General features: G+C 40.4%; 4 protein-coding genes and 1 long non-coding RNA gene across 6 annotated transcripts in view; 2 read left to right on the top strand and 3 right to left on the bottom strand.

Annotated features, from left to right (window-relative positions):
• The first annotated feature begins 5,515 nt into the window (after positions 1 to 5,515).
• On the top strand, positions 5,516 to 6,598 carry LOC139719911 (protein trapped in endoderm-1-like). Its single transcript, XM_071631295.1, has one exon. It carries the CDS (start codon positions 5,516 to 5,518, stop codon positions 6,596 to 6,598), a length of 1,083 nt encoding a protein of 360 aa, XP_071487396.1.
• Positions 6,599 to 14,018: 7,420 nt separating this feature from the next.
• On the bottom strand, positions 14,019 to 31,057 carry LOC139719910 (histone deacetylase 6-like). The gene is made up of 16 exons (XM_071631294.1): positions 30,867 to 31,057; positions 29,424 to 29,491; positions 28,597 to 28,771; positions 27,129 to 27,173; positions 23,690 to 23,777; positions 23,152 to 23,192; positions 22,221 to 22,335; positions 21,195 to 21,266; positions 20,010 to 20,035; positions 18,926 to 19,030; positions 18,109 to 18,304; positions 17,115 to 17,189; positions 16,443 to 16,502; positions 15,824 to 15,913; positions 15,390 to 15,561; positions 14,019 to 14,104 (listed from the first exon to the last, which is right to left on the bottom strand). The coding sequence occupies exons 1-16, from the start codon at positions 31,055 to 31,057 to the stop codon at positions 14,019 to 14,021; spliced, it is 1,605 nt and encodes a 534-aa protein (XP_071487395.1).
• A 2,252-nt stretch (positions 31,058 to 33,309) lies between these two features.
• LOC139719930 (uncharacterized) lies at positions 33,310 to 34,551 on the bottom strand. Its single transcript, XR_011710131.1, has 3 exons — positions 34,484 to 34,551; positions 33,751 to 33,877; positions 33,310 to 33,375 (listed from the first exon to the last, which is right to left on the bottom strand). It is a non-coding gene; the product is annotated as an uncharacterized lncRNA (long non-coding RNA).
• Positions 34,552 to 36,358: 1,807 nt separating this feature from the next.
• On the bottom strand, positions 36,359 to 59,297 carry LOC139719909 (polyamine deacetylase HDAC10-like). The gene is made up of 11 exons (XM_071631292.1): positions 59,127 to 59,297; positions 53,763 to 53,909; positions 52,321 to 52,470; positions 44,823 to 44,857; positions 43,781 to 43,834; positions 42,266 to 42,359; positions 41,709 to 41,749; positions 40,982 to 41,078; positions 39,519 to 39,590; positions 37,192 to 37,217; positions 36,359 to 36,467 (listed from the first exon to the last, which is right to left on the bottom strand). The coding sequence occupies exons 2-11, from the start codon at positions 53,892 to 53,894 to the stop codon at positions 36,359 to 36,361; spliced, it is 810 nt and encodes a 269-aa protein (XP_071487393.1). The 5' UTR covers positions 53,895 to 53,909; positions 59,127 to 59,297.
• A 5,903-nt stretch (positions 59,298 to 65,200) lies between these two features.
• The window catches only part of LOC139719927 (putative protein-lysine deacylase ABHD14B), a 22,609-nt gene continuing 15,720 nt past the window's right edge, over positions 65,201 to 72,089 (top strand). The window contains exon 1 of one of the 2 annotated variants that reach the window (XM_071631311.1): positions 65,201 to 65,306. In XM_071631311.1, coding sequence (XP_071487412.1) covers positions 65,301 to 65,306 — 6 coding nt within the window. In that variant the 5' untranslated portion in view covers positions 65,201 to 65,300. Of the gene's footprint in view, positions 65,423 to 72,089 lie in introns of both variants that reach the window. The other variant, XM_071631312.1, reaches the window with a different exon arrangement.

The following is a 72,089-nucleotide window of genomic DNA, read 5'->3' as shown; positions in this document are numbered from 1 at the left end:
TTTTCTTTTCAGTATTGTTAATGTGAAGAAGAAAAAAATTACTGGTATACAATGTACAGTAGTTTGGCTCAGTACTTCTTGGCTTAAGCACAATACTGAGCTTAACAATACCTTGTTTTATTTGACTGCTCTTTTCACAACTTTTGGAATGAGAGATAGATAGATAGATAGATAGATAGATAGATAGAGAGAGGGGGGGGGGGGAGAGAGAGAGAGAGAGAGAGAGAGAGAGAGAGAGAGGGCTGCATTATGAAACACATGCTGGCTTTTCCAGCACTTGTGCAAATCTACCTGCATCCATCTGTTAAGTTATTTCCATCAATATTCCGAGGCAATTTGACAAAACATGTGTGGTCATTTTTTGAAAAATCCTGTTAGTCTGAGGTCAGGACAAAAGGAGTTCTTATAATGCAACCACGGGCGGAGTAATATCAAAACAAAACCAGTTTGGATAGCAATATGAATTTCTAGTTGATCTTGTGGTTAGTGCTTTATCCTACTGTAGGTTTGGCACTTCCTAACAATAATATCTTTCACATCTGAAAGTCAATATATTTCAATTTTCTTAGTCCCTCTGCCGCAATTATGAACGGTGCAGCATATGATTTATCAGGAAATGGAGGGGAAGAGAGAAAAAAAACCACACAACACAATTAGTTGCCAGGTGTCACTAACAGTGAATGAAAGAACCACATGACTCTGTATGCCTTAATATACAAACTCACAACGGACAAATTTGACCATGAAAACAGACAAATTTGTACCAATGCATTTTATAAAGACATACATAGTATACAATTAGTCAATTGAGATTGTTTAGGGGTCAACTTGATAACAGAAAACTAATTTCATTTCACACAAGCCCATGATGCTTTGATCAGTGGGAATGTTTCTTGGAGCCTAAAAAATTGTGTTTTGTTTTGTTTCACATTGAGTAGCAATCTTGCCCTTGATGTCTTACATGTAAGTACAATGTAACTAGTTATGCTTAGTTTAAAAACACATTGTAAAAAAGACTTAAATGATATGACCAGCAATACTGGTCAACCATTGTGTTATTTCAAGATACTGGTGATATTTTGGTGTTTCAATTTTTTTTCCCTTGTTTTCATCATTATGATTGACCCAGCAGGAGCACGGCAAGTTTTAGTTTTCCTTTGGAACAGCCCTCAGATAGAATTTGTTGTAAAGAAGACTCTCCTGGAACGATATCATTAAATCTAGCTCAAAATACTCTGCTCAACACATTTCCATGAAAAAAACATCCTTACCGGTACTGAAATATAAAATGATGTATCCTACGAATGCCCTAGATTCTCCGCTGTTCAACAGATAGCATTCATACACTGTACAGCGCCTCTGTGCCCTTTGCAGCACAAAGGCATTACTCAGTGTGATGCAATGCTACAAGCTGAGTCCTGTTTTCCTCCCTGAATGTCCCTGAATTAGGAGACTTTAACCAAATCTCACATCTAAGAACGACATCAGCCTCAAAGCCTACTCAAATTGCTGAGGGTGTTAGATTTCATTTGGTACCTGAGCATTCCAGTTTCTATACATAGAAAAATGCCCAATTGCGGGTGGGAAGACCTGTTAGTAATTACTACTGATCATAGAGGGTGCATGGCTTTTGTGATAACTTTTAACTTTCTAAAACCACAGTTTGTTTTGATATGGTTTTTATAGAGGGTAATGTCCTGTATGTAATTGACAACACACGCAACAGCTAGAGATTTAATAACCATAAATACAGTAGTCTTGTCATTACGTAGCTCCCCCCCCCCCCCATGTTTGTCATGTTTGTAACATGATAGACCTGTAGCTTGATCACTATGGATATTTCTGTCACAATATACAAATGTAAATTTATTCAAGATATTATACAAACTACGACGCAATGATTCAGCTCACATAGCCAACTATTAAGTACAGTTCGACTTCGATTATCCGGCCATGTCGGGACCGGTGCTCATCCGGATAAGCGAATTGGCCGGATATGGGAGACACAACGGTGGTGTAATCTATGCTAGCCTGCACAAACTAATTGTAGTCCCTTCTTCACAAAGATAAAGTATATCTTTATGTTAGTTCTGTCGGGAATATTGCTGGTAAATCGTGTGAGTTTTGTAGAAATTTTAATTGAGTTTAAAGTCACTGTTTTTTCTCAATTTTTGGATGAAAAAAAAAAGTCCTTCACCGCGTTAACGCGTCCTGATAATAGAGATTTCCGGATAAAAGGAGGCCAGATAATCGAGGTCGAACTGTACTGTTCAACCTTGATTATCCGGCCATGTCCAGACCAGCGCTCATCCGGATTTAAGCGAATTGGCCAAATATGGGAGACACAATGTTAATGTATGTAGCTGCCGTCCAAGCTGCCGTCCCAGTGCACTGGCAGCTAGGCAGGTAGCGTACCCCACAACGGTGGTGTACTCAGTAATCTATGCTAGCCTGCGCAAAATTGTAGTCCCTTACTTTTATGATGATAATGTGGTGTGAATTTATGTTAGTTCTGTCGGGAATATTGTAGGTAAATCATGTGAGTTTTGTAGAAATTTTAATTGAGTTAAAAGTCACTGTTTTTTCTCACTTTTTGGATGAAAAAAGAAGTCCTTCCCTACGTGAAGGCGTCCGGATAATAGAGATTTCCGGATAAAAGGAGGCCAGATAATCGAGGTCAATCTGTATATAATCATAAGGCGGCCAACGTGTACCATAAAACAACAGCTTACATTGCCATCCGGCAAAACTTTGAAGTGCATGCATATTGGTCGGGTCTTCATTGTAACTCGGTCTAAAAACATACACTATACACGTACGCTAAAAAAAAAAAATGAAAACGAAACTTTGAAGTAAAACCCACGTTTCCACAGGGAATGCATTAATTTTTCAAAAAGGGATGGGGACTCAGAGAGGGAAGGCTTTTGATGTTTTAATATATTATTAAATATGTGATTAAGTTAATGGCTACTGGTGCATTACTACTTGAAAGGCCATTATTTAGAACATTATTTACTGTCCGTAGAGAGTGTCAGTAAATATGGATGACTCTTCCTCCATCTATGATGATGGTGAGCAATTAATTAATTAATTGCCAGCTTTCCAAAATCAGCGCAAAAGAGGACAGCGGACTTTTAAATCCTTCAACTGCTCAATTACAAGAAAGGGAGATTGCTTTTTAAAAAATAAAGCAAAAAGAAAGACAAAATGTAGACCTTTGCTTTTACACCTATGGCAGTGATAGTCAGGTCACTTGTCTAATGTTGTGGGGGGGGGGGGGGGCTGTGGACCATTAAGGGCGGGGGTGTTAAAGGGTCAGTGATCTCCCCTCTCTCCCTTAACATTAGAAAATGTTCCCAAACTCCTTTGATGTATACAAACCTAAACTGGGAATAGTAAATACACGTGTACACACTGTGACACCTCAACAGCATTTTCTCTTCATAAATTGTTATTAGGTAATTCAACCAGCTCAATGATTCAAATGCTTTGTTGATCATGGAATTTAAGATTGGGTTCATGTTTTCCAGTTTGATGAAAAATTGATTTAAAAAAAATTACAGCAAATCTAAACATCTTTTTTTGTTACTATACCCGCTCGGATACATACACTTAAATACAGTGTTATTTTCATGACATGAAACTTTCACGAATTGGAGCCGATGGTCTTTTTCGCTGCATGAAACTCCTGTAAATTGCCACTGGCATTCAATGCATTGTTTAGAATCATGCACATTTTGACTTTGCAAATCTTGGCTCCTAGCAAAATTTTCTGCAAAATGAAATTCAGCATTTATACCATGAAAATACAAATCTTCCAGAAGGCTCCAATTATGATATCAATCAGTAGATCCTGAGGGATCCTCTTTTCCAAATTTGGTGCGTTTATCCACCGTGTAACAGTAATTTCACTAAAGCGACCTGACTATGACTGATTGAAACAGCTACAAAAGAAAAATCAAACATCAAGAGGCATTTATGCCAGACTTTCTGCTACTCCTCCTCAAAGTACAGTACAATACCAGAACAAATACCAAGCACTGTCTGTACAATGTGTATTGAGTTCATCGCAAACACAGAATGTCATTGGTCCTTCTGAATTTTTCTAGAAATGTTGCTTTCCTACAATAAGTACACTGCAATTTTGAATTGTATCAACAAATTGGGACAGATTTACTCCTGCTGTCAAAGTGCACATATATTGACTGTGTCGGGTAAGGTAACACTAAATTACTTACGAGCAAGCTATCGTAAGGCTGACAGGTTTATGCCCCCTCCAAAGGACTACACAATAAGGAGTAATTAACTGCCTTACCCGAGACCACAGTGGTCAATGCCAGCAGGTGGATCTACACTCATAAGAGTCAAGACACACTTGAGCAGGGAGACTTAGAATATGAAGAGAAGTAACGCTGTACAAATTTGGTAATTCATCATTCTTTCTTTGGGAGGGGGGGGGGGAGCACAAGGCAAAAGGCAACACCTCAGATCATTATAATTCTCTATACACACAGGCTTGATGGAAAGCCACATAAAGGAATAACTCTGCGCATGGCTGCACTGAATCAAATTATCCCCCCCCCCCCCCACTCTAACCAGAAAATATTTATTCTGGTGCTCAAAATGCAAAGTTCATGGCAAACTCATTATATGAGTCTAAATTTTCTCCAACAATTAATCAAGTATAGTACCAACCTTGGCTATAACCACACACCCAAAATGCATCAAATAATTCATAGGGTTGACTATCTCTTTTTTGGACATTTTTTTTTTTTCAAATTAATTCCAGATACATACTTTCACAGGTCAAATTTTTCTTTGACTTTAGTGCCCATCAACATAATCAATGCATTCTCTCATGTATTGTAAGACATATATCATATTGCGCATGATTCTACTGAAAGCACATTCACTTTGCTTATGTACCTTGGCTCTGCAAGCAATCTCAACAATAGCAATTACAGTGTTGGTTCTGCTCACAATATCAAAATGTTGTCCTATCCCAAATTTAAGGCAAACAAACAGATAGTACTATTCCCTGTGATCACATGAAAATCTGCATTGGCTTCATTTACTTGTGATACAGGGATGAATAAATCAAATTGTACTATTAAAATCAAACTTCACACTTTTTATTCAAGCACACATAATCTGTTTGCTAACCATAATATTAAGGGTTTGGGGGTTTATCTTTTTCAGTTCAACTTACAGCAATTGATTTAATCTAAAAAAATTGCATTGTCCACTCTGTTTTAGGGACATTCTTAGTCAAGTATTTGCTGCAATCCAGTGCATGTGCTCTACGAATGGAAGATTTCAGTTATGTACATGAATTTGTTGTTGTCTTTTCCAATCATTTCCTCCCTCTTTTACAGCTGAGCTCTCAGACACTGCATCAACATCACTGACATGACGCCATTTTGCAGGGTTAGTCTTTGAAGTCATTTGACACCTGATTAAGTTAAAGAATGACTACTTCCACCTACTCCTTCTTCAGTCAATAGTCCCATGCATGATGTCTGCGATTAGCCAATCAACTATAACCGAGCTGGCCTACAACACCTTCACCTGGCCTAGCAATGACTCCCTAATTACAGACCAATCAACTCCGGTCAGTGGACATAGTATGACGGTGGTCAGTTACCCCAGGTATGTCCAAATTGTAGCGCTCATTGTTGGTATTCCCATCATTTTCCTGGGAGCGTTGGGAAATCTTGCCACAATCTTTGCCGTAGCAAAGAGCAAACTCCTCAGATCCAACAGCATGAATCTCTTTGTGGTCAGCCTCAGCATTTCAGACATCTTATATTGCTCTACAATCCTGCCTGTTCTGATGACTGTCTACGCAGAGAACGCCTGGATTCTGGGACCGGGGTACTGCAAGGTGTACGCAACATTCCTGTTCACATTTGTCGGAGCGACGCTCATGTGCCTCGCTGCCATCTCGCTGAGCAGATACATGAAGATGCGCCATGCCGCCGTCTACAATCGCTACTTCACAAAGTATGGTTTCATCAGTGGGCTCATCATTATCGCATGGCTGCTTCCAGTCATGTTCCTCTTTCCCGCCATCACAGGACTCTGGGGAGGTATCGGGTACGAGCCACGAACTTTGACCTGCACCTTCCTGCGGGACAACACCGGCTACAACCGCTTCTTCATGGTTTCTGCTCTCATCCTACCGACCGCCTTCATTGTCACCTTCTACCTGCTCATCTTCTGCATGGTCCAGGCCAATCACCGACGCATCCACCGCCACAACATGCAGCTGCCGGCGACCACCGCGGCCTCCGGTGAGGCCGGCAGCCAGCGGCAGGTGCAGAAACCAAACGCGCGGGAGGACCTCTCCTTCACACGCATGATGATTGCCATCTTCGTCGCCTTCATCCTGTGCTACTTCCCCTACATACTGACCAACCTGGTGGACCCGGATGTGACCATGTTGGAGCTGCATTTCTTCGCCGGGATGTGCTGCTGGTTCAGCAGCTGCCTCAACCCCATGCTCTATGTGCACATGAACCGGCAATTCCGCCGGGCCTTCAGCAATCTGGCCCTCTGGCGCACTGAGAGCACTCAGTCCCACAACCCTGCTGTGTGACTATGACAACTGCATAGGCCTACACACATACACACAACTCAGCACAGCCTTCCTCAGCACAGCTCTATGGCGGGGTCTCTGAGGTTTGGAGTTTAACTTGTGTTACCAGTACAAAAGCTGGATTGAACTTAGTGGTCTTGTTGGAGAAGTAAAAACTTTTATATTTTTTTTTTCTTCAGTACAGGGTGTCATCAGAGAAATCATAAATTCATTTCATGTCACATTACATTAATGCACTCATGATCAGAGATTATCTCTTTTTTTTTTTCACTGTGTAAGTGTGTTTTGGCTATGAAACCATGATCTTCATACTTTTAAGCACATAATGTATGACTTCCATCCTACGCACACCCACACGAACTCTTATTCTTAAGTAAAAAGTTTTATAATGAGCTGTGGCAAATAATGGTGAGCTCATGGTGACATTCAGATGCACCTAATTGAGGGAGTCAAAGGACCAGGTAATAGCAGGAGTTAGGCCACCGATCCGCACAGGGAGGAAGTGGAGGGCGGAGGAGGCTGCGGACGAGGCAGTGGCAATGGCAAAGTGGAAGGAGATGCAGGGTGCGGTTCAGGTGGGTCGGAAAGGGGTCGGGTTTCATCAGGGTGTCAGATGGTACAGCAAGCAAGGCAGGAAGGGTAGGAGGGAGTTGGTGGTGGAGGCGGTTAAGGAGAAGGAGGAGGAGTACCGCTTTGCCAAGGCTGTACAGCAGGGAGTGCAGGGAGCATGGACCCGATGGGAAGGGGTGGAGCAGAGGAAGGTGTCATGGAATGACCTTTGGTCAATGTCCTCTGGAGCTGTGCGCTTCATGATCAGTTCCACCTTTGATGTTTTGCCGTCTCCAGTAAATCTCCAGAGATGGGGCATTGTGGAGGATGGTGGATGCAGGGTCTGCAACAAGGCGAAGGGCTCACTAGAGCACACTCTGTCAGCATGTAGAGGTCTATTACAGGCCTATACATGGAGGCATAACCAGGTGTTGAAGGAGATGGCGGAGGTGGCGAGGGTGGCAGTGGAGGCAAGGAAGAAGAATGGGCCTCCTAGGGTGAGGGGAATCCGGTTTGTGAAGGAGGGTGTGAGATGCAGTGTGAGAAGGAAGGGTCAGAGGGATGATGGTGGGGGAATCTTAGCAGCGGGGGATGATTGGGAGGTGCGGGTGGATGAGGGAAACCGTACAGTGCCAGAGGAGGTGGTAGTAACTGCCCTTCGGCCGGACATGGTGCTGGTGGCTAGGTCTGTGCACAGGTTAGCAATGGTGGAGCTGACTGTGCCATGGGAGACAAGGATGGATGAGGCAAGGGAAAGGAAGCTGGATAGGTATGCTGAGTTGAGGGAGGAGTGTGAGAAAAGGGGGTGGAGAGCGGAGGTGCATACTGTGGAGGTGGGGTGCAGGGGATATGCTGGTCGATCGGTAAGGAGGTGGGTCAGAGGGATGGGAATAGGTGGTAGGGACGGGGAAAGGTGGATCAGGAGAATTTGTGGGGCAGCGGAGACAGGATCTGCATGGATAGTAGGGAAGGCTTGGGGGGGTGGTGGGAATAGGGGGGTGTAGAGAGAGTGTTTCGGGAGTGAGGAGAGGTGATTGATGCCAAGCTTTTTCTTTTCTGTCTTGTTTTGTGATGTTTTGTTTTGTTTTGTTTTGTTTTTTGTTTTTCTCTTTGAAATGCCATGGGGGTGCTGTCAAGGGGATCCCAACGCAGCACCGGCCAGCCAGGGGGAGGTGTACAGCACTTAAATGGCCGAAACACTGGTGATCCCTGGTGTGCTGCTGACGACCCATGGCATTTGCGGAGTTAACATCTTTCCGTTTATTTTCTTGCTTTTGAGACGCTTGGGAGAGGCCAGGTGACGACTGCGAATAGAGCAGTGACACCCCGGATAGGTGGGGCATCAGGGAAGGCTACCCTGATGGCTATGGCAAGCAAATAACCGGCCCCTCAGAGTTACCGGTTTTAAGTGTGGCCCATTTGCGGCGTAGGGCTGTGCGCCAGGGCTGAGGGGTGGCAGTGGGAGGGGTTTTCACCCCTATTGGTGAGTGTGTGCCCACTTGACTGAAAGGCTACTCATCCGCTTTTTCGCATTGAGTCGTGCTGAATAAGAATCCATACTGGATTCTGAAAGGGCGGGTACTTTGACTCACGACAATGAACAAAGATCAAGAGGGTGTGTGTGCGGGATGCGGGAGGAGGTTCAAGGGGAAGAGAGGTGTGGCAGTTCACAGAGCAAGAACGAGCTGTGGAAGAGTGGCAGTAGGGCATGACTGCACCAGCAATGAGCTGGGTGAGACAGTGGGAGGTCCCAGTCAGGTTTCAGACCACAGAGCCGGAGACCCTCAGCATGCTCTACATGCTGTGTTTGAGTGGAAGGAGCCGATTGCATGGCCACCGGCGAGAAGTGAGAAGTGGGAGCTTTTTGACATCAAGCTTGCGGGAGTTTTGAAAGTGGAATTGGCTGGGAGTGTTGAAAAGAAGATGCGTATGTTTGAGGGGTTGTGTTATGGGGCTTGTGCAGAAGAGTTTGGGATAAAGCCTGTGGGTAGTGGAGGTGGGGGGAATGTGGAGGGGGATTTTGGAAAGTCAGGGTCGAGGAGACAGCGGTTGATGGCCCAATTGAGGGCGGAGAAGAAGAGCTTGCGGCGTAGGTGGAGGCAGGCAGACGGAGAAAGGGCTAGTCTGAAGGGTTTGTATGAGGACCTGAAGAAGAGGTATGCGGATGTTAGGAGGGCCGAATATCAGTGTAGGAAGAGGAGGAGGAGGAGGAGTGAGAGGAGGGAGTTCTATAAGAATCCGCACAGGTTCACAAAGAGGTTGTTTGAGGAAGGGGTTTCAGGAAGTTTGGAGGTGTCGAAGGAAGAGCTCGAGAGGCATCTGAAGGCCACATACTGTGATGAGAGGAGAGAGGAGCCTTTTACTGGGGTGGCAGGGCTATTGAGGCCACAGGAGCCAGAGGTCAGTTTTGACTTGAGTGAGTTGAAGTTGTGGGAGGTTGAAGCCGTGGTTAAAAAGGCCCGAGCTGGCAGTGCAGCTGGGCAGAATGGCTTGTCCTACAAGCTGTTCAAGTACTGTCCTCGTGTCCGAAGGGTGCTGTGGCGGATCCTAAGGGTGCTATGGCGGGAGCGGATTGTTCCAGTCAGCTGGTGTGTGGCAGAAGGGGTATATATCCCAAAGGAGAGGGATGCCAAAGGCATTAGCCAGTTTAGACCGATTTCGCTTCTCAACGTGGATGGTAAGATCCTCTTTAGTGTCTTAGCAAGGCGGTTGTCAGGATTTGTCATGAAGAACAAGTTTGTGGACACCTCTATACAGAAGGCAGGGATACCAGGTTTCCCTGGGTGTACGGAGCATGTCCAGATGATTTGGGAGTCAATCCAGAGGTGCAAACGTGAGAAGGAGGATGTGGATGTCATCTGGTTGGATCTTGCAAATGCATATGGATCAGTTCCTCACAGGTATCTCAGCTTTGCTCTTGAGTTTTTCTGGGTCCCTAGGTGATCCGGGAGATGGTGCAGAGCTACTACAGCCAGTTCAGGATGAGATTCACGACCCAGACTTACACAACAGAATGGCAAGCGCTAGAAATTGGCATCCCCATGGGGTGTCCAGTCTCGCCGCTGCTGTTTGTCCTTGGGATGGAAGTGTTAACCCGGTGTGTGGCCCCGAGAATTGAAGGGTTGATGCTGGCTGCAGATGTGGTTGTGCCGTCGATTAGGGCTTTCATGGATGATCTCACAATCGTGTCTGGCAACGAGACCCAGGTCAAAGATGGCCTCCATAGGTTGGAGGAGTTGGTGGCCTGGACACGGATGAAGTTCAAGGCCAAGAAGAGCTGCTCAGTGTCAGTGCGGAAGGGGAAGGTGGTCGCAAGGAGATTTCAGATTGGGGGAGAAGATATCCCTCAGGTCACTGAGCAGGGAGTAAAGAGCCTTGGGCGGTGGTATGAGTGCAAGTTGAATGACAGGCACCGAGGAGTTCAGATCTATGAGAAAGTGGTGGAGTGGTTGAAGAGGGTGGACAGGACACTCATCCCTGGGAATGCGAAGGTGTGGTGCTGCCAGTTTGGCTTGCTACCACGGATCATGTGGCAACTGCAGGTGTACGAGGTGGCAGTGTCCAGGGTTGAGAGGATGCAGCAGAAGATGAACTCATACTACCGGAAGTGGTTAGGCGTTCCAAGAATGCTTACAGATCTGGCATTCTTTTGCAGATCAGGCAGGTTGCAATTGCCTATGACGTCAGTGGTGGAAGAGTTCAAAGCTGGCAAGGTTAGGCTAGTGATGATGATGAGGGAGTCAAAGGACCAGGTAATAGCAGGAGTTAGGCCACCGATCCGCACAGGGAGGAAGTGGAGGGCGGAGGAGGCTGCGGACGAGGCAGTGGCAATGGCAAAGTGGAAGGAGATGCAGGGTGCGGTTCAGGTGGGTCGGAAAGGGGTCGGGTTTCATCAGGGTGTCAGATGGTACAGCAAGCAAGGCAGGAAGGGTAGGAGGGAGTTGGTGGTGGAGGCGGTTAAGGAGAAGGAGGAGGAGTACCGCTTTGCCAAGGCTGTACAGCAGGGAGTGCAGGGAGCATGGACCCGATGGGAAGGGGTGGAGCAGAGGAAGGTGTCATGGAATGACCTTTGGTCAATGTCCTCTGGAGCTGTGCGCTTCATGATCAGTTCCACCTTTGATGTTTTGCCGTCTCCAGTAAATCTCCAGAGATGGGGCATTGTGGAGGATGGTGGATGCAGGGTCTGCAACAAGGCGAAGGGCTCACTAGAGCACACTCTGTCAGCATGTAGAGGTCTATTACAGGCCTATACATGGAGGCATAACCAGGTGTTGAAGGAGATGGCGGAGGTGGCGAGGGTGGCAGTGGAGGCAAGGAAGAAGAATGGGCCTCCTAGGGTGAGGGGAATCCGGTTTGTGAAGGAGGGTGTGAGATGCAGTGTGAGAAGGAAGGGTCAGAGGGATGATGGTGGGGGAATCTTAGCAGCGGGGGATGATTGGGAGGTGCGGGTGGATGAGGGAAACCGTACAGTGCCAGAGGAGGTGGTAGTAACTGCCCTTCGGCCGGACATGGTGCTGGTGGCTAGGTCTGTGCACAGGTTAGCAATGGTGGAGCTGACTGTGCCATGGGAGACAAGGATGGATGAGGCAAGGGAAAGGAAGCTGGATAGGTATGCTGAGTTGAGGGAGGAGTGTGAGAAAAGGGGGTGGAGAGCGGAGGTGCATACTGTGGAGGTGGGGTGCAGGGGATATGCTGGTCGATCGGTAAGGAGGTGGGTCAGAGGGATGGGAATAGGTGGTAGGGACGGGGAAAGGTGGATCAGGAGAATTTGTGGGGCAGCGGAGACAGGATCTGCATGGATAGTAGGGAAGGCTTGGGGGGTGGTGGGAATAGGGGGGTGTAGAGAGAGTGTTTCGGGAGTGAGGAGAGGTGATTGATGCCAAGCTTTTTCTTTTCTGTCTTGTTTTGTGATGTTTTGTTTTGTTTTGTTTTGTTTTTTGTTTTTCTCTTTGAAATGCCATGGGGGTGCTGTCAAGGGGATCCCAACGCAGCACCGGCCAGCCAGGGGGAGGTGTACAGCACTTAAATGGCCGAAACACTGGTGATCCCTGGTGTGCTGCTGACGACCCATGGCATTTGCGGAGTTAACATCTTTCCGTTTATTTTCTTCTTACATACAATGTAATGCATGTGTGAACATGTCACTTCAATGCAAGTACAGAAATAAATTGAAAAAAAAAAAATCCTGCATTCAGCACTGCAGTGTAAACCAAAATATCTGCAAGAACCATGCTGTGTTATACAGCTCTCTTTTTATGCTGTCACCATATGCTACTTTAATAACTACATGTATTATCCTTAAATTGTCCTGCAATACAACATTAAAAGTGCATAGTCCCGGTAGTGCAGAGGGCGCTGTTGAATGAAAGTGCCGATCACCGTTAGCATTGATACGAAGATTTCCGAAGTTGAGCTGTCATCAAGAGTAAAGTGCGTAGGTGTTGCTAAGTAACGTTGCCTTCGCTGTCTTCTCTGCGCATCGCGCAGTCTGTAGTAATGCCGGGGTGCGTGCATATGTGCTTCTTATTATGACATCACAAAAGAAGTTTCCTAAAGCTGTCATCCCCCTCAGCCGAATCATGAGCCAAACTGTGATCGGACTTCTTCGGACTTGGGGAAGAGGGCCACAGCGTAAGCGCTAAAGAGGAGTCAATAGCGTAGGTCTCTATAGGAAACTTACGGCGTGCGCCCACGTACGCATTTGACTAAAACACCGGGACCATGCACCTTTAAGATACAGACTTTGGTATCATTGCAGAGTGAATATTTGCACTATTTGAGTTCACTGCATGAATACAGAAATCTTGAATTCTAACATTGCCTGAGACATAATGAATTGATTATGGTGTCTTAGCTTAAATGTGCATAAAGTCTGGTAAATTCACATCCACTCAGCTTCTTTTAGTTTTGTGTATGCAATAGATCGTTAGAATTTGACCTCTAATTCCAGACCACTTGATTGTTCCTGGATAAGTTGAGAAGATTATTCAATATTTCCTAAGTTATGGCATAAGAAGTATACATGTAATATGAAATTTGACCTGCACATTATTATATAGCAGGGCCTGCTTTCCATCGTACCAACAAACTCTCCTTCCATGTTATTCCAAAAACATATAGCCTACAAAGCCTAAGAGTATATAGTGTATCTTAAATATTTAATTTTTCTTTTTTTTTTTGCTTAAAACTTGGGATTGTACATTTAACCCTAACCTTTGAACCATGAAATCTCATTAGATTTTTCTGCTCATGTCATTGATTACTACCGTATTTTCCCTCTCACACTACCTTGCCAGCTTGTGTGCAAATGAAGAGTTTAGATACATTGTATACAAACAGTCTGAAGCCAGCATGTCTTACACCTATTGAAGAGGGATTGATTTTGCTACAGCAAGCGTTTCTCATTGACCCCAGCCCACACTCAGGACTAGTCTTGAACGGGTTAAGAAACATCCTTGGTACTCGGGTATACATTTGCCGAGAGCTATATTTCCTCATCCTCACCTGGGCTCTCACATTTCATTTCCCACAAGACTTCCCCAGCAAAATGAATCACTCCACCAAAGTGCACTAATCCTGAAGATGGATTATCACAAACACGTTGAGGATAGGAATGAAACGAAAACCTTTCAGTGCAGAGAAAGAAATAGCCAGCCATTCTTCATTCAATGTTTCCTTAGATTGTAATCAGTTATTGTCAATCCACGCCAATCCAACAAGCAAGCAATTTATGTGAACTCCACTAACCATGCATCAACCTGCCTATATATGTACAAATTATGAGTGTGTCTATCTGAGGGAAAATGGCAGAGAGAGAGAGAGAGAGAGAGAAAGAGAATGTTGTGCACACCGCGAGGATAAAAGGCGACACTTACTTGGTCTCTGCACCAGTTTCTTTCTCCGAGCCAGATTCTTCCTTGACCTCCTCAGTGTATATCATAGTTTCAAGAATGTCCACTGGAGCATGTCAGATACAAAGAAAAATAACACAGGCATAAGACTCTCATCCATTTCCATCTTTCCACTCAATCACAAAGCAGCAACAAAAGTACTAAAGACAAATTTAGTTTCTTCTTCAAAATTACAGTAAAAAGTTGAATGAATAAATTATGCAAGTTACATCATACTGTAAAAGTGGAAATTTTCATGCATTTGGGGTAAGAATTTCATGAATTTGAATGATTAGGCAGTACCCATCTACAAACTACAAGGATTAGAACCAACACTGACTGCCGGTTGGAAGCTTGGTGGTCTAGTAGATAAGACCCTTGTCCAGAGATCAGGATGTCATACAACACTGTAGGTTCAAATCCTGCCCAAGTTTGTATGCCCATGATTTCTTTTGTCATGGCTACTACTACAACACTGATCGAGTCAGTGTTTATTTACATTGATGTAGGGCAATTTGTTAATCAATTGCAATAAAAAAACAACTCGACAAAAGAATTTCAGTAATTTGAACAACAGATGTTTCTATATCATTGGGCAAACACAGAAATTGTAGAATTTTACAGAGACCGTTAGCACTGACCTTGACACGACTGTACCAAAAATATTGGCAAGTCGTTCTCTAAGATTACTTCTACCAACTCTGTTGATGAAAAGCCCCTTTGAATTGAACTACAATCATGTTAATAAACACAATTCATGGCAACCACACAAACAGTTTCATTACCTGAAGCGAACCTAAGCCATGTTACTCCAAACGATGTTTATCAAATCCTGTTTGGCCCATTTCTGTTCAGGGGTATGTTTTTATCAAGTTTTATTTGATTGTGGGTGTACAGTACCCGCGTAAATGGTTTAAATCATGACACATCCAAGAAGGTGGAGCATAGCTTAACCTAAAACTCATCTCATTCTGGTTCTAACATAAAGGTACTTCTCTTGCATGTAAAGCACATTGTGACTTGCACATTTACAATTGTATTGACGGGCAGTGCAGTTGGCAATCAAACTTTGCCTTCCTTTTGAAAAAGTCCAAGATATATATGCCTACTTGTACTTTTCTTTTACTGAATGCTTCAGATATAAATTACTTATTGGGAACAGAAAATTCAAAAATAATTTCACAACATGTGGATACTGACATAAAATCAGTAACTAATGAAAAAGACTCCAACAAGGAAAAGAAACAGAAATCATGGAGAGGGTGGAAAAAAACAAACAAGCAGAGAACAAATGTAGCACAAAAACAAATAGGAACAAGAGTGACATGGTAGGGATTTCCTTGGTAACATACCTTCATTCTTCATGGATGTCCAGAAGCTTTCATGAGCTTTGGCAGCATCATAGATTGCCTGCATGCCACAGAGAGCTGGTATACCGGGTGTAATGTCTGGACAGGGGTCTCCCAGCATAACACGGGTGCACATCGCCATGGAAACGGAGATGGAATGCAAATTGTAGCCGCCCTGTCAACAGACAGAACATTTTCATTCATTCTGCGTCTTTGGGATGACTTTTGTATAAAGGTAGGAGTCTATTCAACAGATACAATTCAGTTGAATTACCTCTAGCAGCAAACAAACATAAATGGGTGATACCATGGTAATCCACAATAATCCTACATACAAACACATCAACATTGTTGTAAGAAGAAATTCCTGCCTCCCTTACCATAAACAAATCACACACACACACAAACATTCTCTTCTCTCTAAAGTTCGTACTTACCTCCAGGACAGTAATGACACGTCCATTTGCCAGACTGCAGAGCATGTGTGTCATGTGGCCATAGCCCTCTGGAGACACCATGCATCCACCCTGTGAAGGAATTATTAGTAAACATCTGGGTCAGTGGATAGGTAACCAGTATCATGTTGAGTATATCTAAGTTAAATGTGAATGCTCAACATCCAATTCGGCATGATAATGTTTAACCCGTCGAGGACGAGTCCTGAGTGTCGGTGGGAAATGCATGTTGGAGGAAAATCAGCCTGTCCTCAACGGGTTAAAACGCAACTCCTTCATCTTCATTGCAATCTCACTTAAGCTGCTCGGTTTTGTTTTGTTTTTTCCTCTATGAAACACAAAGTTGGAACTGTTGGACAAATTGCCCATCATTGATCTTGATACACACTGATCATTCATTGTTCTTCTAGTTAGTCGCCATGAAGCCGATGATTCTTATCAGGGCTACTACTAAAGGGGGAGGGGAGGAGGAAGAAAGAGGAGGAGGAGGAGGAGGAGGAGGAGGAGGAGGAGGAGGAGGAGGAGGAGGAGGAGGAGGAGAAGGAGGAGGAGGAGAAGGAGGAGGAAGAAGAAGATGAGGAGAAGAAGATGATATTCTCACCAGTGGGTCACCTTTGGCTGCATCAAAGCCAGCTGAGATGAAAACAAGCTCTGGCTGGAACTGAAAGGATAAGCCAATAAATATGCAATTACAAGAAATTTGAATAAAAAACAATAACAACAAACAAAGAGCCATTATGAATATCCTACAACATGTTTTTTATATATATATTACATACATTTCAAATTGAAGTGAATCTTGTGTGTTTTTCTCTGAAAAATCAGAGTTTTAAAGGTATGACACAAATTAGAGGAAAGAGTTACATATCTGAATAATCTTTGTTGATGACAGAAATTGATTTGAAATGTATTTTCGGCAAATCAGGCCAGAATTCAATTAAACATACACATTAATCAGAAAATGTACATGGCAAGTAATACCATACAATCTGTACTAGCATAACTTCAAGAAAAACACTTCAAATCTTTCATTATATATGAATTATAGATCCTTAAGATTTGAGCACTGAAAGAGAGATCCATATCTACCAAAAAACAACAACAACCAGAGTGATGAATGCCAAATTTGTTTTAGAATGAAATGGAAAGGGGGCAATGTCATGCATTCACTCCCTTAAGAAGACCTCAGTTCAGAGAGCAGGGCATATTATGCAAAATGATGCATGATGGCATATGCATTACCTGGACCTCAGCAGTAGCATTTGCCGCTTACCTCGTATGCCAGTGGCATGATGACGTGATGGAATGCAGCCAGATACTCAGCATCACCCATTCCTCCTTGTTGTCCCTGTAACCATGGTAACATAGGGAGTCGCATCATAGGTCACAACCATCATTAAGGACAAGACATGATACGGGTGTAGTAACAGTTCTATTATCATCATCATATCAAGGGTGTTCTTTTCAGTGTTTATGCCCTTCCACCAGAAGGCCCTGCTATCACTATCAATGGCCTGGATGCAGGGTTCTCTGTGCAAATCTGGGTCCAGATAGCGAATCTTGGGTAAGATGTGTCGTTCACAAATGTACCTGAATGGCAGGACTCTGGACAGTGGAGCTAGACGTTAAAATTTCACACATACAAAACCAATGGGCTTCCATGGGCTTCTCACCACGGTATTCACAACAATGTCATTTAAAAGTAATTGTGCTACAAAGGGACAAGATTTCTGAAAAAAACAGCCACTATTTCCCCTCTGGCCAGCATCCTTTGGATCTACATTCCCTTGCTGTACAGAGGTTATACACTGTTGACTGTGTGAATCTGCTTTACAGAGTTCTTTAAACTAAAATGCAGTTAATGCTCGTGAAGACTCTTCATTTTTCTTTTTACAATCACTTTTTGACGTCATCATAATGTTCAAAGAGACATTGTTATACACTAAAGTCTACTACAAGATTCATTTGGAAGCTATTTTCACTTCATGGAAAAAAAAAGAAAAAAGAACAGTATTGATAAAAAGCAGGCATAATCCCGCAAAAGGACATAAACACAGGCATAAGCAATGTTACAAAAAAACATGTACAGTGTTTTGAGACTCAACTTGCTATTGGTCAGTATTGACCTAGTAGACTTCTAACAATGTGATGGCACTACCACTGCATTTAGTCCCACATCATTTGTTAAGTTGTTAGAGAGATAAAGGTTAGTTTTACAACCAAAGTGTGTCCCAACTACTGCTCCCAGGTCACAAAATAACACTCACCGTATTCCAGCCAATGTTCACGTTGTATCCCCTTCCTCTGCCCTTCCCGACACGGTCTGCTGCCCCCTCGGGACCAGGCGGGTAGAATGCGCCACGTTCATGGCGATGGAGGGAGATGTACAGCACAGATGGGTCCTCTTCAAGTATCCTCTGTGTGCCATTGCCATGGTGAACGTCCCAGTCCACTATCAACACCCTGAAGAATGACAATCAGCCACACTATTCCAGCAATACCTTCTCTATAATGGATTAATGACTTTGTAACAAAAAAAGACAATAAAACTCACAATCAGACTGACAAAATTTCATCAGTGATTACCAAATATATGAATGTGAAATCAAATTTACTTTAATCTAAAAGTTTTACCTCCTTCTGATGATTTATGGACAAGGAGATACAATACCGAGCGAGTATATAAAGCAAAAGCTGCCTTGATCTGCAATGTTAACATAAATGCCACCCATGCATGATCATGCCACCAAAACTTGGACAAAACACTACAAAGACAGTGTACCAACTATAATAACTCAAGGCTGATATTACTTAAACTGTTATATAGTTGGTTGTCCTTTTAGTTTGTATGTCCGTCTGAAAATTCTTTGATGTTCTGGCAGTGACAAGATGAAACCATATTGTCATACATTTCTACTGTGATCATAATTTCATATTCCCACTTGTATAAATGGGTACCTGGCAACACTGGGGTAATAATACTGGCAGGGCCCTCTGGTAGAGCAGTGGCAACACTGAAGAGGCTACCCTGGATAAATAAGACCTTATTATTATTATTATTTATATTCATTGAGACATACTGACCTCTTGACCCCGTACTTGTTCTGAGCGTATCTGGAGGCGATGGCGACATTGTTGAAGAAGCAGAATCCTGCGATCACTGCACTGTCAGCATGGTGGCCAGGAGGCCTTATGAAAAAAATGAAAATATAGAAAAACAAAATCAGACCAAGAGAATGCACACAAATGAGTGAGTGCACGAAAGTAAAAACAATTTACACAGCTTTGTGATGGTTTCACTAACTTACACACTGTAAAAAAATACTTGGGTCCCGTGATATCATCACATGTGGAAGAAAATGTAACATGTAGCATACTGCTGTGTGTGAGGAGTTTCTGTGCAGGCTCTGTCCTGCAAGGTTAAACAGTAGAGACAGCCTTTTTAGTCTTAGCAGTATTGCTCCCAAATCTGAGGCTTTCACTATCAACATAAGAAATATCCACACAATGATATGAAGTGCACACACTTCTGCTGTGAAGTATTCCACCAAGAGGGTCAGCTTCATCACTGAAAATTATTGGTAGAAACCAAGTGCAAAGCAAGCATAAGCGTACCATAGATTCATGCATCACAAGGACAATATTGGTCAAACCATTAAAGTTACATGATAGTAAAAGCGGTTTCAGTGAAGCTGCTTCTGTAAGCTACTCATATGGTTATAAGTATCTAGCATAAGAAACAACAACAAAAAAGAAAAACAACTTTCTGTTATACTACAGGGCAGAGAGAGACGACAAACTGGGGAAGGAATTGATATTCTGAATGCTATCAATGTGCATATGAAAGAAGAAGTAAATCAACAACTAAAAAAACTAATAACACCAAAGGACAAGGACACTAAGAGTTTTAGTTTTCCAGTGATTCCACTGAACACTACAACATCTTGTGTCATTCTGGTTCTGTTTCCCATTTTGAGAGATACAAGAGAGCTTATGAAATGTCTTGGAGGTGCTTCCCTAAACTAAATATGAGTTTAGATCACCTAAAGTTTAAATGACATTCATGTCCATGTCAAAGCATTTATCATTGTAATGTAAAAACTGTGCATATCAGCCGATAAAACATTTTCCCACGATTAGTGAAATCTTTGCAACAGTAGTAGTTTACCTTACGATACCAACTGCATTCAACACCTGTGAAAATGATGGGAAAACAACTTTGATATTAGAAAATACACCAAAATACTACCACAAACGAGATTCCACATCAAGAATTCACTTCAAGAAGCCTGTCCATTTGAAATACAAATAAAACCTTTCATACACTCACTGTCAAGCGTCATGAGAAACAAGTTAATAGAGGAACGCCTTGAAGGCAAAATGAAACAGCTATAATGCAGTCTAGTTCACCAGGGGAGTGATTCAGACAGTAATTCAAAATTACAGGGGAAACAGTTCTCAGAAGACTGCAGAAATTGTTGAATTTTGCTCTAAAATTGACACATATGTATAAGAAATTGGCGAAAACTATAATTAGGTAAAGATGAAAGAGTGAAACATCACCCGGAGAGGTACGCTGACAGTGTTGCAATCTGTGAGAATATCCAATTGTGGTTGCTTTGCAATATTCTGTTTTGATTACAAATTGGGCTATTGTATTTCCCATTGATCTTCCAAGCGAGAGTAAATCGCACTCAGCATGTTGGGAAATACATGTACTACTGCTAGGGCACAATCGTTCATCACATCAGAATTCAACCTACCCACACTACAAAAATGAAAGTCTGAAGGCCATATCCAGTATATACTTCAATCACATATATATATATATATATATATATATATATCTATATCCCGATGAAAACCCATTTTCTTTGCTCAAAGTTTTCACTATTTATCATTTGTTTCTGGTCAGTTTTTCCTTTCTTGTTTCAAATTATATATATATATATATATATATATATATATATATATATATATATATACTGTATATTTGTTTTGTAATTTCTATGTCTGTCCTGTCTCCTTATCAGGCCTACAAAAAAGGCTTGGTGTTCTATAATCCCCAAAGTTTACATGATGACAGCTGCAGATGAAATTGCTGTTTAAAATTCTAATTCATACAAGAGTACCTATTACCTACAAAACAAATATTTTTTTTTTTTTTTTGGAAGTAATTCAATCCAAATGCATCAGGGTGTAACATTCTGTAACAAATAACTTCAATGGCTTCAATAACAACAACAACAAAAATATTGAAAATGACAAGAATTCCATGGTCACATGTTTTTGTTGTTGCTGTTGCTGTTGTTGTTGTTGTTGTTGTTTTATTTCCTGTCAATCTGGGACCTACTTGATTTGTCAAGACAGCATCCACAAGGTTGAGAACACAGCCTGCTGCAATCGATGCACAAAGATAGGTATCCTAGAGTGAAAACATATCAATAGAAGAAAAGAAAACAACAACAAATGATTTGTGTTTCTTAATGAATTCCAAAGAACAGACTGAACATATTTCTCCACTGTCTTCTGAAGAATGAATATAACAGCAAGTACGAAAAAGACAAGATACTGATTAAGAATGATAAATGATTGAGAAATTGAAAACAATGGTGTACTTTAAATACATGAGAATGTACACACAAACATGCATAGCCACATTTTACAGTTTTATGGGAGTAAAAATGCCACAAGAAATTTAGTGGAAAATGGCAAGCACTGATAAATGTGTAACTATCTATAATCATAATCGAGCAATCTCAAACTCAAGACAGTTTATGCAGAGAACTAGCAACTACTGAACAGACCTACAGTGTAATAGGTGCTCTAGGCACGAGTTGCTGGCAACATATGCAACCACAGTGGGAGGAGGAGGAGGAGTAGGAGGAGGAGGAGGAGGAGGAGAAGAAGGAGGAGGAGGAGAAAGAGGGGGGAAAGGAGGAGGAGGAGGAAGAGGAAGAGGAAGAGGAGGAAGAGGAAGAGGAGGCAGAGGAAGAGGAAGAGGAGGAGGAGGAGGAGGAGGAAGAGGAGGAGGAGGAGGAGAAGGAGGAGGAGGAAGAGGAGGAGGAGGAGGAGGAGGAAGAGGAGGAGGAGGAGGAGGAGGAGGAAGAGGAGGAGGAGGAGGAAGAGGAGGAGGAGGAGGAGAAGGAGGAGGAGGAAGAGGAGGAGGAGGAGGAGAAGGAGGAGGAGGAAGAGGAGGAGGAGGAGGAGGAGGAAGAGGAGGAGGAGGAGGAGAAGGAGGAGGAAGAGGAGGAGGAGAAGGAGGAGGACGAGGAGGAGGAGGAGGAGGAGGAGGAGGAGGAGGAAGAGGAGGAGGAAGAGGAAGAGGAAGAGGAAGAGGAGGAGGAGGAGGAAGAAGAGGAGGAGGAGGAGAACTTACGGGATGGAGGTAAACATCTCTACTGTACTTGGATACGTTGTGTTTGTGCTGTATGTCAATCAGTTCTCTGGCCGTGTGCTTGCTGGTCATCTTCACATTGTCAATTAGGATATCTCTGTGAGGAGAGACCAGATAAAATTGTGCATCCACCTTTTATCTCTGGGCCAAGACTGCAGCTACAGTTTTGCTCCATAAATGTACAATGTTCAAGTGTCCACAATAATTGCTGGTTATCAAAGTTGATACCAAAATAGAAATTGTATCACCACCAAGAAAGAGCAATGGCAGGCAAGAGATTTAATCAATTTAGGGTTAATAAGGAAACTGAAAATCATTAAAAATCATTAAGTCATTGATAATTGCGGATTTCCTGCAAGGAGACGCCAGGAGATTGGCAGACTGAGGCACTTGTCTGTCTGGTAAGTCTAACACTTATTCTCATTGAGCATTTGTGATATATTTTGACTGCTAACTAATTTGAATGCAATACATGTCAACCCTTTTTGAGAGGTCGGCTCCCTTGAAGTAAGTGTGTGGTTTCTAGTATCTTTCTCTCTTTTCAGAGAGGATCTTTCATTGGTATGATCTTGAACATGCCAATATCTTGGTCAGTTATGTTCCAGTATGTGCCGATGGAAGTTAAGTGTATATGAATTAGTGCCCTATTCCTAAACATTTGTTTTCATGTAACCAAAGGCCTCTCGAATCCTCTCTAGAATAATACACCTTGCATGTCATCACTCACATTCAAACTCAAGGGTATTTCGGGATGCGATAGTTCATTACCAAGATTGATATCCTTATTTATCTATTCCTTGACTTCAGCTTGCACAAATAATCCTGCTGTGATGTGAATGAGCTCACGCAAATGTGTTGCCAGATGGGATATTGAATTGATAAAAGCAGAGTGAATATCATAATGTTTACTTACAAGTGACATGTCCGAAGTTCCTCATCTGTCACCTTTCTCGACTGTGAGGAAAATAGAGGAGTGGAAAACATTTGAAATAAAAGTGCTGAAGCAATATTTCTTTCCTACTGCATTCTTGTTTTTTACCAGCATCACTGTCTTTGTGATTAATACTCTGCTTACCGGGTATTCTAATTCATTCATCACAGTTATTGATTAAAAAACAAAAGCAAATCTAACAGCTGCAATGTCTTTTTCAAGGAGAGAGCACTGGCTACAGTGAAGGATATCAATGGTGTAGCTGCGATAATAAGCAATGAAACTGACATTTCCAACTTCACAGCCTTCATGATGCTGTGTAAACAGCCCCTTAGTGGTTTCATGGGATGGAACTTATTTTAGTGGCTTCATGAACGAGACACTGTGATAAGCTCCCTCCTAATGGGCATCTGAATATTAGGCAATAAACTTTGATGGTTATTGCTTACTTAGCTTAGATTAGACCACTGAACAAAGGGTCCAGGGCCAAGATACAGTACCTGGACCAGGCCTAGTTTACCTTGAGCCTATGGCACCTGGTCACAAGACCGTGCTCCTGGTGCTTGGCATAGATCCTGGATATCCTCTCGGGACGCTCTGGATGGTTGCTGTATTGGAGAGCCAGCCCAAAAGAAATAGATCTTTGAATCCCACCCACAGCTTCTTACAATCAGGAAATCCCCATAAAGAATGGTCAGTAATGGTGGCAGCAAAAACTGGATTGAAATCACATTTCTAACATACATTTAAATCTACATGTAGGTGTTCTATCCTTCTGTCCACAAAAGTATAGTAGGATATAACACTGGTATGTGAAAACAGTCATGCAATAAAAAAAGATAATTTTTAGTTACATCTGAACCATTAAAGATCACACCTTTTCACATATTACTCTATCTCATTATCTATGATCACCTTGTGATCAGATTCTACGCTTGATATCCAAATTTCTTATATTTTGAATTGATTTGATTTGATAATTCTCTGTATGACACTGCTTTACAATTCCTTATTTTCAGCAATATCACAAAAACATTAGAAGATTTATACAAATATTGTACTACACAGCATGGTTATTTTGTATAATTTTTACATTTGCATTCCACATATATTTACAGCTGTAACATACTGCACATACAAAACGGTTGCCGACAGTAAGCAAAAGCTCGATTATCTGGTTACGGATGACATATATACTGTGTAGCATAAATACAGTAAAACAAGGGGGTCCAACATGATACTCATGGAAGAGAGGGATAAGGAAAGAGAAGGAAAGAGAAAGAGAGAGAGAGAGAGATAGGGGTGGTAGAAACCTCCCGATACTAGTCTTTTTGGATCAACTCGCCATGCATACGTACGTACAAACATTTTTGCAGTGCGCGTAGCGTAGCGCGCGAGCAACACAATCCATCCATGCCATGCCAGCTCAATCGACAAAATGGCTGCTTCCAGTAGTGACCATGGTGAAATGGCTGACAACTATTCCCGTTTTCACCTTTCAAATGTGGCAAAATTGTTTAAATTCAACAAAGGAAATGACAGCAGAAACTCACAGAAGCAGATAAGGTACAGAGTTTTTTGTGTGTTTCATAATTTTTGTAAGGAAATAAAAGCCGATTTTGATAATAATCTGGACATTGAAGCCCTCAGGCCTAGGCCTACACTACCTTCTCTCCCAATTCTACACTGGCTGGAGCATGGAATCACATGGTGAATACATCTGTGATGTACTAGAGTGGACGTACAGCACGCTACATCTGAGAAAGACATTATCGCTCTTCTTATGTTTGTTTGAATAGTGAGGTGCTAGGGAGTTATATAAAACATATCTGTACAATGTCTTTCTTGGCTCTGGGAAATTAACTGTACCTTAGACAAGCCTCAGGGATGGTAAATTTGATATAAATTTACCCTTGAGAAAGTTACTAGTCATGCCTCTTCATTAACTCACACAAGCTTTTGCTAGACTCTCAAAAGGTATTGTATATATTTGTATACCATACAAGATGTCACTGCACATCATTACAGCAATTCGAAAGTACCAGTAAACACTTCAATTTAAAGCACAACTAGAAATGTCGCTATGGCGACTGGTATGCCTCCGCCATAATGCATGATTCTCCTAATAGGTCTAGATAGTCCATGTGGACAATGTGTGATTACATTTTCACAAAACTGGCAAAATATTGAAATGACAAGTTTGTCAGAAATGTGTTAAATGTTCACCTTCCTTGAACTTGGTTTAATTGGATGAATAGGAGAGCATGTATTTGGGGATTTAAGGACTTTAACTTGACTTTGACCCATTCATACATTTATGCATTGAGTAATTTTCATGGTACCGGTATGGAGAAAAAGTGCAATTTCTGTACTGAATAGTAAATTGTTACCATGTTCATCTGGCCTTAGACCCTAAAATTCATAAGATAATCACTTTCAGGTAGAACATGCATAGATATGCAGTAGGTTTCACGATAAATTGAGCCACTTCCGAGATATGGAGGAAAAAGTTAGTTCAGCACTTTCACTTGATCTTTGACCTTTTGACCTTTGAGGCAATAAAAAAAGAAAAAAAAAACTCTCCAGAGAATTTCTATTAGGTTACACATGCATACACCAAGTGTAAAAAAAAAAATACTAATCCTGCTGGCATTGCATGAACATGAGGGAAATAGTAAAATTTTGAAGTGTTGCACTTGACCTTTGACCCCTGACCTTTGACCCCATGAACCATACATTCTCTAGATAATCACTGCCAGTCAGTACATGTATATATACTATGTTCCATGAAGATACCTTGAACAATTTTCCAATTTACAGAGAAAAAAAAGAAGTTTTAATACTTTTACTCGACCTTTTGACCTTTGACCTTTGACCTCATGACCCAAACTTTCACCAGAGAATCTAAATTGGGTAATACATGTATACACTAAGTTTCAAGAAAATATCTTCTGGCATTGCATAGATATGGTGGAAATAGTGAAATTTTATGTATTTGACCTTGACCTTTTGACCTTTGACCTTGAGCACATGCACCCAAAAGTTGATAGGCACAACTTCACCCCCTAATACACATACATGCCAAGTTTCATCAGGATACCTCAACAGCTTTTGATAGTTACCTTGTCCACAAAATTCATTACGGACGGACGGAAGGACGGACGGAAGGACGGAAGGACGGACGGACGGACGGACGGAAGGACGGACGGACGGACGGACAACCCGAAAACATAATGCCTCCGGCACCACTTCGTGGCGGAGGCATAAAAACACAAACATATAGGCCCGAATTCACGAAGGTGGTACAAATGAAACCATGGTTTAAACCATGGACAAAAACCATGGAGCGCCAAGTGTCGCATGGAATATTTCGTTACGAAATCAGTCATTTCATTGATGAAATGATTATTTTGTAACGAAATGGCAACATTTTGTAACTAAATGAACATTTCGTCCACGAATTGATAATTTCGTTAACAAAACTACCAATTTCATAACGAAATATTCTGTGCGACACTTGGCGCTCCATGGTTTTTGTCCATGGTTTAAACCACGGTTTCATTTGTACCACCTTTGTGAATTTGGGCCGTAAAGTCTACGTTGCCTCTTAGTATTACATCACAAAAAGGCCGGTGGCCTTGGCAGACGGGTCACCACGCCAGTATATGGGCAGCTATGAACTATTATGTTGGGTAATATCCTGCTATGGCTAGTAACAGGGCAATCTCCTCATGTTGGCATTTTCCTCTATGATAACAAATTCCCACTTCATCATAACCCCACACTGCTGGGTCTCTAAGAGCATGTGAACAACTTATAACTGACTGTTCATTTGATCATTCATTTTACATTGTACCTGATCATATCTGGCTTTGAACATGAAATAAGTAAAAATTACTTTCAAACATATCTGTATATTGCCAAATATATATGCAAATATTTTTAATCAGGACACTTACAATGCTTTGTGCAGCTTCATCTGCTCATCATACACCAGGCCAGTTCTGTATATGAGAAATTCAACAAGACCATGTGCTGTTACCACTGCGTGAGCCAATTAATGTTGCAAGTACAAGGAACGATAAGTACTCCGTTGCTAAAGTACGACATTCAGGTCTGCTCTTTGGCATGGCACACAAAGTACACTCATAAATACAAATGGATAACTGGGAGTATAATGGAATACTGAATAAAGTTCTTAACTCTTGATATACGGATACAGATTCAAATCATGCCCTTGTGCAAATTCTGTAGATTTCAGCCACTGCTGTATAAGTGGTAATTTTCAGCTGAGTACATTTGTGCTCAGCAGCGTAAGATAAGCTTACATGTGTTTTTAATTTTGCAGAGGGTCATACTTTTCTCTTTAATATATGACACACCATTTGCAGATAAATTTACTATTGCTTTGCTTCGCATTTCAACAAATACTTTTTTTTAAAGATAAAATGGAGTCATGCAAGTCACAAATTTATGGTTTAGAGCATTTTCTTTTTTTTAAATCTGCCCAAATGGGAAAGTAACACACATCATCACCCTCTGCTGACATTTACATATCCAAATATGCATCAGATAAAAGATTAATTATTGACAAAAGAAATGAATTGAAATAAATCAACACTTTATTTTGTACAGAAAGAGTAAATCTCGTTAGGGTTTTCATTTTCCTTTTTTTATTTCCATGTGTGTGTCTATAAGTGTTTAATGGAGCCGAAAGGGACCCGAGCTTTCGATCCTAGCAGAATCTTCGTCAGAGGCAAAATGACAAAAAATGCCTCCTTTTGGTACACCATATTAGGGCTCACTGGTTGCTCAGCCCCCCCCCCCCCCTTCCCCTTGCTGTTGCTATTTCACTCTTTTCCTTTCTTTATCCCTCTGATGTTTCTCATCTTGTTTGATGTGGCCTCCCTATTCATCCTTTTCCTTAAATGGTTGCCCCCTTGGTCCTCACGATCATTACTGACCCTCCTCTGCCTTTTGTCTGTCCACCCTCCTGCTCTAATCCCCCTCCCTTTACTCCCTGGGCTCCTGGCCCATGACCTCCTACCCTCTCCTTTTGTTTTCTTTGTTCTGTGTCCCTAGCCCTCCCCTGACTGTTCTTGTTGTGTGAAATCCTTATATGTGATTGCTTTCCCAGCCTGTTTGTCATTTTGCCTCGGATGTAGATTCTGCTAGGATTGAAAGCTCAGGCCCCTTTTGACTCCATTTTACTCCTTTGGCTCGCCACTACTGGATAAGCAGTTTTCAGCAGTTTTTTTTTTTCTCTCTCTATAAGTGTTTAGCTAGAATTCAAATAAATATCCTATGACAATGTGGTCTTTACCACATCTTTGTTTACCTGTTGTATCCAGCTAATATCTAAAGCTATGCAAGCACTGCCCTCTACATCTAATTCTCAAAGAGAGAGAAGGAGTATTTGCCCTGTACCTGTGAGTGGGTCTGGAGAGTGCAAGCTCCTTCTGAAGCCTGTCCCCTACTGCCCTCACTTCTGCTGTGGGGTCTGCAGCCCCATTGCCTTCCCCACCCTGGGAAGGCTGGTCGTCGGGTGTGGTGCTGCTAACAGCTTCATTCTGGATCGGCTTCTTGTTTTCCAAGGGTTTAACTGTCAGGACAGAGAATTTCTATCACATGTTACATCTTGGCTTTTACACTTGTCATATTAACCATTAATGTAAGCTGTTGATATCGTTTGTTATTGTGATTGCATGTTCTTTCAAGAACAGGTTCTTGCTCTTATCATCTAGTTTCCTGTGGGATAAAGCATTGCATCATAGTACAGTATCAGTATTTCTATTCCACATTTGGTCTTTCCTAGTTTTCTGGTGAAACCGTCAAGAAACAACATGTCCTTTTTCAAAGTTTCAAGTTTAAATTAAGTCTCCCATGGATGTATGACTAAACTTTACTTATGACGATATAAGCACAACAGTAAAGCAGAATCTTCAGTATTTGCTAAAACTATAAAAAATTGTTTGGATAAATATACCTTTTGTACACAAACACACAGAAAACATCTTATCTCTGATACAATGGATCCGAGTTGTGAAGGGGAAGGGGAAAGCAGGCATGCAAACTGCATGGACATATCTCTCCATGCATGCGCTTTAGCTACCAGACCATTGACAGAGCTCACTGATCTGATGTGTATTTTGCACATATGTATTTTGACAAGATACTGTGGCACAAACTGAAACAATTTTGCATGAACAGGTATACACTTCACATTGACAGATATTTTTCAAACTCTGCTTTACCTTGGCACTGAAAGCAGTTCCAATACGGCTGGAGAGCCTTGATTACATTCAGTATGGTCTCACTGGCACTATGACATACACAAAAAATAAACAAAAGAAAGAGGGAAAGAAGACTCGTTAATGCATCTTTGCAGTATTCATGTAATGCTGTTCCAAAGCACTTTTGATTTAAAAATATGGGGTGATGATGACCAGTTTCATCACTGAAACCCTTTGTGCACTTTAAGTGCTAACTGGCACAGAAACCCAATAGCAGTGCACACACTGTCCAAAGTCCCTGGCTATCAAATACTACGGTTAAGACTGAATTCATCTCGGCAATTGCCAGCAGCTGCCACACAGTTGCACACTATTTTGAGTACCAAGCAGGAAAGGTTTACTCAAGATGCTTCCAACTCCAAAAGTGTATGATAGTCCCTTTTGTTCAGAAAGCTCAAAAATTATTGCAACCTGGGAAAATGCACGTAATGACTCTCCTTGACTGGTGTCTTGATAACAAATGAAAAATAGGCAGGGATATAAGGTGCAGGACTGGAAGCCTTCAACATCCCAATATTCATCCTACTCCTATTATCACCATCATAATCACCACCAGCTATCATTTTCACAATTCACCTGTGGTGTGAATGGCACAGAACTGCCCATGATGCTAATGCATATACACTGTATGCAGGGCTAGACACTAACTTTTTTCTATCTTTTTTCTGGGGGCCCAAAAAAAATATGTAGTGGCCCCCCCCCCCCCCCCCCCAAAAAAAAAACAACAATAACAACAACAACAACAAACTAAAGTAACAATCCATTTTGAATCGTAGATGCCAAATCAGGCAACCAAAAGATAAACTTGGTGGCCCGAAATAAATTTTCAGTGGTCCCCGGGCCACCAGGCCACTGCTACTGTCGAGCTCTGATATATGTTTGGGACACAAAATCTGCTCCTGCGACAATTAGTCTGGTCTCATCTTTTCAAAGGACTTGGGTTTAGAGTTGTGATTGGGTTTTAGGTTTAGTTTGGCATGAGGATTAGGATTACGGAATAGGGTTATGTTATGTTTGTGGGTAGAATTTATGCTGGGCTTCGCTTCCAGATATTTCATGGGAGCAACCGTCGCAGGAGCACCATGTCATCGAACCATGTGTATGAGTCCTACAAAAATCTGCAAAGAACACAGGTCGGTCTATTTTTTTTGGTACTTTCTGTTTTGGTTTCTATGCTCTTGTTATTTGCAGAGCTTCTTTTGTGATGCATATCCATTAAACAATGAACAAGGATGTAATGTTACAGGAGGCAGATCATCATGAACATCTCAGAAATTATATTTCTTCCATTATCATGCCAAAATGACAAGAGAAGACTGAACTGAAATTACAAACTAAGGGAGAATTGACTGTTGTATGCGAGGAAAGCAGAGGGAGAACTCTCTGGGTCACTCCTGCTCTCACCTGTCACAGACACCCTTCAGTGGGGGCAAAGCTGGGCATTCATTCCCCAGCAGGGCCTCCACACACCAGGCCATAGATTCCCCCAGGGAGTCGAGGCAGTAGCCACCCTCCTGGCTGAGCACCACACGCCCCTCCGCTAGACTCATAAGTTCGCGGGTCAGGTGGGCGAAGCAGGCTGGACTGACTGCCATCTCACCCTATGTAGTCACCAGCAATTGAAAGATGACTTGGAATCAAATATCATACTACAGTGTATGCAAATGACGACCAGAGATCAACCTAACAAATTCTGCATGAACCATTACATTTCCTCTGCATCCAAACTGTGAATTACTCTTGCTAAAAGGTTGAAAAATGAAAGTACAGAGAAATTCTTAAAGACTCTAATACAAGGTGATCTAAAACATATAAACTTATAGCTGATTATGTTATTGTTACAACATGAAGACCAACTTCTATTGGGCAGGCATTCTTTCCAATGAGAAATCATTACACTTTCAATTTGTATGATAGTTGATACATCACTCTAAAACTTGGCGGGTAAAATACATTTCATAGTTTTCCTCTTTTTTAGGACTTCTCTGCACCTCAAATACATGTATACATCCTGGTCTGTAGCTTACTCATTCACCAGGCCAACAGCAAATATGTTGTTTTGCACAAAAGGATGTAAGAATACATGGCCAGTTACAGAGTTTGTTAGGATGCCACATACAGAAATTCACAAAGCACACTGAAATGTAACCTTGCCTGCAGTTTTACTGTTAGTAAAGAAACTACAAACATCAACTACATTGACATTTCTCACAACACTGACACAAAGTGAAGCTGGAATGGGGGTGGGGTTGATTACAATGTAAACACTTGATAGAATCTGGAACATAGAACATTTGGGGGGCTTTTACAGGATCACAACATCCCATCTTGATTGCTTAGCTTTTCATTAATCTGTGCTGTGATATTTGTCACATCTACACACTAATCCAAAATCAGGAAAGCTTGGGATTTTTTGAATGTGCATGCGCTATTACACAGAAAATATATAACCAAATAACCTGTATGATTTAAGACAAAAAAGAAAGAAATATACAGACAAAAAAAAAAAAAAAAACAGTCTTCATCATACCTTGGGATCATTGATGGCGCTATCAAAACCAGCACTGACCAGAATGAGCTGAGGGTTGAACTGTAAAGGGCAAAGTAACAGAAGCATCACATATCACCTAGTGTATAATTATGAACTTCCAAACATCAAACAAGATATTTGTGATTGATCCAATTGGTCCTGTGTTGCAAGGTTGCCAACATTCTTGCATCAAAACCAAGGAGGTTCTACAAGCCAGCTTTTCGAAAGACACATTTAGGTTACATGCATCTTCATAGGCAGCAGTATCTAAAATCAGGGAGGCTCTTATATTTTCTACGGATGTAATGAAATTGTTAAAGTTTATAGGCAGCCTCCTAAAAAATCAGGAAGACTTGGAAACTTCAGTGTTATTTTTTTCTTCATTTTTGTTTAATCCACAGTTCTTTTTCAAAGCATGGGGGTTATAATTTGAGACAAAATTGTTTTCCATTTGCCTACACTCTCATAAATTATGGGAACTTTACTAGTGTCCACATGCACACGTAATTTCTATACTAAAAAACAATGTTTGCCAAACTACCGATGCAAAGTTTAAATACAAACCACAACAAGCTAATGACACTTTCTCTCCTTGCTACGAACTATCTTGATTTCACAGATAAATATATCAACATACTTCTTCTGTTATTGGAACATATTGATAGAACAGGGGTAAAGACATGAATGACAACAACAATCAATAACTTTATCCTGGAGAGAAACACTGTATAGAGATCTTGAAAACTGACTGAATAGAGCACTTTTTTTCTCAATTAAACATGATCATGAAAAAAAAAACATCAAAGTGAAGAAAATAATAAAACATCAAAGTGAAATATTTGAATGACACACAATCTGGATAATAGAAAGTCTTAAACATCCACTGTTCTGTTGCTCTGCTTGACAGTTGATTTCTAAAATATCTCTGACTTGCTCATTGTGTGCTTGGAGACATCTATCAATGAAAAGATAAATAGGTAATACATAAAATTTGACCAAGATATTTGGGCCATGCAGTCCCATAAAGCAAGAAATTTTTTGTGGTATGAAATTTTCAGCGACCAAAACCTACACTATACAGTCTTTTTCGCGAGATGAAAACTTCATGACTTGCCACTGGCATTCAATGCACATAGTGTAGACAAGAACTTTAAAATGCCTTTTAATTTCTGGTTTCACAATGTCAAGGCAAAGAAACCAGTGCTATGACAGCTTGACGACCGTCACAAAGAAGTTGTCAAGATACAAAAGAGTTTCATTCAAAGGCAATATTATACACTGTATATGAGGGAAGCACAATGAGGCCAGATTTCTCACCTCATGAGCAAGCGGCAGCAGCAGGTTGTGGAAGACGGCCAGAAACTCGGCATCACCCATCCCCGTCTGTGTGTGAAGAAATAAAGTACTATGTAGGTAAAGACTATTCAAAGCTTTCAGCAACTATCATAAAACAGCGCCCCGCAACTGCTTGGTCTATGGGTCTTTTACAGTACATGCACATGCTCTAAAGGGAAATGAAAAAAAAGTTGGTCTTTATAGACAGGTGGCTGCTAAAGCAGGTTTGATTGTTCATAGAACAGGGCACCGTTTCATAAAAGTTGCCAGCCATGACAAGTTGTCAGTTACTGACAATCACCATGGTAACAGTCAGACACCGGAGCTTCGCAGCCAGTCAAAACGGAGGATTTTACTGAAGTTGTCAGAGATTGACTACTTGTCAGGGCTGACAACTTTCATGAAACGGTGCCCACAGCTAACCTTGTTCCAGGGAACATTAACGTTGTACCCCTTGCCAGCTCCCAGGCCGATGTGATCATAGTTGGACTCTTCCAGGTGGGGCCAAAAGTCCATGTTCTCATAGCGATGCATGGAGAAATAGACCACGCTGGGAAATCAGGATGAAACATGCTCACATGAGTTGGAATACACTGTTAGCATCTATCAATGGTCAATCCACCTGGATGTTACAATTGCATATACAGATTGGTATTCAATCTTTTCAATTACTGAGTTCAGCAAATAATGTCCTGCACATCTGAAGAAATTCAGAAAAAGCACAATGAAGGTACATTAATAGGTAGAACTTTTGCACTACAGGTATTAATTTTTCCACTGGGGCTATTTCATTGCATTTCACTCATTTGCAATTTTACGAATGAAGAATGTTTCTGTACATATCTCTAATTAAGATACGTCAAAACATTCATAAATTCTTTTTCCTAGGCCAGTTTGGTGAAGCATGGAATTCGCCAAAAGTTTTTTTAAGTGGGAAATATTCCACGTAAACAATATCAGGAGTACGACACACAGTCAGACATACATGTAGTAACTTTACGTACATTAATGTCAGCAATGCTTGCATCAGGGTAAACACAAGACTCATTGATGTCTCTTAACAGATGAACAAGGGCAACCACTGACTCATGTGAACAACAGTGCATGTTTTTCTCGAGCTGGTGTTACAGCAGATTAAAAAAATTGTCTCCCTCACCTGGGGTCGTCTTCAAAGAAGTACTGGGTTCCCTGGCCATGGTGTACATCCCAGTCAACAATCAGAACCCTAGAAAAAAAGAAAGAAAAATGATATGTCACTCACACCGTAAAATATTATCAATTATTACCTATACGAGGTGGTTTTGCCAGGCAATTGCAGTTGGTATTTTGCAGGGTCGTGGAGGTCAGCGGGCGACATTAGAGCATATCACGAGCATCCGGGTCTCGCCAATCACTGAACACGTAAACATTCCAGGCGACCACAAAGCGAAGACATTCAAGGACGTCGCTGTGTGTTGGTTACACGAACAGCAGAAGAACGCTGATAAATCAACTCATACAAGGTTGACCACTTCCAGCAGCACTACACGTCAAACAATGACTTGTCCATTTGTGCTCAATAACTGCACAGTGACAATCAGTTATTACAACTCTCCAAATTGAAACAGAAGCAAAAATAAAGTGTAAAAACATTCAGATGTTTGAAGTTCGCCTGTTACAACTACATATATCTTGGAAGTTGGAGTTGAATGATATGCATTGATGAACAATTTTTCAATTATTCAACATGTTGGTGATGATCTACAGGTAGTCAAATGTGGTTTGATCTATATCATAGTGTATAGCCGTAATTACATATTTCCCTAATTTACCTAGGGGATAGGTAATGATTATGATATTGACTTGCCTTGAGGGAGATACCAGATAAATATTGCCCGCACTGAAAGAATATTGCCCTCGTCTTCGACTTGGGAAATATTCTTTCAATTTGGGCAATATTTTCTGGTATCTCCCTCGAGGCCAGTCAATATTATATAAATGTCACCCTAATGGCAATTTGATCAAACAGGCACTCTGTGATATCTATTCATATATATTTTTTAATTGGTGAAATATTTTTTTTTTTTTCATATGACACAAACTACCGGTACTACATATTTGTCCTTGTCATCATTACCTCCGCCAAGGGGGGAGGTTATGTTTTCGTAACCATTTGTTTGCTCGTTAGTAAGTTACACTGTCCGTGTGCAAAATAACTCAAAAAGTAGTTCACGGATTTTGATGAAACTTGCAGGAAAGGTTGAGAATGACACAAGTAACAAACGATTAACTTTTGGTAGTGATCCAAGAATTTTGGGGGAATTTATGAAGGATTTTTGATATTTTGGCAGGTAGGGTCAATGAACTTGGAAGTTCAGGCTGCACGTATTTGAGGTTTTCAAACGTGCACTAAAGTGCGTGCTCTAGTTTCTGCTAGGGCAAGGCGCGCTGTGCAGATGAGGGTTTATGATGTAACAAAGGCTTCTACATATTGGGAAATCGGGCAACTTTCAGCACACAATGCTATAAGGACGTATGGGTGGAAATCACTGAAATCACTGATATCTCTATGGAAGAACAAGATCAGTGGTGGAAATGAGCTGCATGCTTGGTGGAGTTCTGCTCTCTCAGAGTGCTTCTCTAGTTACAGTATCACTTCCATTATCAGTTCCTTAACAGTTTTACTGCTATCCCTCTGCTGGGTAGGAAAAGTCACTGGAGATGACACTCAATGTTCTATCAGTTAGTTTTGAAAATTGCAGTAAAATCAAATGTATAGAATAGAAGAAGTTTCACCTACACAAGTCAGACATAAAAGAAGAAATTTAACAAATACAATAAAAGAAGTCACATCATCACCTCACAACTCACCCCCTGAATTCTCAAGTTTGATAATTTTTTTTCTTTTACATTTCTTATTCTAATAAAACTATTCTCAAGTCTATCTGTTTTCTCTTTCTATGAACAAATGACTTGAACATATTGGATGGCATTTAATTTTAAAGCCTGCAAGGCAAAACAAAATGAAAAGAAAAAGAAAAACTGGCTGGGCTCACCTATCAACTCCCCACTTTGTTCTGGCTTGCTTTGCTGCAAGGGACACACTGTTCAGGATTGAGTACCCGTTTGCACGGTCACGTTGTGCATGATGGCCAGATACTCTGCAAAATTCATTGTACAGAAGAAACAAATAAACACAAAAACATCTTATGGAATAGTCTAGAGATTGTGTTCTAATGGTTAACCAAATATCTTGCTTGTACACATAATTGGCAAGTGACTGTGCTCAAAGTTGTTATTGAAGTATTAAAAAAAGAACAAAAAAAAAACATCGTAGTTATCACATCCTCTGTCTACTTATACATTATGTACAACGTGGACTTTGTATTTCACAATAAAAGCAGAGTTCGGTTCATCGCGTTTGTCACAATCAAAGGGGTTCTTGATCAGCTTTGATAGTTCAGCTGGTTCCAACAAAAGTTATCACAACCAAAAGTTTTTTTTTTTTTGTTGGACTGAACAACAACAAAATACGAGAATAATTGCTAGATTTACTCGAGATTATACTAACCCAATGGGGTGTCAATTGAAAATTAATGTTATCAAACCAAGAAACTGAAACTGAAAGATCTTATCCCAAGACTGCCTTTGTATTATCCTCTCATGAGGAATTATGATATGAATTTTTCATTTCTAATAAGAAATAATCTAAAAAAAAATCAGAGTTTATTCTGGACCATCCTGCCACATAATTGACAGAGCAAAGGAAAAAGACAAGACAAGACATGAGAATAAATGTGAAGTGTAATGGGCTGTCATATCAATTACAGTATTGCACTTGGTACCACTATGTATGGCTTTCATAACATACGAGGTTTCCTTTACCTGACAACTGCACATCCATTTCTGAGCTGTGAGTAAATAAAGCAATGGAGTAAATGAATCATTAAATTGTCCGTGGGCACGGATCTCAAAGTATGACAGCATGGAGATCATAGTATTGTCTGTCATATTTGAAGGAAATGATTTGACTTTTTTTTAAACAGCTCAGTGCAATTACAGAAAATGGTATTGCTGTAGTGAGATTTCTACATGGATCTGCAAAAGAAAACAGTAAAATACTGTACTCAGAATACCAACCATGAGCATAAGGTTGACTTTTCCCCTGTGCAGCCACTGTTAACATAATACAGTGACATGAGGACTTCAAGAGATCATGTGACTCCTCGGTACAGAGATGGATTTGTAAGCTTGTTGCATTTAACAAATTTTCTAGTTAAGAACACAAGTTTATTTCGAAAATGTGTTCTAGAAATGTCACATAAATTTCACAAGCAATTCAAAGGTAATGACCATATACATTTAATCTATTTTTGTCATAATAGAGTTCTACATTGTAGTTTCTACTGCATGCATAACAAAATTAAACCTGCAGAAATTACCCAGGCTGTACAGACCAGTTTGGGCACTGTTGTTTATGTTGATGTCTATATTTTTAATTGGGATGGGGGGGGGGGGATGGGGGCTTCAGAGTGTCTAAGGGCCCGGTCACACTGCCCGAAAGTCGCGTAAACGCATGAATCACGTAAGAAATTCGAGCCTTACGCAATAAATGCGCGATTTGCGCATTTCAAGAGTTTGTCTGACGTGAAACCTTTGTAGTTGTCCGCCGATGTGCGCCGGATTGGCGATTTAAGCGATTCCATGGAGGCTCAAACCCATGAATCACGTAAGAAATTTGGTTTTGCGTGCTTGTCCGTCGAGAATTTGACCATTTTCGCTGATTTACACGATGAAAATCACCAATGAATTGCGCAAGAACTATACGGAAAGATCACGCAAAATACGGGTTTGATGTGCACTCCTCGGCCAGGAATTGGCCTGACGGGATAATAAGATAACATGGCCGTTTTAATATAGCGCCAATCATACGTGAGTTGTTAGTGATACATCAGTGATTCATCAGTATTTCATAAGTATTACACGCGCTTATTCATTTTTTTCAGTGATTTTCAGTGATACGTAGGTGTTATAAGCGCAAAACATACGTCATATATGTCTGCTAATCGTCAGTGGAAAGTCGTCGGTGAACGCGATAGCGGCAACATTTTTGCAAACGATCACTGATATTCCAAGCATATTTCGCGCATTGTTCGCTGAAGAACTACGCAAACTAGGCAGAAATTACGTAAAACAGCACAATTCTGCCTAAACTTTTACGCGAAGCCGAGTTTTGAGCTGCTCAAAACTTGGAATCGCATAAAGCGCCGACCTGGCGCACATCGGCGGACATGTATGAAGGTTCCACGTCAGACAAACTCATGAAATGCGCAAACCTTGCATGTATCACGCAAGGCTCAAATTTTTTAACGTGGTTCATGCGTCTACGCGACTTTCGGGCCTTAGCCAGTGGCTCAAAACTCGGCTTCGCGTAAAACTTTACACAGCATTGCGCTGTTTTACGTAATTTTTGCGTAGTTTGCGTCATTCTGACGCGGGCTAATGCATGAAATATGCATGAAATATCAGTGATCGTTCGCGAAAATGTTGCAGCTATCGCGTTCATGCGTAAATAATGCGCGATTCATACGCAGTTCATGAGTGATAATGCGCAGATTAAGCATGGTTTACCGTGGACCTCAGTCATCGCGCACAACCACGTATTCGCCCTATTTGGGGCCTTTGCGTGCCTATGCGCTGAAAGTGCGTGGTTTGCAGTGATTTTTGCGTGATCTTTCCGTAGTTCGTGGGCAATTCATCTGTGATTTTCATCGCGTAAATCAGCGCAAATTCTCGACGGACAAGCACGCACAATCAAATTTCTTGCGTGATTCATGCGTTTATGCGACTATTGGGCAGTGTGACCGAGCCCTAACAATAGTTATGCATTGAGATACAGTAGCAATGCAACTGACTGAATCATCTTTTCTTCTCATTTTGGAAGCTTCCCAGTTACGGCTGACATAAGCTACAGTGTTTTAAAATCCAGCTGGTCTATTTATTATTGCCCCAGACAACTGAGTGCATACCAAAACAGGCTCAAGCCAATAAATTTTGGATTCTAAATGGTCAACAGCCAAACACATTTTCTTTTTTCAACTTCTACAAGGATCAAGATGTGTTTTGTGTAAAATCTCGATGTGTTGTGTGTAAAGTGTATCAGACAAGGACTTGTGCAAAGAAAAGCAACAACGCAATTTGTATGTACATACTTCTCCTTTCACAACTTTCTCCGTAAGATTCAAGAGTCCTCCAGCGACCAAACGGATCACTTCAAAACTTTCCTATGAAAGAAATAATGGGAGCACAAAACAAATTATTTACATTTCTGGCTCTTAGCACATACACTGAAACAACCTACAGAACTCCTAAAATGTTGCTGTTCCTGATACTACTCAATAAGCCAGTTCCGACTTTCATAACGAAAGTGCACATGGGTATAGATAACCTCTCTTTATTCTCAGTTGGTTGGGCACTTCACTCGTTTTCAAGTGACAATAAAATGCATAAACTTATCTGACATACATGTAATGATTTATGGAATTGATTAGTCATGTTCAAACAAAGGATGAACGTGTTTAGACCTGGTGACCAGAATGGTCCATCAATTAACACTTGGGAAAGCATTCCTTTCATTATTTTGCACTGAATGTAATAACAATCTTTTTCCATTGATATTGCCAAATACCACTATTGCTGTCAGGTGTTTGTGCTGGCAAGCACTATTTATAAGGATTAGTTGAACAATCATTACATCCTACACTGTACATGCTTATCTCAGTGAATTAAAAAAAAGCAACAACAACTGATTTGCCCTGTTGGTACACATGACCTGTTTTCTGCTGAATGTGCAAATTCCAAATTCCTTTCAGATTAAATGCAGCCAATCTACGTGTTTGAATATGGAAGCGTACAACTTGTCTGTGATTCTTGAAAATACAGTTCTGAAAATCTTTACATTGTATCTCACTCACAAGTCAAACAAAAAATTTAGATGTTGACTTAGTTTTCAAAGTATCAAAGCATAACCAGTTTATGATACTGCAAGTCAGATTTCAGATCTCTAAGGGTCACCATATGCAAACACCACTAGCATTCTGCAAACACTATTGACATTGACTATTGATATTGACATTGACAAACAAGTTGCCAATAAGAAAGTTTGGTATGCAAACACATAGACAAGCGAACCTGCAAAAAACTTAATGTGTGAATGTACAATGTAAATGAATCTTCCTGTATACCTGCACAGTATCTCAGGCAATCAAATTTGCACATAAAGCATAAAACAATAAACCTCATATGTAATTCTATTTTCTTACATGTTTTTAAATCATTTTTTTTTCTTTTCCCAACTGATTAAATCAAACCTCATCAAATTCATCCCATGCCTAACCTAAAAAGAAATCTGCACATCTGTCTAGCTCTACTTATAACAGGTTAGCCAGCAGCTTTAAATGTACAATATGTATCTTGCCCTTCACTGTCAGCACGGTTGATTGTTCTAAATCACAATAACCCTTTGCCACAAAGGAATAATTGTTGAATGCAGATCTCCTTTGACACACATACATGAAGATCACTGAAGCAAGGCATTTGGTATGAAGACTTCCCCCTTCATACAATGTACCCCGGAATGCAAACATTTCATCTGCTTGTGTCACGTTCAACTTACATTGCACAAAAACACAGAATCGTAGCTCTCTGCAAGTGTCTGGAGTTCATCTGCTGGAAGGGAACTGATCGTCTTCAGTGTTTGCAGATACTCCTCGCTGAAATCACATGGTAAGTGGGGAAAAAACAAACAAACAAAGGAGATATGTGGGTGTGATACACTGTGAATATATTTTTGACTTTGCCTGAGTGAGATTTGACAAAAGAAAGCATGTGACAGCCACCCAGATCAGACCAGTCTTTAAGGACCAGGTACAATGTACATTATCATACAAATAATGCAGAGGGGAGAATGCATCAGTGAAGATGCAATGCACTCTAGGCATATTCAGTGTGGTGCAACAGGCACAACATATTGTGAATACTTCAGAGTCCACTGCATTTCCACTGTTATAACAAACTTAAACGTGTACATTATTTGGTTTATAAAATGGGTCTATGTTACTATCTTTGGTATGATATCAGCTGATAAAACTTTGTTTTTCAATACAATTGTGCCGCTCTTCGATCAGTCGTACCATTGGCCAGACTTTCTATGCATCTTTCTGTCACAACCATTTCAAATCTTACAATGTAAAATACACAACGCATTTACAGCATCTTAGACAGATATCTGTCACTTTTGTTTGCTAGTTTGTTGTTTCTGCTAGATATTCACCCTTAAAGGGTTCTAAACTAAAAGTGGATTCAATGAAAGTTTCAGAGCTTGATAGTAGCTCTAGATTTACCTGTGAAGACTTAAAATTTCCTCATCTGTGATTGGCCTGGTCTGCGGGAAGAGAAGCAAAAATCATAGGTGACAAAAGCTTGAAAAATCTGATCTTGAAGTTTTACAAAAGTTGATGGCATGAAGCTAAAAAGTGTGTTGCAAAATACCATGCTGCGTAGATCCAGGTACTTCTGGCTTTGAATATCATATTGACCCAAAATACAGTGGCAAAAGAAATTTTCCCATTATATCAATTTACCATCAGTGTTATTTACCGTCAGTGTTGACAAAACTGCTGCAAAGACATGCACTTCTAGATTTTATAACCAAAATCAATATTTTTTTTAAATTTTAACCCCCAAACTTTCACTTGTGATCATCTACCTGCCCCCCTTTTTTTAGACTGAACATTTGATGTGTGTAAAACGCTAGATATATAAACTTTCAACTTGTTGTATCTTCATTAACAGACAGTAGAAACTACTTTGACATTAAGTGGTCACACGCATATCAAGAGGATATAGAGATATTGTCTACTATGTGTGAACTAAAGAGACGGGAGGACCCTGATCTTACTGGCACTTGGATGCATCTTTCCACAAGTCCTCTCGCCTCCAGCCTCTCCATACAGACTGTCAGTCTTTCTGGGCATTCTGACTCCCCATGCTTGCTACAGTAGCAGACACAAAACAGAACAAATATGGACAAAAATACTTACACTGTAAACGAGCTATTGAAAAATTGTTATACTGTAAAAGTGGATATTTCTGTGGTGAGGAAATTTTTGCACATTATGAAACTAGCATTTAAACATAAAAGCCAAATATTTTGGCTTGTTATGTAATACTCCTTCATATTTTTTTTTTTAACGAAAAGAAACAACAAGTGAAATTCATCTTGACTGGAGCAAGCGCAAAATTTTAACATGCATGGAAATATCCCCTTTTGCAGGATTTGTGTTTGACTTCAAAGCCACTTGAACTCTGAGTGAATATGTGAAACCAGGACACATGGCCTCATTTAGCTGATTCATACGTGACACACTACACGTTTGTACATGACAAGGCTTTGGGTTGATCACAGTACACGTACAAGTGTATGTTTAAACCCATTGTATGCAAATAGAGGAACATGCACTGTAATGACACACTTTCATAGACATTGTAGTTTATTTGGTAAAAATTGATTTTGAAATAGCTGAGATATCCAAAAACAAAGTGATCCAAATAAACGGTGGGTCCCACCTTCCACCTTCCACTTTTTTTTAATTTATTTTGAGATAACTCAGCCACTTAGGAACCAATTTTCATCAAATAATCTTTTAATTCCTCTTATGTAATTGGATGCTATATAAAAGAGATATCTAATTATCTCGCAAAAAGTTGAAATCTGATTCCCAATCTCAACCAAAGCTACATCGTATACAATCCCTTTAAAGGAGCACATCATATACAATCCCTTTAAAGGGACTGTACAGTACTGGTTGAGGTGGGGATTCATGTTTTGAACATTCCTATTAAGTGAGATAATGAAAAGCCTCTTATGAAATATGAAAGAGCATGTAATTTTAAGAAGGATTCAACAATTATTTGATGAAAATTGGTTTTCAAATGGCTGAGATATCCAAAAGAGTGCTAATAATAAAAGGCGACATGCCACAACTTTATTAGGATCTCTTTGTTTCACCTTGTTTTTGGATATCTCAGCCATTTCAAAACTGATTTTCATCAAATAAACTTTTGATACCCCTTAGAATTGCATGCTCTTTGACATTTTATATCTAGAGTGGTTTCTGAATATCTCACAAAACGTTAAAACCTAAATCCTCACCTCGACCAGAACTGCATACACCCTTTAGTGAAAACCATAATATGTCAGGAAAAGGGGAAGGTCACAGAGCTCTTCAGTTTATAGCACTGTGCATTCATAACTTCCTTCCTAGCTAACAGAGTGCAACAGCATGATATATGAAAGATGACTCTTAGAAAAAGCAACTGAACCTAAATGTAGCATGGTGATCAGTAAGCAAGTTGTCATCTGAACACCTGCTGAATGGAAATGAGGGTTCATTTCTCGCAACAAGCAACTGACCTTCCAATGGGACAGCGATGGCGCTTAATGCTCTCATCATATACCAGACCTGTCCTGCAAAGGTTAATGAAATTGTTTGATGATTAGGACCCTGGTAGACTAGTACTGTACAAGCTGAAATTTTCGTGGTAGTTTTATTTTCGCGAATCGCTTTTGAGCTGCGAAAATAACAACATGAGAAAATAACAACGCGCGAATAAGTACACTTTGTAAGTTCAGTTAGACCCTCACAACCGTGAAATTAACAACACACGAAAATGCCCTCCAAGTAGCAATTCGCGAAAATATCTGTACGCGAAGATTTCAGCTCGTACAGTATTTCAAACACACTTGAATAGAATAGATACCTACAGTAGAAACACAAAAGTTGCCCTGACAACCACAGACCAGCTTGCTCCTGACAGTCACCAGATTTAGCAAAAACTGATGCATGTGCATACATTACAAGTCAAATCCCCACTACTGAGGCAGAATTAGAGCAAACAAGTTGTGAAAGTTGACTGCGTTATCAGACCCTGGAATTGATCAGGTACCTCGTATGGCCTACCACAGTAGTCAAAAAGTCTGTATTTACAGGAAGATGCATTCATGCAAAAAACACAAAAACAAAATCAAAACAAAACGAAAAAACAAAAACAAAGACTACAATAGTACATAATACAAGTGATATACTGGCTGGGAATGGTAGTAAAGCAGGTATCAAAACTAGTGTACAGTACTGAAAGCACACAGTACTTGCTACATTGGCTTTGAAAACCTACAATGCGGTACAAATGCTAAAATTGTGTGAAGACAAAATGAGCTAATTGTGCACATTGGAAGGTCCTTTGAATCCAAGTGGTTATTTCTGAGGGCAGTAGGGAAGGCTGGATCCTGCCTCTTTTTGCTATTTAAATTGTTGCACTGTATTTTTGGCAACATTGTCTTGCAACTGAGGAAATAATGTGGTATACGTGAAGCCAAGAAAGAACAATTACTGGTACACTTGTGGAGTACATGATGTACAGATTTCATGGTATACTATTGTGATTAACTTTCTTACCCTTTCGGTAGCTCTGCTGGAGTCTGATCAAGTATCTGGATAAAATATAATAATGAAGAGAGGAGTACCATTCAATTAATGTACTATTAAGTATGTACGGTGTTTTTAGTGCAGAGAACATCACTTGCACTGCACAATTTACATGTAGAAGCATGGGCTTATCGTTGTTAGTGGTACAGGTACACGTATACTGAGACACAATTACACCTGGGGGGCGTTTCATCAACGAGTTCGTCGGAGGTTTTCACCGACAAACTTGCTATCATCCAATCAGACGCAAGGATTTCAGTAGCTTTTAACAGTTGTCGGTGTAAATCACCGACAAAAAGTTTCATGAAACACCCCCCAGGGCTGCACTCTCACCGTTTTTTTTTTACTGGTCGGACCTGTCTGTCGGACCAGTACATGTACACTGTAGGTACCCAGTTTTTTCCATATTTTACTGGTCTGTTCCTGAAAAGGTTACTGGTCTGACAGTCATTTTTACTGGTCAGGGACTGTCGGACCAGTGCTAGTATGCAACATTGATAACACCATCAAAAACATCTAAATCATGTACACTGTAAATTACACAACATTTTCACAAGATAAACCATGAACGAGGAGAAAATGACGATGCTCAATAAAGAAGAGGCTTATTTTGAATGTTTAAATCATGAGTTATCATGATTACTAAATTGATTCACTCATGAAACTTCATGTCATTTAGATCTATTAAATGCAAGATGCATCCTGAATACCATAGAATAATCACTTTGCAAAACTTTCTGCAACAGTTGAAGAGAAAGACTTCTGTCTGTCACACATTCCCTGCATTCTGACTTATATGCAAATTCATGTTTTCATGAGTTTAATCAGGGAAACCCACGTAGATGGAAAATTTGTGGGGAGTATGAGATCACTCACACAGAAATAAAGTTAATTCTTTTAACCTGAACTGATGCAGCCTTATTATTGTTTGGGCTGTTACAGAAAACATGTGCTTTTGGTTAAAATTACCAAACATTATAGTATTTTATGCATACATGTTCCTTGGATAATTGCTATAAATTTGTATTACAAAAGCTTACAAGTGGAGAGCATACTTCCAGTTTTATTTGTGAACAATAGTTTAGTCAATTCAATTCAGTTCTTTGACAAAACAACACTTTTGCAATATCACTCTGACAACATAGGGGAATAAGAATTGATATTGTAGCAATTCATCATCAGAACATAAAGATACATGGCAAAACTTGATGTATAACCCCATGGTAAATGTGGGCATGACACTAAACAATTAGATGTCAGGCAATGTTCATGTGAGGCTCATCACTAGGAAGGTGAAGGAGACGGAAGGGGGAAGATTTATTATAGGAAAGCTATTGTGGAAACAGTATTAGATCAAACTTTTTGTGTGTTTAAAATAGTAGTTACCCGATCTAATGCCTATCATGGGCACAAGCTTGGTGATCCAATCATTCAATCAAATCACATTCCACACCCACAGCAGTATGTCTGACTTTCTCGTTTCAGCTTAAAAGTACTGTTTACATCTTTGGGAGCAGTCACTTAAAAAATGTTAGAGTTATCACATGTGATGCATTTGTGTATGAGTAGGTCACTTGCATCACAAAACATCCTACAATGTAAAAATATTGCAATAAGGCCTAAAATAAAAGGAGATATCACTATTTTTCTCACTCAACCGCAACGGCAGACCGTTCAGTCTGGAGACAATTCTATAACAAAGTTCCTATTGTCCACATTTTGTATTCAACAATACTTAACATTGGTTTACACTTTTAATGCTGGTTTTTTCCATCCCATTGTAGAATTATTTTGAAGCACTAAAGCTGGGTTTTTGTTTCATCTGCAAATGGTAAATAATGCATTTGAGAGTGTCCAAGCTACAGGTGTACACAGTAATGAATACATGCAATGTAGCAAGAAAATTTGAATGTGACCTCTTACCCCTTCTCTCGAAGGAAAGTAGTAAACATTCCAAAATATGCCAGTCAAGTCTGTAATTTCCATCTTGAAGGAAGTGACTACCTCACACAACTCTGCAGCAAATTTTCTGTACAATGTGCACATCTCAGTGCAGAGATAAGGATTTTATACTTCATTTCTGTACACAATGAACTTGCACTTTGTCCCCCTGCACGGCTCATCATTATTAACTGATCCAAAGAACTAGCCCTGGGGGTGAAATGTCTACAATATCCAGGCACGCCACTTTTCAAAAAGGTGAACTATTGGGATCATATATCTGATAAGATAGAGAAACATTTACTGCAACAGTGGAAAGGCTCTGGATCATACACAAATCAGACTATTAAAGGATCAGTGTCTGAACATTCAGTGGCTGAAAGGTACACTGCAGTGTGACCCATCCTAAATGTAAGGTCCATTTAAGTCTACAACCTAGCTAAAAATCATACAGGTGACTCCCAACAAAGTCCTTGGGACCAGCAGTTACATGTAATTAGCATTAATCTACACTAGGATGAGTATGTACGCCCATGATTTTTTATCATGGCTACTACTAAAACACTGATCAATTCAGTGCTTATTTACGTCGATGTAGGGCAATTTGTCAATCAGTTGCAATGAAAACATCACGACGGAAGAACTTCATAAATTTGAATAACAAAAGCAGTACCCGCTGCATGCTATAAGGATTAGAACCAACACTTGCTGTCGGGCGAAAGCTCGGTGGTCTAGTGGAGATGACGCCTGTCCGGTGATCAGGAGGTCGTGGGTTCGAATCCTGCTCGAGTATGTACGCCCATGATTTTTTATCATGGCTACTACTAAAACACTGATCAATTCAGTGCTTATTTACGTCGATGTAGGGCAATTTGTCAATCAGTTGCAATGAAAACATCACGACGGAAGAACTTCATAAATTTGAATAACAAAAGCAGTACCCGCTGCATGCTATAAGGATTAGAACCAACACTTGCTGTCGGGCGAAAGCTCGGTGGTCTAGTGGAGATGACGCCTGTCCGGTGATCAGGAGGTCGTGGGTTCGAATCCTGCTCGAGTATGTACGCCCATGATTTTTTATCATGGCTACTACTAAAACACTGATCAATTCAGTGCTTATTTACGTCGATGTAGGGCAATTTGTCAATCAGTTGCAATGAAAACATCACGACGGAAGAACTTCATAAATTTGAATAACAAAAGCAGTACCCGCTGCATGCTATAAGGATTAGAACCAACACTTGCTGTCGGGCGAAAGCTCGGTGGTCTAGTGGAGATGACGCCTGTCCGGTGATCAGGAGGTCGTGGGTTCGAATCCTGCTCGAGTATGTACGCCCATGATTTTTTATCATGGCTACTACTAAAACACTGATCAATTCAGTGCTTATTTACGTCGATGTAGGGCAATTTGTCAATCAGTTGCAATAGGATGATCATGTTTTCTGTAATATCATAAAAACATTACTCATTCATTTAACAATTTCTTACATTAGATATAATTCCAAGACAGCTCATAAAATGTCAGGGGAATTCACACACATGCTTGGACCTCTGAGCAGAGCAGTATTCACTAGAAAATAATTCAAAAGTGGGTGCCACAGATAGATACCGGTAGTACAACCCTCAAATCTTAAATGCTTGTAATATTGTCACCCCTGGCTATCTAAATTCTCTAGATTTAAACAGAGATACCAGTGCTTACAGATGAAACAAAGGCTCAGACAGTTAGTTGTGGATGATTTGACTCTTACCTGGGAATTTGCACGTGGAATGAAGGAGTAATACAGACATGGCACTTTGGCATCTGGATCCATTCTAATTATCCTTTCCATATCTTTTGATCAGGTCTTCCAAATTGCAATTTCACAACTTTATTAAAAGCGTGCTGCAAGGTACAGCTGCTGTGCTGATTCAGCCTGTCACACAAGACGACTCTGATAACATGTATGTTATCAGAGTTTGATGATAGTACAACGTTTAGAGTGCCTGCTAACTACCCCTGCTAACTTGCCCTTGTCACACAACATTTCCTGTGAACTTTATAAATAGATCTATCTAGTATATATGGCAAGAGAGCTAAAAAAAGAAGAAACACCAGTTGTTTTGTTTTTGTGGTTTGTTCTTTTTACGCCCTCTTGGCTCTTGGTATGCTGGTGTTGAAACTTGTTTACTATCTATTCTTACATACGAATTTTGCCATCGATCTGTATTTGCAAATCCTATAAATTCATGGAAATGAAACAGCTAGCACAGGACTATGATATCTGTGAAACAAGATAGAATGTTTGATCAATGGGAAGGTATTTATAGGTCTTATGTGGATTCTACACACAATTTTCATCTGTTCAAAGAGCATTCTAATGATATGGTGTACAAAAATGAATGTTCCATGCTGATCATTATTATATTGTGTAAATTAACAGGTTCACTGCATGACCAATAATCAAGCATTTGCCATATGCTCACAAGTACTGTAGCTCAGATGAGCTACAAACCCAGACAAATGAAGGCCGCCTTTAATACAAGAGCGTGATGCCTCTGACATCCTCTGCATAAAACATAAAAAGCATAAAACATGGTTCTTCCCCCTTTCCTTTAAAACATCTTGAATTTGTTAGGCAGATGACAAATTAATAATGAATTTCTATGAAGGACTACAGGGGAAAAAATCCCGCCCCTATACTTCTGCACTCTTTGGACAGTATCTGGTGTACACACAGTGCCCAACGATGTTGAAACATAATGCCTCTGGCACCACTTTGTGGCGGAGGCATAAAAAACAAAACACAAACTAGATATATCGCTACGGCGACTGATATGCCTCCGCCATAATGCATGGTTCTCCTAATAGGTCTATAGTACAATGTCTTGACAATGTGTGATGACAGTTTCAAACAATTGGCAAAATATTAAAATGACAGGTTTGACACAAATGTGCTGAATGTTCACTTTCCTAGAACTAGGTTCAATTGGATGAATGATTAAAATGTCAGAGTGCAGGTATTTGGGGAACTGATGACTTTTACTTGACTTTTGACCCTTTTATAAGTTTATGCATTGAGTAATTTTTCAAGGTATTGGAGGTATGTGGAGGAAAAAGTGCAATTCAGCACTTTCACTTGACCTTTGACCTTTTGACCTTTGACCTTTTGGCAAGAAACTTCCCACAGAATATATATTGGGTAAGACATGTATACATCAAGTTAAAAAAAAAACCTTCATTCACTGCATAAATATAAGGAAAGTAGTGATATTTTGAGGAGTTGACCTTGACCTTTGACCCCCATGACCTTTGACCCATGACCCCCAACTTCCCTAGATAATCACTGCCCATCAGTACAAGTATATATACTAAGTTCCATGAAGGTACCTTGAACCATTTGCGAGATATGGAGAAAAACATGAAATTTCAATTTTTTTTCACAAAATAACCTGTGACCTTTGACCTTTGACCCTCTGACCCTAAAATCTACACAAAGTATTATCCCCCAAGGATATACCCTCATACCAAGTTTGATGTAAAACCACCACACGGTTCTTGAGATATTGACAAAAACAAAACGGGACGGACGGACGTACGGACGTACGGACGTACGGACGGACGGACGGACGGACGGACGACCCGAAAACATAATGCCTCCGGCCACTTCGTTGCGGAGGCATAAAAAACAAAAAACGCTTTCCTCAAATAGGGTTTGCTAACTGCACCAGAAGGAATGTGAACATCTTCATCCCTCACATCTAGATTCCTGTATTATCATGATTATTTTAAAAAATAATCATATCAATTTGGAAAGATGATCAGGTCTGAAAAGTTAAGTACCAGAAGCTTCACTCCATGAACACCATATACAGGTATTTTTCCCAAATTGTAAATGTACTTCTTTTTGTTTCTGACTTGACAAGACATACAGCGCCTACCACTAATACAAATAACTAATACAAATAGGTAGAGTGAAATTTGCGTTGTGATTGGTTGGATAGCATCACGTGATTGTGGGAAAATTTTGGTCTAGTGGCACAACTTTGCCACTATACCGAACGTTTACAGCGCATGCCTACGCTTTGTATGTACGCAGAGATTCGCGCAGGGAGGGACGTTGTAGGACAAGGTCAAGTACTTCAACGTATGCGCGCGTAGAGCACTGGACGCAGAATGTAGGAGATTATACACGAGTCTGCTCTGTGATGTGCAATACGCATACGCGGCTGTACTAGCATCACATGCTGTGTACGTAAACTACAGTAGGTTGCGGTTAACTCTAGCTGCATGCAAGAAATCAGTGCCGCCGGTACGGCGAGTCTTATGTTAGATCTAAATTAGGGCCTAGACCTACAGAAAATACATGTAGATCGATGGACCTATTTACTATTAGTGCATGTTCTATTGATGCACCAGTACTGGACTATAGAACTCCAAATACTAAATTATCCCTCGTGCAAGTCTATTCATCTCGGCCTGCGGCCTCGGTGAAACAAAACAGCGCTCGGGATAATTTAGTATTTCTCGTTCTCTAATCCAGTATAGTGCATGATAGAGCATGCACTATTTGTATAATGTACGTATCAAGTTTTTGGAGTTTCCTGTATCCAGCAAAATAAATCATCTTCTCCTTGTAGTTTTTACATTATACTTTGTATATTTCTCGGATGGATGGTGCAGTAAATGATTGTGCATTGCATTACCATTGCCATTACAGTAGATAACTACCACAATCATTTGGTGCATTCAAGAAGTCTAGTCTTTTTATGTCATCACAAAAAGATGCAACCTCTCATTGAAGTCAAACTGCTGTGACCCACATACAGGCACATATATTTTTCTAATCTTCTTCTTCACTTTTCATTTTAAAGTTGAGCAAGTTCATTCAAAGTTGTCATTCTTGTTGTCAGTCTTCACTGCAGTGCTTTGTAGTACACCAAAACCCTTCATACCCTTCAAATAAAAGTACCTACATGTAACACTCAAAAGAGATGAAATTCTGCACATCTTATCCAGAGCTTAAACTGCGCCCTCTACTGTTTGTACATGACTTTGAACTACAAACACCAGTGTGTCAAACAAGTGTCAAAATGCATACAATGTGTATCTACCTTGCTGACTCTGGTTCAAAGTTGAATGCGACACATTTGCTACTGAAGTAAATATGGCATTATGGACAATATACACACGTGTACTACTGTATCACACATATCAAGCAACACGATACAATAATTATCGATAAAGCAGAAAGTGGAGCATTATTATTATTACTCTATTTGTTTGTATTTCCTTTTCCAAGTGCAGAGCCAATTTCGCGAACTTCACTTGCTTATTTTGTAGATGGGGATATTTCTGTACATACAATGTATGTTTTAGTATCCTTCCAAATATTTTGAATGTTCAATCTTTGAACAAATTTTGAAGAGCTTTACAAAGGAAAATTTCTGCAATGGCCAATATTCCACATCTGAATTAAAATTTCATGAAAAAGAATAAAATTTCATGACAAAGATAAAAATTTGAAACCATGTATGCCTCGCTCACCATGCCAGCCATCTTGACTGTGATTTCACCATCCTGCTTAATAGCAACTTTCTCCCTGCCTTTCCTTTTGGCTGCTTGCAGTGCAGCCCGTTGCTCACTGCGAGAGGATTTCTTGGCTTTCCTACCACCACTGCTACTTCCGCCACTCCTCTGGAATATAAAAACAAAAAAACAAAACAGTGCACAAAAACAGCAAACCACTGTTCACTTGTTTCCATAGATTGAAGAAAAATTACAAATTCAGACAAAATAATGAGTGTTGGTTCTGAAACAGTTTCTATACATTTTGCCCTTGATGATAACTCCTACACACACTTGAACACTAAGAAACATCAAGCTTCACTGTTCAACTTTCAAGTTTCACTCCATGGGTCATAGACAATTTTACAGTGCTCATACAAGACAAAATAAACAAAATCAAAACAAAACACAGGAAAAATCACACAAGCTCAATAAAATTACAGCCAAAACATAGTCCTCAGAAGGACTCAAAATTCACCTTCTATCACTTGGACTTTCCTTCCAATACATCATCAAAAGGGTCTATCATTTATTACCAAGAAACTTGCCTCGCTGACGCGATTTGCCAGGATGTGGAGTTGTTTTGGAGTGTTTCGAGATCAAAAGCGTAGAATAATTTCAACATAGTACAAAACTTTTTATTCCAGAAGAGCCCTCCCTTAATTGTATTACCAGGTAACCCCATGTTCAGCATCATGAGCATTATGGGAAGGTACAGTGTAGAAAGTTATGTGATAATCAATCATGCCCTTGTATGGCATTTTCCAACAAAAAAAGACTACATGCAATTTTAAACTCTAGTGCAGAAAATTGATTGATGTCTCTGCAGCCTGGTTTGTCGATTAATTGTTAAAACAAACGAACAAATTACCTGACAACCAAGATGGGGTAAGCTCTGAGATTGTTGACTTTCAGTGAACATTTTGGCTAATATCTCACATTTTCATAGTTAACCAACTAAAATCATTTTATTACAGTGTTATTTTACACATTTCTTATGCACATTGTACATTTTAGAGCAAGAATAGACAGTTCTGCAAGCATTCGAAAACTATGTTTCCGCTAAAGTGGGAGCAGCATGTAGATTTTAACAAACTACATAACAATAGAAGTTATAAGTGTGACATCCAAATACAAGCAAAATCTTTATGGTGAAGACCTATACAAATTTTTGTACAGTCTCAGGTTTATCCACATTTTACTACCTGAGCAAAGTTGACTGTTTCTTCATAAGTTCTTATTTTGTGATGGGTACACTGCAAACTGATAAGTTTTCACCAGAAATATGGATACTGATTTGGGTAGAAGATATTTTCCTACACAAGTTAATGACATGCCCATCAAAACTGTATTTCAAGACAGGAACATGTCTTGAGCATACAGTACCTTAAAAACTTTCTAGAGGCCAGTCACTTTTTTACCTGTGAATTTTTGGGTTTCACTGACCCCTTGGGAGTCACAGAAGGGGACTTTCCCTCTTGCTTCTTTTGTGTTGCTGATCCACTCTCTATTGGAGGCACCCAGTCACCACTCTTCTTGGCTCTCTCAGCCATCTCTCATGTTCAGATCTGTTAGATAAAAAGAAGAGAACTTCTTCATCAGTCAGACTACTTTGTAGATTTTTTTTTCCTTTTTTTTTTTGGGGGGGGGGGTGGAGTAGGGATCCTCTAGATCAATGATTACAGACATTTTAATTCAAACTGTCTAAACAATCCATTGTAGCACACAGCATACTGAGATTCCTATCATATGTTAGATGGCCCACAGCATGGATCTATGCTCTAGCTACTCCAAATTTAAGCTTGTCAGCATGTTTATCCAGGGGAGTCTGGTTCCGCATTTCTGTTCATATACCTCTTCATGAGTATACTCTAAGCATTTGGGGCATGGAGCCAGTCTTGTCATAGCCTTTTGTTAAGGCCCTCTCTCGCTCCAAGGGCAAGCAAAGCAAGCCCAGGCTGGGCTCTCTTCACCATAAAGCGATAGGGCCTTGACAAAAGGCTAGTCTTGTCAGAGACGTCAGAGGCGTAAATATTCATAAATGAATGATACACGCCAAAAAATCAAAATAACAACAACAACAACAACAACAGAGTCTAATACCCTTACCAAGAAACAGGCTGAAGCTCTCAGACCAGAGATGGAGCACTGAAAGGCTACCTGTAGCCTAGAGAACTTGGCTTTAAGAATACATTTAATATTCAGTGGTTATTCTTGAAACAGACATAATAAATTGACATGGAAGCTTTTGCCATAGATTAATTCATTTTTAATTAGCTGATGATTGCTTGAATTTCATCAAATCAAAGGTACTAAAAAATGTTAGCTCTTATCAGTCTACAATTCCCATTCACACCCACAGTAAAAAGAGCAGATGAGTAGGGAAAAAGGAATTTAAATGGAAACAACATAGCAGTAGGACCATCTACATCCTCAAAACAAAAAGACTTCCTTGCTTTTGTATGTACAAATTATGTATGTCCCCCCCCCCCCCCCCCCACTTATTTTACCAGGTAGGTCTACCACTCTACACTACCCTACCTAGCTATACATAGCCCAGGCGCTGTATTTAAAATAGCGCCATGCTTTGCACAGCATCTGGTCGGGCTAACCCTACCTCAAGTTCTAAGCTTACATATTATATGGATGCATGCTGCCCCATCCCCCCCCCCCCCCCCTTGTGGAATATGCCTGCACGCGACATCTGCATGTTTAAAAGCTAACAAGGGTAGGGTATATTGGGTATTGGTAGCAGTGATTTTAAGAATGTTTGAGTTATTACATGTGATGCATATGTGTAGGTCAGTTGTATACACAACATCCTAATCATTTCCTATTCCTACCATATAAAAATTTTGCAATACAGCCTAAAATATAAGGAGATATCACCATTATTCTCACTAAACCATAACTGAAGACAGGTCAGTCTAGAGTAGAGACAATTTTATCATGTAATTAACATTCACATTTTGTATATTTAACAATACTTAACATTAATTACACCAATTAACTCTTTTAACTTACACTGGTTGTTACTATCCCTAACTCACATTTTATAACTATTTTGAAGCACTAAATCTGGGTTTTTGTATTATCTGCAAATGGTAAACAAGGAAAAGTAGAAATTACGCGGTGCGTAACATATGTCCCCGCCGGAAGTAGCATTTTGTAACAAAATGTGCAATATAGGTAAAAAATCAAGGTCAAAGGTCAAAGAAGTCAAAGGTCAAAATTCTGTGTAGAAGTTTTGAAGCCCTCACCTAGTGCCATCACATAAAGCAAATGGAATCGAAATTGGGTTAGAAATGGCGAAGGAGTAGCATTTTGTAGCCAATGTACAATATAGGTCAAAAATCAAGGTCAAAGGTCAAAGAAGACAAAGGTCAAAATTCTGTGCAGAAGTTTTGAAGCCCTCACCTAGTGCTATCACATAAAGCAAACGGAATCGAAATCGGGTTAGAAATGGCGAAGGAGTAGCATTCTGTAGCAAAATGCACAATATAGGTCGAAAATCAAGGTCAAAGGTCAAAGAGGTCAAAGGTCAAAATTCTGTGTAGAAGTTTTGAAGCCCTCAACTAGTGCCATCATATAAAGCAAACGGAATCGAAATCGGGTTAAAAATGGCGAAGGAGTAGCATTTCGTAGCAAAATGTACAATATGGGTCAAAAATCAAGGTCAAAGGTCAAAGAAGTCAAAGGTCAAAATTCTGTGTAGAAGTTTTGAAGCCCTCACATAGTGCCATCACATAAAGCAAACGGAATCGAAATCGGGTTAGAAATGGCGAAGGAGTAGCATTTTGTAGCAAAATGTACAATATAGGTCAAAAAATCAAGGTCAAAGGTCAAAGAAGTCAAAGGTCAAAATTCTGTGTAGAAGTTTTGAAGCCCTCACCTAGTGCCATCACATAAAGCAAACGGAATCGAAATCGGGTTAGAAATGGCGAAGGAGTAGCATTTTGTAGCAAAATGTACAATATAGGTCAAAGGTCAAGGTCAAAGGTCACGACTGAAATTCTGTGTACAAGTTTCAAAGCTCCCATGTAGTGCTATCATATAAAGCAAACAGAATCAAAATTGGCTCATAAATGACAGAGAAGTAGCAAATTGAAGATTTTGATCACACACGGACGCACACACGGACACACGGACGGACGGACGGACGGACGGACACACGGACGGACACACGGACACACACACGTACGGAGCCCGTTTCATAGTCCCCTGCTCGAACTCGTTCGGCGGGGACAATAATGCTTTAAAAGTGCATGACTGTCCACAAATGGTAAGTCTTTCCCTCTAAACAAGCATTAAGCAAGCATGCAGGTAGCTTGACCGAAAGAGTGGTCTGTATCTGGTCGTCGGGGATAATGATCCGCGGAGACTGCGTCTGGCTTCACGGATCTACAGAGTGATAACGTCAATAAAAATAAAAGACTCCTCCCGACAGATGGATCTTTCTGTCTAGCACGTAGCCTACAGTTCATCTTCGTGAAAAGCCAAAGGAGAACAGTTGTAGCAGTCTAGTCTACAGTGTATACATGTGCCACAGAAATCTCACAGCATTACATTAGACTATTAATGATCAAGTTCTCTGTACAATACAAAGTCAATGATGGTCATGGTGATGGTTATGGACTCAACAACATGATCGAATCATGGGGAATACTGTGTATTGAACCATCCATCCATGATCTACATGTAACATATAACGAGGAAAACGACTCGGTCCCGACCATCTCGTTATATCGAGTTTCCACTGTAGTAATACAATTACAAACAATGTTTGAAACAATATTACTGAAATATCACTGATGAACATACAAAAGCCAAGGCAAAAGGATCATCAATGTGATCAAGGAAGCTGGAGGCGGTGGGACAGTCACTGCTGTCATCACTCATGTCACCTCCTCCGAGCTCCGGACCCATATTCACACCCATGCCTTAAGTTATATCATTAAATGAGGTTCAGAAGTCGTGTTCTACAGAGCTGAGACAGACATGCAGATGTACACTCTACGACTATAAATACTAGACAGTGAAGGGGTAAAAGCCAGACGTAGTCAAGAGATGCAGATAAGACAAATGAACAGCCAGCCCAAGCGCGAATATACTAGGACTGTAGACAGAAAGATCCGTCTGTCCGGAGGACTCTTTTTATATTTTGCCATTAACGCTGTCCTCCGTATACGGAGGGGATCCGTGAAGCCAGACGCAGTCTCCGCGGAACATTCCCCGACGGACAGATACAGACCGATCTTTCGGTCAACTAGGACTGTAACTGAATGAATCAATGATGTGTATAGCCAGGTCAGTTCGGGAAACCCACTCACAAGGGGGGCCCCTCCTTATAAGTAACCCGTCCCCCTTATAAGTAACCCCGTCCCCCTTATAAGTAACCCCCGGGGCACCCCTTATAAGAAGTCTCCACGCTTTTTTGCAATGCAACGCGAAAATGAAAGGACTGCGGCAATTCGCTTGATTATGTCCATAAAGCTTCACAAGTTTCCTAGTTACTCACGAAATTTGAGCAAAATCGGTTTGAGGCATCATATCTAAAATCATGGATTTAAATGCGATGTCAAACGACCCAGGCGAATGCTGAAATGTGAGCGATTACTGGCGTGAGTGTCGCCAGGCGCGGCGGCGCGGCAATGCTTGAGTGCAGACGTGGCGATGCTCAGTCGCCACGTCTGCACTCAAGCATTGCCGCGCCGCCGCGCCTGGCGACACTCACGCCAGTAATCGCTCGCATTTCAGCATTCGCCTGGGTCGTTTGACATCGCATTTAAATCCATGATTTTAGATATGATGCCTCAAACCGATTTTGCTCAAATTTCGTGAGTAACTAGGAAACTTGTGAAGCTTTATGGACATAATCAAGCGAATTGCCGCAGTCCTTTCATTTTCGCGTTGCATTGCAAAAAAACGTGGAGACTCCTTATAGATTTCTAAGGGGTGCCCCGGGGGTTACTTACAAGGGGGACGGGGTTACTTATAAGGGGGACGGGTTACTTATAAGTAGGGGCCCCCCTTGTGAGTGGGTTTCCCGAACTGAGGTGCCCGCACCTCGTCAGGGGCCCGAATACCGTCACCCCGCTTAAAATCGTTTTGAGCGCACTAAACAAAGATGTATGCCCGGGACTGTGTTCTGTACGCTTGAAACTTGGCAGGACTACCAAAACCAAGCAAATTGTGGTGAAAACCGAACAGTTTTTCGCGAAAATCTGAAATTTTAATAGGGCTATAGGAATACGTGTTATATGTCACCCGCACGTATCTTTTACGTGTATGTCTATAATGGGAACATCACGGTCACCCGCACACGTCTTTTACGTGCTAAGTCTATGGGAGAGCGGGTGACGAGTTGCAGGCCCCTTCCTTATCGCGCAACTTTTTCGCATCGTTCGCCTTTGACGACGATAGCTGCAAATTTTCAATATCGATCAGTGAACTTGTAGTTGTGATTCCATTGGGATTTTCAGCATTTTTCCTGTATGTGAGTTGGATTTCAAAGAATTTCAGTGGCGAAATGTGATTCAATTATGGGCAAACATTAACTATGACGAGGTGCGGGTCACCCAAGTATACTACTACTAGAGCGCACCGAGGTTTAACTGCCACCAACCCCAACGCTTGGCTCCCCCGGCCCCGGGGTTTATCCATGACCTCCATTATGGTACATCCATGTACAGTATACAGTACCGTGAAACGTTGAGACTGTACAACCAGTTACCACGGCATAAGAACTTCTGAATGATTGATTAATAAAATAATCAAGAACTCACCAACAACGAATGGGGTAAATTTGACTGCTTCCTTTGCGGGAAAGGAGCAAGAATCGGATCACTCGACCAACCTATGCTGTGACAAGTGTAAGTGACAAATGACGTTTCATTCGGTGTCGTGATACGGAAACAAATTTCGCGCCGCACAGTTCCACTGTACACAGCCAAATCGCCCTCGATCCTTGGCCTTGTGTGTGCATGCTACATTGTAGATGCTGAATGTAGCGATCACCACGGGATCACAAGACCTTACTGCACACGGTACGGACGGACGTACAAAATGTACGTGGACTACAGAGTTTGTGATCGATCACGTTCTTTGAGTGCGTGGTGCATGTGGATGCACGCACCATCACCAACATTGAGTGCCCGAGAATCCAAAGTGGTGGTGGTGGGTGATTGTGAGGTGGAGGTGGGCGGCAAAGACCCTGCGTGGTGGTGGTGATGGTAGTGGTGGTGGTGGTGGTGGTCGTCGTCGTCGTCATCGTACTCCAGACAGTGCTGGTGCAGCCGCTTTGTCGTTGTTTTTCTCCCTGATATGATGGACCAAACATGTGTACGCGCATACAATATACGCATGCATGATGAGGTGTGTGTGTGTGTGTGTGTCGGGGGAGGGGGGTGCGCGGTGCTGCAGTCAGACCACCCCACCCCCCTCTCCATTTTGCATCCCTAATACTTTTACTCTGGTAATTTACGGCAGACCAATACACTGTACTATAATATTCTTTCATCATTTATATAAACGCATGCATGTATTTCAATACAGGGAGCGCTGGAGGCCTGTGATTTCATCACCTCCACTGTTGAAATGAGAACATTAGTAGTGTATAGGCCTACAGTTACCCAGTAAAGACAAAGGTGACCATGTACCTCCTACTGCTTATAGATCAGCACGAACAATCTGTAAAAAAACTCGGACTGACACGAGGATCTTCTGAATTGTAGATACCAGATCTGGGTAGATGCCAATGCTCAAACAATCAGGTATTGATATCTTTGTTGCTGAATGTTTTAATCTTTGTTTCATATTGTTTCATATTTTTGCCAAATAAATGAAAATGAAATCTCTAGGCCCTCAGGCTAGTGTACATAAACTATCTATAAAAATACACACTACACCATTAGACCAACAGTATACTGTATAGGGCATATAGGCTGAGATCATCTGCATGATCAATAAAAACCTGAAAAAGGCCTTTACTAGATCATGACGATTATACATGTATGAGGCCCTCATTCCTTATAGTGGCGAATCAGAGGGGGCGCACCAGGCGCGCGCCCCTCCCACTTTTGGGTTAAAACACAAGAAACAAAAAGAAAAAATGGGGGGTGCGTGCGCCCCCTTTAATAATTTTGCAAAGGCACCTCCCATTTACAGAATTGTAGTGGATCCGCCCCTGCTTTAACATGATTAGACGAGGCAAACTAAAGAAAAAGAAGTGCAATACGGTATACATTGTATCTTTAGTCGGAAGCAATAAATGTGACAGGCAAATACGTGACAAGAGTCACTGTCAAACTCGTAATGTCATAATATTAATGTACTAGTAGTCACGCTTACAACGGAATACAACGCAACACAGCGAAAATATTGCACATACTCGCTACAATAGTATGCTTTCGGAGAGTCGATCGGAGGTCTATTCGATCTTCCTATCCAGGGGGATGATAAATTAATCATAATAATAATAATAAGTACAGCATTTGTAATGCGCCTTCGATCTAGTATCCTATTCTGAGGCGCAGAGGGACGTAATTATGAAAAGAATAGCATACATCGTTTTAGTCATAATTTGTACCTAAGAAGGTTGAAAAAGAAGAAAGAGATATGTCTGCCGTTCAATTTGCAATTCTTCAGTCATTGTTGTCATCAATAATATTGTGAACATCGGGCATATTTTATAAATTAGAAGAGGTATGACTTTTTTGACATGAAAGTATTAAATTTCGATATCAATGCCGCACGTACACTGGTTATACTTCAGTCAGCAATTGTAAAACTACTGTAATACAATTCGCACAAATTGTTTTGAGTTTTAAGTTTGATCTTTATATTGAAGCATATGTTTTTGCCAACAATCGCAAGGGGAAAACAAAGTTTTAGCTACTTTTATGACATATTTCTGTTTCCATGCGTGGCCTTGAAAGGTATACATAGACATAGGCTAGAGGGCAGTATAGTCCAGGCTAGAAGGCACCCAACCTTGTTTTTTGATATATACAATGTTTTTTAATGGTTTCTTGTCAATTCGAGGGTGCTGATTCCAAATCCGATTGATGCCACTCGCGTAACCTTGAGCATTTTCGGCAAAATGCAAAAATCCAAAATGGCCGCCAGATATGCTAATTCGGCCGTGATAAACACAGTAATGTGCATTATATGACCAATGATTCCACCAAACTTTGTACATTTCTGTTCCTAGAGTTCCTCCATCTGCATTTGCAAGCGAATTTTCATTTCATATAGGTTCATTAAGCATTTAAAGCTCATTTTTTTATTCAAAATGGCCGCCATTCTTATGCTTATGTACTGTATGAATAGCAAAACATATGCATGGAAATATAGAACAAATTTACTGTATTTCCCGTACCTACGCTATTATAAAGTGTTGCACGTGCAATATGTTGGATGTCACTTACAATATATAGGGGGCCTCTCCATATATGAGCATTTAATATTCATAAACCTTACGATGTTGAACACAATTTCTTATATATTTCATTTTGTCTCAAAAAAGTCTCAACAATATACTGAGTTCACTAAACGTCTCGCAAGGAATCAATATACCACCATATTTTACATGCCGGTTGAATATAAAAATGTAATACTAACACAATATATTAAGGAGCCTAGATACATGGTATTTATCAAATAATGTTGAAAATGGAGGGGAAGCTATAAAGCAAAGCTTGTATTATGCATTCCCCTAAAACCATACTAACAAAGTACAGAAAAATCCTATACAGTAAGTGCAGAGACACATGGTTGCAGACAAAAACACATCGGACATTAATGACACAACTAAAAACCCTTTACATTGTAGATTTTTTTTTTCCAGCAAGGAGTTGATGGGGGGGGGGGGGAGGAGGGAGGAGTCCTGAGGCGAGTTCGAAATGGATCATAACCTCCATTACTTTGATATGATTTAATTTAGAAGTGCCGCCTTGATAGTATCGAGCAAACCTGATTTTCTTCTTGAATTAAAACAACAACAAAAACTGTTGAAGGCATAAATGAAACTGTCCTAATGCAGGGACGGATCCAGGAATTCCGTAAAGAGGGGGCGCGTTTACAAAATTAAAGGCGGAGGGCGCACGCACCCCTCCCCCATTTTTTCTTTTTATTTCTTGTGTTTCAACAAAAAATAAAGGGGGGGGGGCGTGCGCCGGTTGCGGTCCTCCCTGGATCCGCCCCTGCTAATGCAATACCGTACAAACTGTTCATTAAACATCAACCAAGAAGCAATGTGAGGTGCCTCTTTCAGTTCTCTCACAGTTCCAAGGTGTTGATAATATACACTTTGACATCATGATCTCATTCAGTCTTGTCTTAAAACCAAAACTGTCATTTTTATTGTCTTTAAAGAACCCTTTAATTTTATGTTTAGCAGCAGGCGACATCAGCCCCAAATTTGCAGAATTCTCAGGCTAAAGATGCATATCAGTCCTGCAATTGTTTTAATTGCAACCACATCTGGTGATGTTCAGCATTTCCTCAGGGGTCAGAGGGCGATTATTTGCCACAGAAACAGGATGAAGACATGAAGACTTGCTTGATCACCACCCGTTGAAGCCCTGTGGCTTTGTTGCCAGGCCAGAGACAGTGTTGTAGGTAACTTGGGTGGTATCAGAGATGACATCAGACCAGCATATGTCCCAACCTGTTTTGGGGTCAAAGCTTTAAAGTTACAGTAGGGAAATCTAGGCTTGTGGGATTTCAGGCGCATTGATGGCAGGTTGTTCAAGGGGGCATTTCATGAAGTGTTTTGGCAGATCTTTTCTTTTTGAGAAACTGTTATAAGCTATTAAATCCTTGCATCTGATTGGCTGAGAGCAAATTTGTCAGACAAAACGCTTCATGAAATGCCCCCCCCCCCCCCCCAATGCTATCGTGTTTGGAAGGTCAGGGTATGCGTTGACGGCACTGGTGACACTTGCCATCCTTTCCTTCCAGTGTGAGGGAGAGTGATCGAGTGCCAGTGAAGGATGGTGGACTTCCTTAGCCAATGCTTGGAAGGCTTGCCACAGAGGGCTACCTTAAACATAGCGTTGGCAAGATGGTTACTAAGATGGAAGGCATGGGTCTGATGATAATCTAATAAAGGTTGGGGCAAAGTATCCAGAAGATGAAGTACTCCACTATTGTCTTGAGATGGGTCAGTACTCGGCTCATGTCATCCAAGGACTTTCTATGAGACGTAAAGGCAAGATCATCTGCAAACTTCCTACGTGAAGTGAATGTAATGTCACCAAATATTATGTTAAAAAGACCTCTAGTGGAGTTAGTTTATAGCCACCATTAAGGAGGCCATCATTCAGAGTCCTAACACAGCTGGTCTGGTTACCGAGAGCAATCCTGAATCTGCAAATGCTGAAGATTAAAGACAAGCAGTGTGAAGTTGTTATAACACTGCTTTCAGAATGAGGCAGCACTGTACAGATCTCAGAGTCTCCCTCGACATCATAGGCCTATACTCAAACACATTCACTCCGAAAAAAAACGGTGATAAAATTCATCTACCATATATAATTCATCTGGGTTAACATTAAAAACTTTGGGGCATTGTTTTCATTTCAGAGATTTGACAACAGGAAGTGAGGTGGTCCCTTTTTGCACTTTCCCCTGCCTCATGCTCTTTCTCGGATGAGGGGACTGAAAAGTTTGTATAATATCGCTTTTAGATAATGTAGAACAGGACAGCTATTAATTGGAAATTTCATTTGTGTCATCTAGGATTCAGCCTTTTAATTCAGTAAATCAGAATGAATATTTTGATGTTGAACATCTCAAGGCAAGTAAGTATCAAATGTTCATATCTAATAATTCCTGATAAACGATCTTGATGTTGGCGTCAATTCAAGTTTTGGTGGATTTTTCCAAATACCTACGGAAAAATTCAGATTGAGGTAGCAAATTTGGATGTTTGCATCAAAAAATAAAACAGCCTTTGTTAGTAACAACCTTCTGATTTTTAATCAGCACACAAATTGGTAAACAGTGTACCTGAATGACAGAAAAAAAAAGAAAATGTGTTTATTTCACACGCTCTGCCGTTCATATTGTGCAGGGGTATATGAGTGGCATCCATTTTGAAGTTTTGTATTAAGAAGAATATAATAAGCCTAAAAACAATAAACTTTCTGTTTGTTTGCTTGTTTGTTTGCTTGCTTTGCTAGTGGCACTCATCAGATTTGCATTGCACATGCAAAACTTGATAAAAGCGTAGGTATGTGACTGAAAATTCATCTTCTATTTCTATGCATATTTTTTGCCATTCATATAGTACATGAGTACAGGAGTGGCGGCCATTTTGAATTGAAAATAAGCTTAAAATACTAAATATATCTCTTCAAATGAAAAATTTCTTGCATGTGCAAGTAGAATTACTCAAGGAACAAAAATTTAAAAAACTTTGATGGAATAATTTGTCATAAAATTGACATAACTGGGATTATCATGGCCAAATTAGCATATCTGGCGGCCATTTTGGATTTTTGCGTTTTGCCGAAAATGCTCAAGGTTACGCGAGTGGCATCAATCGGATTTGGAATCAGCACCCTCGAATTGACAAGAAACCATAAAAAAACATTGTATATATCAAAAAACAAGGTTAGGTGCACTTTCTATGGAGCCTAGCCTGGACTAGTAGTAGCGCATGGTTCGGATGCTGCCTTCCTCTTTCCGAAACATGTGCCCACCTTCACAGTTGATCGAGCAAATTTGATCGATAAAAGTTTGTTTAATCGATTACAATAGGCGTACAATTTAGGCTCCTTAACAAAAGTCAAGTTGTAAAGAAATACTCATTGCTATTCAAATACTATCAAACGACTGTACGATTTTGCTGGCGCAGGCGTCCATCATCATACAGCGCTATTTGGTTCTCAGCACCAGCACAAATCTTCGGATTGAAATTTCGGTTTCTTGAAGAATTCACCATACCATTTCGCATGCAGGTGAGACTCTCACGTTCAGCTCACCTTTATACTGCTCTTACTCACTGTGCAGCCGCTTGAAATGCAACTGTTCTGACCTAGTGTACCTGCGGAGTGATCTCTGAAATACAAACAAGGTTCGTGCGGACCGGGTCGAATCTTGATTCATGCATGTTTACACTTTTCTTGCATTCACTTTCACAGATCATTTACGATTTAATGTCTATTTATTTTCCTCTTTTCTGTTTCTTTGAGCTAGCTAAACAGCTAGTGAGCTACGAAACGTCGGCAACTGCCGGAGTCGTACCGTTAACATTATCAACGACATGTTAAGGGGAACTATGGAACTTAAATTAATGCTGTCAAAGACAGTAAAACGGGGGAAGCAGAGCAGAACTTCGCGACTTTGTTGATGACGTGGATATGATGCCTGCAACCAGTGTGAATGTGTGAAGGGGTACCACGGCCACGGGCGCCAGCGGCGCGATGCCTGCGCCTGTGCCGAGCTACATGTAGCTGAGCTCACTCGCCCTCGATCCCCGACGTCCGCCGCTCCGCGCCGCCTCCTAGCTCCTCGATCCTCCAGCTCCCCTGCCGTAAGCCCCGCTCACAACTTTGCGGTTTTAGCTTCGCATAGCTGCGTTTAAAATAGCCGAAAGCAGCCTTATTTTAAAGACATGTGACAATTATTGTCAAGTACTCATACTTCAGCAAAAAAAGAAAAAAGAAAAAAACTAGAAAAGCACTCCGAGAGGGCAGACCTCCGCCAAGCAGTTACTTTCCATCGGCATCAATGATCTTGCTTTTCCATATGGAGATCAGTGATTTTCACCCACTGAAAAATTGCCCGAGATCCCCAATATAGAAGCCTTTGTTACGTGATAAACCTTCAGATGCACGGCGCGCCTCGCCCTACCAGAAACTAGAGCATGCACTTCAGTGCGCGCATGCAAACCTCAAATACGCCCAACCTGAACTCCTAAGTTCATTGACCCTATTATACCTGCCAAAATATCAAAAATCCTTCATAAATTCCCTAAAAATTCTTGGATCATTACCAAAAGTTAATCGCTTGGTACTTGTGTCATTCTCAACCTTTCCTGCAAGTTTCATCCCAATCCGTTCAATACTTTTTGAGTTATTTTACACACAGACAAATGAACGAACAAACCAACGGTAACGAAAACATAACCTCATCCCTTGGCAGAGGTAAAAAAGGTGCTGAAACTTCTTGAATGATGGTCACCACAGCCAAACAAGACACAAATTAAGATTCACCTTTTTATATGGCTTGCAATATGTGAAAGGGGAAATCTTGACTGCACTTCAGATCTGTGTGACAAAAGTTGTGAATAGGACAGACATACAGCAAACTTTATCTCCTGTATAGAATCATAGTCAATAATTTCTTTCTTCCATGTCCAGCTCCTTTTGTGCTTTATTTAGTACCCAAGATTACTGCACGCTTTTAGTTTGTCCTTCCATGGGAGATATCATTATCTAAAACTGTTTCTAGGGACGAGAGTAGTTTTGTAAATTTTAAGCTGAGAATATTTTCGCAAGGGTTTAATTTTTGCGAATTTGACGAATCTCTGTTGGACCACGAATTTAATAACGTGGAAATGTTGCCCATGCGCTGGTGTGAAAGTGCACTATACAACTTCGTGCCAATTTGCAATTTAACAACATCTCGCCATATATATGTCCATGACCTCATTTGCGAAAATATCTGTACGCGAAAAATAACAGCTTATACAGTAATCATTCCTATTCGCAACGGGCGCCGATTAGCGGCAGGGGTCATTTTGAACATTTGTTGGCCAAGGCCCAACCAGGTGCAGTGCGAGAGTCCTCTCACTTCCCATATTAAACACTTTACAATACAAGTACAGTAACTCCTGCTTTTGTTCTAAAGTGGGACTATTTTTGATTACCAGAGCAAACTTGGCTTAGGAGTTCTTCAGCTATCTTACAATGTACGGTAATATGAATAAAACTGCCTCTGCAGCAAATAGGCACCCTGTCACAATATTTAAAAATTCCTGGCCGAAGTGTAGGATGTAAGACATACTGAAATGATCTTTGAGCAAATCACTTCAAATCAGAAGTTAAAAGTTACTAAATATAACATTTTTAGAAGCATGTATAGAGGGAATGTATGGTAGTATGATATGGTCAGATTAGTGGAAAAATGATACAAGTTCATATGAAACGAAAATAGTGAAATACCAAGGCCAAAAGTCACACACACACACACCCACTTGCACGTGCATGTTTATCTCTACTGTAAAAGTGGATATTTTTGCGCGACCAATTTTTCATGTTTGGCCTGGTAAGAAGAGTTTCGCGTGCTTTCAATTCTGCAGAATCAGGACAGTAAGTTCAGGAGCATACACTGGCGTGCTAAGATATTTTGCGTGCTTTTATTTTTACACTAGTTTCTGGTAGCAAGCACAAAATGCGCAAAAATTTCCATTTGTACAGTACTTCAGCTTGGAGTATCCATGAGAAATTTAGATATTTTTTTTTAAGAAGAAAGAAATTAAGAAATTAATTAGAAGCTTGAAATGAGAGGATGGGGACTGATGAATCGAGGTCAAAGGTGAAAAAAGGGCCCAACGACAGGTACTGTACGAGCTGAAATTTTCGCGGTGGTTTTATTTTCGCGAATTTTGCGAATCGCGTTTGAATTGCAAAAATAACAACTCGCGAAAATAACGCGCGAATAACTAAGTTCAGTTAGACCCTAGCACCCGCGAAATTAACAACACGCAAAAATGTCCTCCAAGTAGCAATGCGCGAAAATATCTGTAAGCAAAATTTTCAGCTCGTACAGGTACAGTAATCAGTGATAGAATTGCAAATCAACAAAAGGCATGCAAGTAGTGTTGGAAATAACAAACGTCTGCCATATACAGAACCTTAAAGTACAGTGTATAACTACATGTATGCGAGTAGAAGAATACAATGGAAAAAAAATGCAATATCATGCATTCTTAGAGCTAGCTAGTCACACTAACAGAAAGATTCAATGTAAGTCTTTATCTTTATATGTGACTATGCATCACAAAACCAAAAAAAAGAGAAAAAAGTTGCATGCCAAAAGTTTACGTGAGGACTCAAAATAGATGAAATGGGTGAACCTAGTTAATTTGTAGTTTTTGTTATTTGGAGGAGCAATCTGTCTTTGACATAATTCCTATTATTCAGTTTGGGATCATAAAACATATGGAAAAGTTGTGGTTTTTATATTTAACACTTATTTGTTGAAGTGTAATTACAGTAGGTTGTCTCGGAGGCCCTGTTTCATTTCTTAGGAACTCTTTACACGCTCTTTACTTTCAACTCTAATAACTTTTGAAAAGATATGCTACTGCTTGGAAAGTGTGTAGTATTTATCATGAATAGATGTTAATAGAGTGCAAAATGTCTGTGTAATCTGATATTTCCTTCTTTGTGATTGTCCTAGATTTTACATCCCATTTTTCCCATTCCTTGCTAAAAGCACAGTTTGATAAGATTAATCACTTGAATAGACCCCAAACTTCAAAGCCTCCTTTCTCAGTAAACACTTTTCCAGGGTGTGTAGGTTCTTTTCATTATTAACCCATTGAGGACGAGTCCCAAATATACTCAGGCAGGGGTCTATGGGAAACACATGTTGTAGCCAAATCAGCCTGTCCTCAACGGGTTGTAAGTTACTGTATATATTATGGGTAATTCCATTAAAAAGGGTCCCACTAGTTAAATGCCCCTTCTATTTGCTTCATATTGTCATTGCTTAAAACTTACATACCCTAAATCAATTTTACTTCTGAATACTCTTATTCAGGTACACTATTAAAGTATCTTCCTTTTCAAAGTAAAATATAGAAATTGCTTCTTCAAAGTTCCACATGAATTTTGACAAAAAGTACAAAATCACAACTGTTTGGGCAAAATTGTGTGACATTTTACTGTAACACCAGTTAGACAGATTTACAGCATGTTTGTGGATTAAACTCTATTTTAAGGGGTCAAAAATGATAAAAGACGAGCAAATTTTGAACACTTTAAATATAATTCACGCATCAATTGATACATATTTGTGCACGTAAATCCCAAGAAAGACGTTTCACGTGTAAGTTTTGGTGTCCCCATAATTGCTTACATGAGAAATCTTAATTTATGAGTGTGGAATCCATATTAAGGGCCAGTGTTGAACTGTTTGTTGTTATTTTGTTAGCAATCACATAGTTTAAAAGATTTCAAGAGAAAATTGGGGTAAAATAAATAAATATGAAAAAAAGACCAAATTATAATTTTCACACATGTGGCTTTGGTGTCCCCCTAAATATTACGTCAGGGCACAGTGATAGCTAATTTTTTGTGTCTTATCACAACAATAATTGCTCCTCATTGGCATATTTACAATGTAGCTGTGGTTTCTTTATAACAGGTATAAAAGATTGACCACTTTATCAATTTGAAGAAAAAAAAAATGCAAAAATGATATTTGGTGTCCCCCTTACACGAGAACATTGAAGAATCTTTTTCCTGGCCAAAAATAGGGGTTGTGTCATTTTTTCAATAGTATAGCTAATTTCTTACTTCAAAATAATCACTTCTATTGAAACAAAAATAGAACTAGTTTGAAATATGTGGTAAGATGCCAAAATGGATGGTTCACCGTGTAAGGGGGACGCCAATGGTGACCCCTTTACATGGTGAACCAGTTTTTCCCCATACACTGCAATTTGGTATGCTGACTTCCTTGAATTTCAGTTTAGAATGTTAATTTTCAGTCAGTTTCAAGGGACTTACTCAATATGAATGCTCTTTAGTTATGTTTTTAAGTTATGTTGAACAAAAATCTGATTTTCTGATTTTATTGGCAAAATAGGTATGTCACAAAGTGGGTCCCTATTTTATGGAATTACCCATGTGCCAAATAATTTGTGATTTTTTTATTTTCGCGAATTTCACGAGTCGGGTGCTATTTGCAAAATTAAAGATACGGGTAATAAAAAGTTTTGGTACCTCAAAAGTTTCCCTGAATTTCCTTGTCTTAGTTTGTGTTTCAGGTTAAAGTACCTTTCATATAACTAACACTGTGAGACTTACTCGCCCCAAAGTGCTCTCATGTCTTAGTAATCATGCAATTAACTGCGACCAGCAGCCCCAACGCATAGCGTAATGGGGCTTCGCATTGTAGCATTCAGGATCATGACAGATTTAGTATCGCGGGTGAATATCAACTTAAAATCCAAAAATTTCTTCAATTTGAAGACTTACCAATTAAGTTGAAGTATTGAAAACAGGCTTTGGGCAACGTTTGGTTCTGCCAATAGTCCCTTTCTGTTCAAATTGATGACTGAATGTGACTCAGTCGAGAGGACCTTGGGAGAGCTACATACACTGAATACTACAGCCAGTGCATGCGAACACATCACATGTGCACAAATATCAAATCCATGAATGGATATGTTTGTGTGTGCATGCGCTCGCCGTAGTATTCAGTGTATGTAGCTCTCCCAAGGTCCTCTCGACCGAGTCACATTCAGTCATCAATTCGAACAGAAAGGGACTATTGGCAGAACCAATCGTTGTCCGAAGCCTGTTTTCAATACTTCAACTTAATTGGTAAGTCTTCAAATTGAAGAAATTTTTGGATTTTAAGTTGACATTTACCTGCGATACTAAATCTGTCATGATCCTGAATGCTACAATGCGAAGCCCCATTACGCTATGCGTATGGGGCTGCTGGTCGCAGTTAGCTATGCGTATGGGGCTGCACGCTGCTGGTCGCAGTTGTCAATGCAATAATGGTTTCGTACAATACTACCTCGCCGCCGTACGGTGCGGCGGCGGCTCTGGTACGAAACTATTATTGCATGATTACTAAGACATGAGAGCGCTTTGGGGCGAGTAAGTCTCACAGACAATGTACTTTAACCTGAAACACAAACTAAGACAAGGAAATTCAGGGAAACTTTTGAGGTACCGAAACTTTATATTATCTTTTAAAAGACATGCGAAAATATTGACTCGTTGTGAATGTTACATACGCGTGTACATTTCTCAGTTCAGTACAGGACCCCACGATCACGAATTTAACCACTCGTAAAATCGTCGGGAATTCCCGATTCACAAAAATTTAGACTCGCGAAATATATTTCATACAAAATATATAGTAGGTTAGGAGAGTCCATTTGTATTGAGTTACATCATTTTGAAGCTTGAAACCAGCTAATTTGCCATGTGTGTAACTCAAAATCCATGCAGGGATGCCAAGTTCAAAAAAATTGTATGAGTGAGATTTTCATGACTCGGCATCTCAGCATGCGAATGTGCGTGCGAGCGAGGGTGTGAGAGGGGTCTTTTTTCCCCCTGTGGCCCGAGTCCCACGGTAAGGAGCTTTTTCAATTTTTAGCTCTTAATGGTGCGATCAGGTGCATACTTGGGTGACTATAAGACAAAAGGGAAATATACCGTCATTTGCAACTATCACTTTAGCCTAATCTTTTGAGCTATGCTCATTATTATAGGCCCAAGTTGCAGACTTTGCCTGATGCGTGAGAAAAATGGGTGCCATGCGTGAGATCGTGAGATGGCCCCTAAATGCTTTAGTCTCACGCAGAATGCGTGAGACTTGGTAGCTCTGTCCATGTCTGGCGACTTTTTGGTGGTTTGTGATGTAGGGTTACGTTTGATCTTTATACAATGTAGTGTGTATGTACATGACTGTGTGAGATAATTATTGGTACATCATTTAGTATAAATCTTGATCTTTCAGTAATTTTCATTGTTTTAGAATACAACTGT

This window comes from Diadema antillarum, unplaced genomic scaffold, assembly GCF_040938485.1.
Source record: "Diadema antillarum isolate AM-2024a unplaced genomic scaffold, OU_Dant_1.0 scf00000116, whole genome shotgun sequence".
Taxonomy (NCBI): domain Eukaryota; kingdom Metazoa; phylum Echinodermata; class Echinoidea; order Diadematoida; family Diadematidae; genus Diadema; species Diadema antillarum.
Note: the sequence above shows the minus strand (reverse complement) of the source record. Positions and strands in the feature narration are given on the sequence as shown.

Excerpts from the sequence above, each read along its gene's own strand:
- LOC139719910 (XM_071631294.1), bottom strand. The coding sequence starts at position 31,057 with ATGGCAGTCAGTCCAGCCTGCTTCGCCCACCTGACCCGCGAACTTATG. Across the intron at positions 29,492-30,866 it reads CTGAAGGGTGTCTGTGACAG|TGCCAGTGAGACCATACTGA; the intron begins GTGAGAGCAGGA and ends TGTATGTCATAG. Across the intron at positions 15,562-15,823 it reads GTGTCATTACTGTCCTGGAG|GGCGGCTACAATTTGCATTC; the intron begins GTAAGTACGAAC and ends GTCTGTTGACAG.
- LOC139719909 (XM_071631292.1), bottom strand. The coding sequence starts at position 53,894 with ATGGCTGAGAGAGCCAAGAAGAGTGGTGACTGGGTGCCTCCAATAGAG. Across the intron at positions 52,471-53,762 it reads TGAAACCCAAAAATTCACAG|AGGAGTGGCGGAAGTAGCAG; the intron begins GTAAAAAAGTGA and ends TTTATATTCCAG. Across the intron at positions 44,858-52,320 it reads CAGTCAAGATGGCTGGCATG|ATACTTGATCAGACTCCAGC; the intron begins GTGAGCGAGGCA and ends TATTTTATCCAG.
- LOC139719911 (XM_071631295.1), top strand. The coding sequence starts at position 5,516 with ATGTCTGCGATTAGCCAATCAACTATAACCGAGCTGGCCTACAACACC.